At 38.2% G+C, this 72,089-nt stretch overlaps 2 protein-coding genes across 6 annotated transcripts in view; both read right to left on the minus strand.

Annotated features, from left to right (window-relative positions):
* Positions 1–3,509: 3,509 nt before the first annotated feature.
* Positions 3,510–53,632, minus strand: Oma1 (OMA1 zinc metallopeptidase). 5 transcript variants are annotated; one of them, XM_048351419.1, is made up of 10 exons: positions 52,945–53,259; positions 48,295–48,819; positions 45,639–45,867; positions 42,903–43,076; positions 42,699–42,806; positions 39,065–39,193; positions 35,714–35,788; positions 25,786–25,801; positions 25,543–25,692; positions 3,827–3,956 (listed from the first exon to the last, which is right to left on the minus strand). In XM_048351419.1, exons 2-9 carry the CDS (start codon positions 48,798–48,800, stop codon positions 25,574–25,576), a joined length of 1,356 nt encoding a protein of 451 aa, XP_048207376.1. In that variant the 5' UTR covers positions 48,801–48,819; positions 52,945–53,259; the 3' UTR covers positions 3,827–3,956; positions 25,543–25,573. The 5 variants fall into 5 exon arrangements, with proteins under 5 accessions (XP_048207373.1, XP_048207372.1, XP_048207375.1 ...); XM_048351416.1 differs by lacking the exons at positions 25,786–25,801; positions 52,945–53,259 and adding an exon at positions 53,522–53,632 and having other exon boundaries at positions 3,510–3,956; XM_048351415.1 differs by lacking the exon at positions 25,786–25,801 and having other exon boundaries at positions 3,510–3,956; positions 52,945–53,258.
* Positions 53,633–72,023: 18,391 nt separating this feature from the next.
* Tacstd2 (tumor associated calcium signal transducer 2) overlaps positions 72,024–72,089 on the minus strand; it is a 1,829-nt gene continuing 1,763 nt past the window's right edge. Inside the window, exon 1 of the mRNA XM_048351421.1 lies at positions 72,024–72,089. This exon is cut by the window's right edge and continues 1,763 nt beyond it. The gene's annotated coding sequence lies outside the window, so the exon portion shown is untranslated.

Genomic DNA, 72,089 nt, shown 5'->3' on the forward strand with positions numbered 1-72,089 from the left:
TTAAACTTCGGTTTCCTGATTTACAATGAGAGTAGTATAATATATATCATATAAAGGACTGCAAAGAAATTCGATAGTGCTTAAAAATAAAAATGGTAATTGGTTTACTATTCCTGGAACTCTACAATTTGGATTAACTGCTTTAAGTATATCATTTCAGTTAATTATTATATCAGCCCATGAGATTCATCGTCCCTATTTTGTTTGTTTGGGGGAGACTTAAACTCAGGGCTTCACTCTTTCACTTGGCTTTTTTACTCAAGGCTAGCTAGTACTCTACCACTTGAGACACACCTCCATTTCCAGCTTTTTACTGCTTATTTGGAAATAAAGTCTTATGTACTTTCCTGCTTGGGCTGGCTTTGAACTACAATTCTCTAGTACCTAGCTCATTGTCTCTACTTTATCTATAAGGAAATCAGACTAAAGTTCAGGGTTCTACAGGTACAGTTTCACAAATTATAACTATTTCTCCTCTCTTTATAATCTTTTGGCCAGATGATTCTGTTGAGTATATAATGGTAGTAAAATATTAATTTCATGCCAAAAGTGTACCAAGAACTATTATGTAATAGGCATATATGACTGTATATCCTCTTTTAGATATATGTATATATGTATATATGTTATATAGTTTTGCAACTATCTGGATTGTAGTAGAGATTAGACTACATTTGTACCTAGGATATACTGGCTTCATACTCCTAATAACTGAGCTATTCAGTCAGTGTCTAAACCCTACAGGCACAAGAAAAAACACAGAGGACAACAATAACAAAAATTCTGCAACTTGAAGCAGAATATACAGAGGTTGTTTCTACACAATTCTTAAGATACATGTATACAGCTTAAATTCAATTGTTATTTAATTTTCTCTAAAACACCAAGATGAGATGTTACATTTCTTTTATATTTGATTACTGGGTTAAAAAAAATCTGTTTCATATGCAGTATAAAGACATTATATCTGTTTTATCTCTGCTCTTTCTGACATGATGTCAACTTGTATATGTTTTCTAAGAAGTCTGAACAACATGATTAGATGTGACAATGGGATGGAAGAAAACAAAAAACAGACTAGAGTAGCCACTGCACTATTTTCTTAGGAAATCTGTAGGGAAATTACATGGCATTTTACTATTTACTTTAGGTGACATGCTCCAAATGTCTCACAGGATATGGAGTGCCTCTTACAAAAGTCCTATCAGCAGGCATGTGAAGAACTGCAGTTTAGGGAGCAGCTACAGTGCTCCCTTATAACTGTTGTCTTGAAGATCAAGAAATAGCTTGTAAGCAATGTATGATAAACCCTGAAAAACTTATGTAGGCTCTGAATTCATGTTGAAAGAGGTGACACTGATCAAGATATACTGTAGTCATAAGCTGCTTTGTTCAATGGCAACTCCTTTGTACAACTACTTAAAGATAATAAAAATAAAATAACTAAATAGAATCAATCAGGCAAATCCAAAGGAGAACAGCATCAGGACATATCCCACGTGAGAATGAACAGGCAGTGAAGGCCTTGTTTCTTCTGCCTCACCCCTGGCTTTTCATGCTGTGTGATAGAAAGGACTGAGATGAAGACCTAGTAAATTATTCTGGAGACAACACAGTGGACTCTGATTTTACAAACATGAGATGTTTATCCCTATTGAAGCAATCTATAAGGAAGCTGGCAAACAACCAGCTTGGTCTTTAGAAACCTGTAGTAATCTTAATATGTTATTTAAGAAAAATGTCCTTATTTGAACTAGTATAAGTACTCTGGAAGGAGGTTTGGAATTTCCTCAAAAAGTAAACATACGGGCTGGGGATATAGCCTAGTGACAAGAGTGCCTGCCTCGGATACACAAGGCCCTAGGTTCGATTCCCCAGCACCACATATACAGAAAATGGCCAGAAGCGGCGCTGTGGCTCAAGTGGCAGAGTGCTAGCCTTGAGCGGGAAGAAGCCAGGGACAGTGTTCATGCCCTGAGTCCAAGGCCCAGGACTGGCCAAAAAAAAAAAAAAGTAAACATACAACGTTGCTATGACGTAGCCATACCACCCTTGGGCACCTACCCAGATCATTGCAAGTCAGGATAAGGTAAAGACACTTGCACATCCATGTTCATTGCTGCACTATTCACAATAGCCAAGTTAGAGAAATAGCCCAGATGCCCTACAACAGATGAGTAAATTAATAAAATGTGATATATATACACAATTGAATTTTACTCATCCATTATAAACAATAAGATTATATTATTTTTAGGGAAATGGACAGACATAGAACAAATCATGCTAACTCAGGTAAGCCAAGCTCAGATAGACAAATGGCACATGTCTTCTCTCATATACGGAAGCTAGATCTAAAATACAACTGGACATAATAACCTATACAAGACTCTAGACATTCACACACAGTCAATCTAAAGGAAGATACCCTTAGGGGAGGAACACAAATGTGTAACTTCTATGAACATTTACAATACTATTTATTGAAACAAACTCCAAGAAGTGGAAATATAGGGTTTGTTGTTGTTTTTGGTGGTGGTTGTGTTAGTTTTTGCTTTGGGTTTTTTTCTTCTAGGTGGAATAAAGGACAGGGTACAGAAAGGGAAGGAGAAAGAGTGAACAAATGAAATCATGCTATTCAGTATACGCTGTGGAAAATGATGTATGTAACTTGTGGGCACAGATGGGAGGGGGAAACTGGAAGAAAGTAACAGAAGAAGTGACTTTATGCCAAAAAGACCAGAAATGTATTTATCTGTAGAACTTAATAGTAACAATAAAATTTTATTTTTAAAGAAGAATGTCCTTGAGAATGTAACCTAGGTATCATTAGACTTCATCAGTTTGTGAGAAGAATGATAATGTACAAATAATAATTCATATTTTAGAAACTTACTTCCACACTTAGGCAATTCAGCAGTTTCTGGGCATTATCAGATGCATCGTTTTGTATTGCTCATGTTCTTGCTCTGGTACCCTTGATGCCTGCTGGTCAGGGAGAGGAAATTGGGGGCAGCACCTTGCATCGGCCTCTCCTGGTAGAGCCCTCAATGAGAACACAGCAGTTGTCTTCTCTGAGAACCCGAGACTCCTAGGGTGTGGTCCAGCTGAGGAGTCAAAATTGGCATCATTTCCTTCTACTAAGGCCGCCAGTAACATACCACCACCACATGAAGTGCCTCTCCTTCCCCATTCTGGACCCACAGATAGCAACAACTTGTGTTTCCCTGCAAAAATGGCCTGCTCTGCCTCTGCCTGTAGCTGTGACCCTTGTCATTCACAGATGAGGACTAGGAAATCCTCTCTTTGCATGAAATCCCACTCCAATGCAAACTATTTTCTGCCACCAGATTGCCTTCAGCCCGCCAGTTTCCCAGTTCATTATAACCACCGGACTCTGACATACAGTCTGGGCTCAGCAGGAGCCTCTCCATAGTAAGTTACTTCATGACCAGACTTCCCACCCACCAGTGTCTGCCTTCCAAATCAAAAGCAAGTATCAGACAGAGTAAAATGTGTAATATAAATTTATTCCTTGACATTTTCCTCATTGAAGATTAAAATGCATCAATATTTCATGAAAAATAAAAGCCTACTAGAATTTAGTAATACCTGTAAGATACATGATTTGACCCTGAATATCTATTTTTTTTTCATTTCAAGCATCATTTTTTTAAAAAGCAACATAAAAATGATAATAACCGCTGTATTCTCCACATATCTCAAGTCACATAAATTTTAACTCAGCTTCCAGTTTTTTTCTGCACCATGTATGTTAATGGTATCTGTTCCTGCTTTTGAGTGGGGACTGGTTCCACTTTCTGTTTCTTCATGGTGGTATCTGGCTCTTCTTTCTCTGGTTCTTCAAGGAAATGCTTCATGGTGAGCTTGAACAATAACCGAGGGTCAGGTCCAGAAAGGGGCGGGCAATTACAGACCTCTCTAATCTTCAAAGCCTATAAAAAAAGAGTACAATGCAATTCCCAACTGGCTCTATCCAAAAGGAATCAAATGTGGCAAAACATTCTGCATTTTCAGAATAAAAGTTAATCTTAAATTACAACCATAAATACCCTGATGGCAAAGAGTTGCTTTTCATGATTTGCTCAAGTAATATATGAAAACAATAGCAATTACATCTGCAATAACCACCCAAATGTTCTGCTGGAGAGAGAGAGAGAAAGAGAGAGAGAGAGAGCACGCAGCACAATATCCTGTTGAATTTCAGCTGAGCGGAAGAATGACTACTCATAGAAGTAGAATATACATGTTGGATATACTATAAAGAATGAATTCAAAGTAAAAGATTTTAAAAAAAGACCCACCCAACTATGACCTTCTGCGGTAATATCTGGAAAAGGAAACAAATCAAGATCATGACAATTTTTACTCCAGGAAAGATAAAATGCTGCAGGAAAGGGGAAGCAATCAGAGTGCACTATGTGATTCATCTGCAACTATCATTTACAATTTAAAGTACCCAGTCTTTACTACCCATATTGGAAAAAGGAAAGATTGGGGTGGTTGTATGTGCATGGACAACAAGTGACAGTGATTAAGAGGTAGCTTATCTCTGATCCTCTGAGTAAGAGAAGACTTAAACCTTAAAAGTTAGGAAATGGTAAAGCTACCTAGACATATGGAGAGGTAAAAAAAATATTGCAACAAAGTTAGAAATAGTTACCACTTTAACTGACACTGAGGCAGGGGCTGCAGCTCTAAGTAGTTAACTACTCTTAGTGGGAACATTCATAACTTTGAGATATTAAAATTAAGGCATTTTTAAGCAATTTTTTAGATTTATTAAAGGAAGCTATTTAAAGGGAAATACTATACTTCTGACTTGTGAGGAATCATGTGTCCTAAGGCAAGTAAGCGAGCACTAGTCCAGACACCCAGACGGTGGCCTGGTGGGAAAACTCCCTTCAGCCTCACATGCAACCAGGGACAAATCAGAAAGGGATCTTCTAGGGGAAGGAGACAGTGTACAAACCTGGGCTATGAGCACTTCTGATGAAAGGAGCAAAAGCATTACTTAACCTAAATGTATTTGGTAACAGGGCTTTGTCTTATTTCCCTTTGTGGCTCATGATACAACAGATTTAAAATGTTCATTACCTTGAATAAGAATTAGTAAATTAACACTGAGATAAGCAGCAACTCAAATTCTTAAAGGATGACTTCTGAGTGTAAAAGAAGATGCTATGGAGACATACCAAGACATCAGGCTTCATAAGGCAAGGCATCCTTGGCAAAACAAACAAACAAACAAACTTAAGACATATAGTCTCTCATGCTGAACCAAGTGCCTAAGCCCCAACCTAAACATGTGACTAACCACGTGGCTGATCCATGTGACTAAGCCCCAAATCAGCATCAGGAAAAGGGTATAGAGTTTAGCAGGCAGCAACCAAATCAGTTGGGTTTATCCTTGAGTGGAACAAAGCAGCAGAGAGAGATCAAGGTTGCCTATTATCTTTGCATGCTCAATAAATACTCTTCTCCTGAACTCGCTCATTTGGTCTTTTGATATGCAGCAAATCTTTTGACCATCACACTGAGTAAGGGAATAGGTACACATCAGTCAGAGTAGTGGCCTCAGCCCTTTTATAAATTACTTCATATTCTTCTATCACTTACTATATGACTTGACAACCCCCCATAGAGAAAGATCTTAGCAAAGAGTAAGAATAAGTGATAATTGTGTAAAAAGGACTGATCTGTTTTTACAGAAAGGTTTCTCTTGTTTTAAAAGACTTGGCATTGAACATAAAGCCTCACACTTGCAAGCACTCTATCATTTCAGCATGTACTGAGGCCTTTTGTTTGTATTTTGGTTTGAGACAGGTTCTCTAACTTTGCCCAGGATAACCTTGAGCTGTGATCCTCCTGCCTCTGCCTCTTGAGTAGCAAGTGATAACAGACATGCATTACTACACCAGGCTCTACCAAAAAGATGTTACCAACATTTATTATCATTAAAACTTATAACCATACCTGAGTTTATTCAAAATCAGGACATGATCTCATAATTTTTATCTAAATAGCTGCATAACTTCAAACTTCATAATCCTTAGATACCATCAGATTAATTTTACATGAAGGAACTAAACCCCAGAGAAGCTGACTGACAGGCAAAGAATGAAAGCTGTCTTGGAGAGTATCACACCTTTTACTGGACAAATTTTGCAAGTTTTCAAGATATCTTTCAGTAGATGTGTTACATCCAGACAGTAGAATATTATCCATCTTTAGGAAGATGATGACAAGACACATGGAAGAAATTTAAATGCATATTACTAAGAAGTATCTGAGAAAGCATAAAGACAACAAAGATCAGTGAATGCCAGGTGTGGAAGAAGAGTGGGAAAAGAAACAAAATTAAGGCAATGAAACTGTTCTAAGGATACAACTAAAGTAGATACATGTGGTTAGGCATTTATAAAAACCTACAGAATTCCCAACAGTGCATCCTAATGTAAACTGCAGACTTCAGATGATAATGACAGGTCAGTGCGGGCTCCAATGCAATAAATGTATTCCTTTGATATAAATGGAAGGCACTATATGAAGTCAGGTGTTTATGGGAAATCTCTTTACCTTCTCAATTTTGCTGTGAACCTCAAACTATTTGAGAAAAGATGTCTATTATTGAAGAAAATGACTTGGAATTTAAAAAGCTAGGGTTAGATCTTATTTTCACTTTTAATGTCTTTTTCCAACATGCTTTTTATGGTAATGCATAAAAGTTTTGCATGTGATACATTTCTTGGATATTTTTATTTTACTGACTTCATGCACTTTCAAAATGCTTCAGCAATGTTTCCTTAATGGCTAGAACAACCACACATTCTTCATAAGGGTTCTCTTCAGGTGCAAACTCCTTCCTTCTTCTATGAAGCTATATCTTGTTATAGACTACTATGTATTTTCATCACATAATCTGTTTTGATTTAGTAAAATTTTATCCGATATCTTGATACAATATTTTCTGCTTTTATTACTCTCTATTGCATATTTGTTTTATTACATTCCATGGTGCCAATGTCTTTTTCTTTTCATAAATTCAAATATATCATATTAGATATACCTTCATTCGTCATTTCTTCAAAAGTGAGCAAGATTTTCTCAATGTATAGCTAGAATATGCTTTTCCATTTCCCTTGCTTTTTTTTCTCTGCTTAATTCTATGCACTGCATGTAAAAGGCACTTAATAAATGCATTCTGAATGTTAAGCAAACATTTATAGAACACTGGCTATGAATAAGTCATTATGATAAATGCCATAGGGAAACTGCCTGAAGAATTTACAGTCTATGAGAAAGCAGGAAGGGAATCTTAAAGCAACAATATATGGTCCTGAGAATTCCAAGGAAGATCTGATGCCATACAATTTAGCCTAAAGTCCAACAAGACACTGACTGTTCATCTTGTGCCTTGCACTGTGCCATATATTTTAGGTACATTGTCTAGACTGATGTTATGATGTGAACCATTTTTAAAATACTGGGTGTGTAATAGTTATTACTAAAGCATCTTATAAGGAAGGAAGGTGAGGACAGAAATAAGGATGGTAGAACCCTACCTACACAAACACACAAGTACAAAAACAACACCTAAGAAAAACCGCTATACTGATTCTACTTAGGGAGAAAACCAAAGGTTAGATTTTCTTTCTCAAAGTTAGCTAGCGATGTTAGAATGAAAAACAAGACTCCTAAGACTACTATTTTTATACTACTACATCCTATGAAAATCTTTTTCCCATAGCTAACTGTAATTTCCTACAAGCTAATGTTCTCTAGGAGAGTGGAAGTGCTATCCAATTCTACTGCCAACTCTTCTATTTTCAGCCACAATTATATTGCTTATTTTTCCTATTATTACACACTAAGCAGTCACTTAAATATTCACTGGGCATCTCAGAAACTCACAGCCATTAAGGACAGAGGACAAGAACTGTACATTCTGGGGTAGAAGACAGACAATAAACAGTAAACAAGATCATTTTAGTTAAGCACATGAAGAGACTGAATAATGCATTGTGTCAGAAAATGAAGAATGGCTACATGGAAAAAAGCTATTTCATATGAAAAGATCAGAGAAAACCTCTCCAAGGAGGTGACATTTGTGTGGAGAACTGAAGGAAGGATTGTTTGGGCAAAGTAATCAGGGAGTGCAGTGGCTGTCAAAAGGAGGAAAGAAGCTTTCCTTGGCTAAAATCAAGGAAATCTTGGGGAGAGAGAGACAGATGATAAGGTTGGAGAAGTCAACAGTGGTCAAATTATGTGATGTAAATACTGGATGAAATGAGAAAGCACTAAAGGCAAGAATATTACAGTAAGAAAATTACTCTGGGAGGTAGGTATTGGTGGCTCACAGCTATAATACTAGCTACTTAGGAGGCTGAGATCTCAGAATTGTGGGTCAAAGCAAGCCTGGGCAGGAAAGTCTGTGAGACTCTCATCTCCAACTAACCCGCAGAAAACCAGACGTGGAGCTGTGACACAAAGTGGTAAAAAACAAGCCTCAAGCATAAGAGCTCAGGAACAGCCCAGGCCCTGAGTTTAAGCCCCATGGCCAACTAAAAAAGGAAAAAAAGATCACTCTGTTTATGTACTAAAAACAGTGCTTGAGAACAGTGAATGAGACTAAACTAGGAGATAGCTTCAGAAACTAGAAGACAGATGCTAGAGACCTGCTCTAGGTAGTTAGTGGTCATCATGGAGGACACAGATTCCAAATGCATCAGAGTGGAAGTCAAAGATGCTCTCATGGGTAGGATTAAGGAAGTAAGGAAAGAGAGGGGTGAAATACTGGTCCAAAGTTTCCTCATATGACATAGTAGTTTTTCTTTCATGATGTCATATATGAATCTGAGGCAATTTACTTGCCCATAGTAAATAATTATTGTAATGCAGCATGGTATTGTTCACTGACTAAACAACCTCAAACTACAAATTCTTTCAAAGTTTTGTCTAACAAATTGTCAAAATAAAATTATTTAATATTCACCAAATGACATAAAATGAATCACTTTATAGCATTTCTTTATGTATTTTGAGGCTACAATTGATTAGTTGCTGGATAATTACTTTTTGGACTTGTGAAAAAAATTCTCCAAGTAAATTCCCATGAGAGCTAGATACTCTTTTCTTTACTAATTTGTTAAGACTTCTAGTTTCTAATGTTTCTTAACTTGATTTATTTACACTGTCACTCTGGTTTCCAAAGTTAAGCAAAGTAGGTTCATTCTGGTTTACTGTAATTTCAACTGCAAACTGCAAATACTCTGGTAACTTACAAACATACATGCACATGCATGCACACACACATGCACACACACACACATGCACACACAAGCATGCACACAGATGCAGTAACAAAATATTTTTATTTTGACATGAGTTATTAACATCATCTAACTAAAATAATATTTTCCAAAATATTATGGTTCCATAGTACATTATTTTGTTTTTGCTAGTCATGGGCCTTGGACTCAGGGGCCGAGCACTGTCCCTGGCTTCTTTTTGCTCAAGGCTAGCACTCTACCTCTTGAGCCACAGTGCTACTTCTGGCTTTTTCTGTTTATGTGGTACTGAGGAATCTAACCCAGGGCTTCATGCATACTAGGTTAAGCACTATACCACTAGGGCACATTCCCAGCCCCATAGTACATTATTTTATCTCTTTCCTTGATCCCATTTGCATTTTATTCCTTGTCTAACTGGTCTAATGCATGTCATTTTAACTAAGTTTTTCAAAGAATACGCTCGTCATTTTGCTTATTTCGGCTTCATTTCATTAATTGTATTTTCTTGATTTGATGTGGTTTTTTAGTTCTCTGTTTCTCTTTTTTTTTCTTATTAGTTAATATAAATACATTTTTCTTTGAATATAGGTTTGGCACCAACCCATGAAAATATTAACTAAATCATTATCATATTTATTGAAAGTAAAGCATACTTATTCTTTGTAAATTTCTTTCTAATTTGTACATTTAAATTTGTATGTAGCTATCATCTTGTATCTTTCATTTCTTAATGTTAATGTATTGCCTAGACTATTTGGCCACTCTTTACACACACACACACACACACACACACACACACACACACACATTTGGCACTCTTTACTTCTCCAGGTTACAAAACCAAGGATTTTACAATGCACTTTGAATATATACTTCTTCATAGCATTTATTTTCTTATGTCGGTCAAATCTTATTTTTCATACTACTTGAATGAATTTTCCTTACTGTTCTTCCATACTGTAATAAAGAAGAATCCTATAATTACATATGAACAAATGACAGTCTAATCCAGTCCCTAGCTATCAGTGCTCTGCCAGGCACTGCGCTGATACACTGCTCCCAGTGTCACTCATTCAGGACCTCCTATCTTAAAAGAAAGGAAAGTTGGTTTGGCATGGACTCTATGGTTTCCCTCATAGGTAATAATTAGTACAGGATTAGGCTAATCATAGCAGAAGATCACAATAGCCCAGTAGCTATGCCCTTATGAACACATAAGACGATGCTAAGTATGGTATTGGTATAAAAACAGATCAGAAGACCAATGGATTAGAATTGAAGATCCAGAAATAAAACCACACTCTTACAGCCAGCTGATATTCGACAAAGGAGCTAAAGACATACAATGGAATAAACATAGCCTCTTCAACTACTGGTGCTGGGAGAACTGGGCAGCCATATGCAGAAAACTCAAAGTAGATCCAAGCCTATCACCATGCACCAAGATCAACTCAAAATGGATCAAGGACCTCAGTATCAGACCTGAATCCTTGAAACTACTGAAGGACAGAGTAGGAAAGACGCTAGAACTTATAGGCACAGGAAGGAACTTCCTGAATAGAGTCCCAGGGGCACAACAAATAGGGGAAAGACTCGACAAATGGGACTACTACAAATTAAAAAGTTTCTGCACAGCTAAGGACATAGCCACCAAAATAGAAAGGCAGCCAACGATGTGGGAAAGGATATTTACCAGCACAGCAACAGAGAAAGGCCTGATATCTGTCATCTACAGAGAACTCAAAAAACTAAGCCCCTCAAAGCCCAATAAACCTATTAGGAAATGGGCAAAGGAGCTAAAGAGAGACTTCACAAGAGAAGATATAAAAATGGCAAAGAAACACAAGAGGAAATGCTCAACATCCCTGCTAGTAAAGGAAATGCAAATAAAAACAACCCTGAGATACCACCTCACCCCAGTTAGAATGGCCTATACTCTGAACTCAGGCAACAACAAATGCTGGAGGGGGTGCGGGGAAAGAGGAACCCTTCTCCATTGTTGGTGGGAGTGCAAATTAGTACAACCACTTTGGAGAACAGTATGGAGGTTTCTCAAAAAGCTCAATATAGACCTACCCTATGACCCAGCCATACCACTCCTAGGCATCTATCCTAAACAGCAAAACCCAAGATATCAAAAAGACATTTGTACTTCCATGTTTATCGCGGCACAATTCACAATAGCCAAAATATGGAAACAACCCAGATGCCCCTCCACAGACGAATGGATCCAAAAAATATGGTACTTATACACAATGGAATACTATACATAGTGATTAGGAATGGTGAAATATTGTTATTCGCAGGGAAATGGTCAGAACTCGAACAAATAATGTTGAGCGAGACAAGCCTAGAACACAGAAAACAAAGGGGCATGATCTCCCTGATATATGACTGTTAACAAAGGGAGACGGAGAGACAGTAGAGACCAAGTCTGGGAAACCAAAAACTGCTTGTCAAATAGTATTCCCCACAGGATTGGGGCAGCGACCCAACAGTATTTAACTAAAACCAAACAATTACTCAACATATAAAGGTCAAAAATTGACCTCTCAGGGGAATACAATAGCTCAAAAGCTAGGTATGTACGTTCATATAAGACTACTGTCGACATATGGTCTAATATCGACATTACATTTAAAGCCCTAGGCGAACTTTCTTGGGCGTGGCCACATGGCTACCGTATATGTTCTTGATACATTGTATATTGTATATATGTCTACCTGACCTAGAGAAGGGATAGAAAAACAGGGCGTAAGATATCACAATAAATGTACACACTGCCCTACTATGTAACTGTACCCTTTTTGCACAACATTAATAAATAAATTTTAAAAAAATTAAAAAAATTTAAAAAAATGATGCTAAGTGAAATGAACTCCATTTTATGGAAACAAGTGTTATATCACTGTTGTAATCATTTTCAACATGCCATTTGAAACCGTAGCTTTGTTTGTTGATGATCCTCTTCTATCCCCCTTCCTGTTGTTGTCCCCACACTATCACTGTTATCTCATCTGAGTACCCTGGATACTGTATATACGTGTATTAGAACTAGGGAAGGGAAAGGGAATATCAAAATCAAGAGACAAAGGATAAAAAGACAAATGACTCCAAAAACAATACTTAAAAAGCCATCTGGTGTAAACCAACTGAACAACTCAAGTAGGGGAGAGGGAAAAATGGGGAGGTGGAGGGAAGAGGGGGGGGAAATTAGTAGGTAACAAGTTGAACAAAAAGTGTATTCACGGGCTGGGGATATAGCCTAGTGGCAAGAGTGCCTGCCTCGGATACACGAGGCCCTAGGTTCGATTCCCCAGCACCACATATACAGAAAACGGCCAGAAGCGGCTCTGTGGCTCAAGTGGCAGAGTGCTAGCCTTGAGCGGGAAGAAGCCAGGGACAGTGCTCAGGCCCTGAGTCCAAGGCCCAGGACTGGCCAAAAAAAAAAAAAAAAGTGTATTCACTGCCTTACGTATGAAACTGTAATCCCTCTGTACATCACTTTGACAATAAATAAATAATTATTTTAAAAAAAGAAAAATTGGTTTGGCTAGATTATGAACCAAAGTGTGCTAGCTTCATTGTTTCTTGTTTCTTTCCTCTTCAACTTCTTTATTTCCTCAAAATCTGAAAAAGCAATATGCAGCATCATTCTTTGCAATCAAGATTAAAAACTTCATAAATTACTAATTTAAATGCGTGCATTTTGCAGTCCCAGTTGTCTCATGCACTTATCACACACTGGGATCCAAAAAACATCTTGAGAAAGGCTATCTACCCTGGAAATGTGATGTTGATATCATGGTTAAATAAATGAAAACATGAAAGAGGAATGAATGTATTTGTCTTCCTTGCTATTATGTGCAGCTTCAAGTTCCTGGTCTTTTAATTGTTTTCTTTTTTGGACATTTCTTGGTTCGAGTGTTTTAATTCAGTTGTGCTATTTCTGTCTTCCACATCAATGAGTCTTTGCTCTAGGGCATCCAGGATTTTTACAGCTTCCACTAAAAGTTTTACAACTTCTCTGCTGTATTCACAACTTTGGGAACTTTCAAAGATAACTGTATCTTACATTTGTGGTCATTCCTCGTGCCTGCCACTTTCCAGATGATTAAGTCAGGCCTCTGCTGACAACTCCAGAGGCACTGCATTTGTAGTTCTTGCCATGAGTGCCACCAAAGCCATCCTTACTAATACACTGCCATTTTCTTGAAATGGATGTGAGATTTGAGATTTGGTTTTGCTCTTTATCATTTTCTCCTCTCTTTATAATTTTCTTACCTCACCAGGAGACAATGAACATTTTATAGTCTTTCTCTTTCACTGTTATTGTTGGATTTTATTTACATGAAGCCCTTATATTGTTGTTTGTGAAGGACATTCAAATGTTCAATAAATCTTTTTAAATAAAATTACTTTCATCAGTCATCTTTTTCAACTTTCTTTCTTGTACACTTACTATTATACTGATTTCTTAAAAGTCTCTCTTACATATCTCTTAGATTTACTCTAGAATAGGAGCAAAAGGGATTCAACATCTGTTATTTAATTAGGATTGATCTGGATGGCCTAAGATTGTTCTTCATTGTTTTACATACATTCTGCCTCAAGACACACACTGTGATACATTTGAGATAATAGAACAAAGCCAAGCCTTAATCAAAGGAGAAAAAAACTCAAGTTCTTGGAAAAATGGATAATTTCTGGGTGCAAATTCTATCCCACAATCACTTGCTGAACATAAGAGTGAAAAACCATCTTTACAACAGAAGGAAGGGTCAGATTGGTACCATCTATGCCCACTGGTGGCTTTGACATCACTGAATATAGAGGAGACGAACAGTTAAAAAGACTTATAAGACAAGCAATATAAAGCAGAGTTTTAATACCTAGAAAATGTAACTACCAAAACTGAATACTGTTTATAGGTATATAGAAAAGGCAGATGATAACACAAGGAAGAAAATACATGAATCTAGAATCCACAACATGGGAATTGATTTACTCAGTAAGTCAATGACATGTTTATAGATAAAACAAAAGGGATCAGGTTATTTTAGTCATGTCAAGGAAACATAGAGACCTAAGGACAAAATGCATTGTATGGATCCTAAGTGTCCTAATTTGAACAAATCACTTGTGAAAGTACATTTTCTGACAGAGAAATCTACATGTAACAAGGTATTTCATTTTAAGGAATCACTGTAAATTTACTCAGGTAAATATTCTTCAACAGCCCAGCTCCAGTTTATGAGCACTACCCCCAAGGTGCAGTAAGACTCAAGAGAGGAAGACAGGCCACGATTGCAGACAGCAGTGTTTGTGAGGGTGAGTTACTGAACAAAGTGTGTGCTCCTCGGCAGCACAAGACCAGTTGGAATCCCAGAGTTCTGCTTAGGACAAAAATGACTTTGTCCCAGCTAGAATTTATCTCATTTACCTTAAGCCCATATCAGTTAAGTGTATAACTGGGGCCAGTAGCCCATTTTAAGGCTCTACAATGCACTCTAATGGTTTTGTGCATTTATAGAAACAGTCATCGCAGTTTTGACTCAAGTCCATTCTAGCCATGTTAAACTCAATCAGTTCAGTAGGATAATGGTATGGTTATGGTATAAAATGAAACTACTTTCTGAAATCTCTATCATAGCTGATGGTAAAGGAGTTCAAGAAATGTCTCCTGAAAATGACATTCTGGTTTGCTGATTACTTTGAACTGAAGGCACTTGGAGACCAGTGGAACAAAGACAAAACTTTCTCCAATCTCCCTTTATCTGCACAGACAGATGGAACTAACTTGTCCTCATGAATCTCTTCTTGGATATCTTATCAGGAGACTAGACCATGACCAAATAATCACCTTCAACTTTTAATCCAGAGATGTCTTCTCTACAGAACAGAACAACTCTTATTCACCATACATTTCCTCCCCATCATAACTTGTGTCCTCATCATTTCTGAAGATGTATTCCTTTCTGTCACTCAGAATGAACCCCAATCATGTAATTCTTTTTTTCTAAAAAATTACTTATTTATTGTCAAAGTGATGTACAGAGGGGTTACAGTTTCATACGTAAGGCAGTGGGTACCTCCTCCCTCATTTCCTCCCCTCCCCTCTCTCCCTTTACCTCTCCCCCCATAAGTTGTTCAGTTGGTTTACACCAAATGGTTTTGTAAGTATTGCTTTTGGAGTTGTTTGTCTTTTTATCCGTTGTCCCTCAATTTTAATTCTTTTTTGAGTCTCATTCTGTGAGACGTGTGTGTGTGTGTGTGTGTGTGTGTGTGTGTGTGTGCGCGTGTGTGTTATCTGGTTTTCTCCTGCCAGTCTGTTTTATGCTAGCAGCCTACCTAAGGAACCGAGGAGGGTAGGGGGTGGCCACTCGAGTCCAGGACACGTCACCCTAAAATATAACCACCAGTGACCAGAATATGGCACACCAAATACTCCTCTTCAGTATAATAGCTATTTGGAGATGATAATTTTGGGAAACAATACATATATGTGAAGTTCTAAAAAAAAACAAAAACACAGTAAGTAGCCTTTTGGTAGAGAAATTCACGTCTATGAAGGAAGTCTTCTCTGCTGGAGGAAAAGCAGGAAAAGGCAGTGACCTGACCTCCAGAACAAACCTTACTCCTGTTTGCTGTGCTCCTCCAGAACCTCCCAGAACCAACCGTCCCTACATCCTCTAACTTTTCAGCTGGAGATAGTATTTAAAAACTCCATGCAGACCTTCTTTCTGGGAATGTCTTAAGTATATATGACATATACCTGTTGAAAACTTCTGTTTATTTTTTCATCTTTTGTTACAGAAAACCGTTTGTCAATAACTACTAAGGGCAGAGGGGAAAATTAATTTCTCTTTTTATAAAGAAATTAGGAACAAAATGCCCTGAGGCTTGTGATTTGCACTGAAATACATCTGAGCAGAAAAAAAAAAGAACAGATAAACGAAGCACAGGATGGAGGTTGATACTATCTGATATGAACAAGGAAAATATGGGTGTTTGTTAAATTGTTTAAGTTATTATCATTATATTTTTATAAAAATCCTAATCAAAAGTCAAATAAAAAGTTTTGAAAGAAAATCTTTTCTTTCCTCGTCTCCAATCTCTATAGTCCATTTTTGCATTCTTCAATTTGACCCTTAGGATTATATCTACATTTTTAGTTTTACTGACTCCTGGGAGTTTTAAATGTTTCTCCTAAAAAATAAAAGCAGTCCCTTTACTACTGTTAGGGGCTAGGAAGGTACTTCTAGGACAATCACTGATGCTCACAGAGACAGGGATCTCCCTACCTGCTGCAAGTAGTAAACCTTTCTTCACTCTGATCTCCTAGCTGTGCTAATTGGCTTTGCTTTTAACAACGGGTGAACTCGGTGCCTTCAGCTAAACTACTGCCTCTATTTCCAATCATCTCCCTTAATTTCTGAAAACAAGCCTATGCTTTTATAAGCCAAGGAGTTCAGAATCAGCACACAGAAATATGGCAAAGATAATTATTACACATCTACTTAATAATAAAACATGTTTAATAGTCTCACAGGATGATATGATGCTATCTTTTCCTTGAAAGAAAGATGAAGGGAAACTAAAGCAGAAACAGAAATGGGCAGAAAAGATCATTAGGAACTCTATTAAGTACACTGTGTATCTTAGTTATCACTAACTTTCATTGTCTTTGAGCTATTTTTCAATTTGTAAGTTGTAAAACAGTAATAATAATGTAAATGATAGTTGTTCATCCAAAGGAACTATACCTGGTATAATATGGCTGATTACAGCCCCACGGATAAAATGCTTTTCATCTATTTGTAGTCCTTATTGCCATTTACCTACTGATAAAAGTCAAAATGGATGCAGAATGGTTTTTTTTTAAGCAGTGAAAGAGAACAAGACTTTTTCCTGAACTTTGAGGCAGGACAGATAGGTGAGGAAACAGGGAACTGTATCCTTTTTGACAAATATCAAGAGCCAGACTCAGCCAGGCACCAATAATTCACACCAGTAATCTTAGCTACTCAAGAGGCTAAATTCTGAGGAACACAGTTTGAAGCCAGCCTGAGCAGGAAATAACAAAAGACTATTATCTCCAATTAAGGACCCCGAAAAGCTAGAAGTGGAGCTGTGGTAGAGCACTAGTCCTGACCTAGCTCAGGGACAGCACCCAAAAGTTAAACTCAATAAGTAAATTAAAAGACCGGTAATCTCTCCTTATACTATCTCACACTATACCTCCCCTCTCTTTCAATGTTAAATTACAAGACTGAGAGACATAGAATGGGTTAAGTCTCCCTTCTCCTTTAAAACTGTAAAAAAAAAAATCTGAGAACCCTTCACAAATGAGTAGAAATACAAAAGAATACAAGGAGTACTTGCAGAAGAAAATACTGAAGTTTACCTGGGTTTTGGGTAAGCCTCGCTCATCTTACCCACCCAAAACAATTGTCCAAGGATTGGGAGTTGCAAGAGGCCAAGACCAATATACATACTATAGCTCATAAAATATAAAAGCTAATTAGAAAGAATCATTTTGAGCATTTAACTCTCAGTTCCTTTGCAGGAAACAGGAAGTGTTTCTCTGTCTTTCCTATTTCTCCTTACTTTAACCCTGTGATACTATAAGAAATCCTTGCTAAAACTTTCCATCCTCCAATGACAATGACCTCACAGTGAGAGCCACATCTGCTGCAGGGAGCAATTTTGAAGACTCTACATTTCCTTACAAGGTTTGAGAAAGATGAGGTAACCTGTCCTATCTCTTGACCTAGTCACTCCCATGGACTTACAAAGTCTCTGACCATCCTCTTTTGGTGTCAGTTCCCCAAAGCTGGTGGTTTGGGTAAAAGCCCAAGATTGTTTCCCACTAGTGGAACACCGGTTCAATCTAACTGAACCTGAGTTTTCAGTTTGCAAATCTATTCTGAACTTTAAATACAACTGCCTTTGGACTTATTCCAACTTTAGTTATGATTTCTTGTTTCATACTATAGTTCTTGAATTCTCCTTTGCATGGGTTGCTCTAATATGCTTTGCTTCATTAATCAATGAGTTGAACAAAATCTCAGATGTATTCATTTTTATGGTATAAATCATGATTTCAAATATTTATCCTTTAACTTATTTCTTTGTAAAACCTACAATTTAAATTGGAGTCTGACTGATTTTTGAAGTGATCTAAAGTTAATAAATTTAAATAACTAAAATGAAAATTAAATAAGTATAAAACATTAAAATCATCATCCTCTGCATGATAAAATAATCAGAGAAGTGGTGGTGGTAGTGGGGCAGGTGTGTGGTGGTGTTTTTAAAACAGGATCTCACTGTGTAGCCCAGACTAGCCTCAAACTTAAAATTATCTTGCCTCTGCCTCTCAAATGCTAGGATTACAGGCCAGTGCCACCCTACCTAAATAGTTTTTAAATGAACACACTTCCTAGTCAACCACTCCTGACATAAGAAATCACGTCATTTGAACAATATTGGAAGAACCTGCGGGGCACTAAACTAAGTGAAAAAAAAAGCCAGTTACAAAAAGAAAAATATTGAATGGTTTCAAGTGTACATTTTAAAATGTGGAATGCACAGAAGTGGAAAGAGCCAGGTGCTGGTGGCTTACGCCTGTAATCCTAGCTACTCAGGAGGCTGAGATCCTCAGATCTTAGGTTTGAAGTCAGCCTGGTAGGAAAGTCTTTGAGACTCTTACCTCCAACTAACTACAAAAAAATCCACAAGTAGAGCTGTGGCTCAAGTGGTAAGAGTGCTAGCCTTGAGCAAAAAGCTCAGGGACAGTGCCCAGGCCTTGAGTTCAAAACCAGGGACCAGAAAAAAAAAAGAAGTTAAAAGAAAGGTGGCATCCAGGGGTTGAGGCCAGAGGAGTTAAGGATGGGGAGATACCAGTCAACGTAGACAAAGTTTCAGTGAGGAGGAATAAGTTCTGAAGAGCTGCTGTACAGAATGGGACCACAGTTAACAGAATACACACCTGAGAGCTGCCAGAGTGTAGCTCAGAGTTGTCACTCCCATATACAAATAAGTACATGAGGATCTGTTCATTAACTTGATCTGACTATTCCATCATTGTGTTGAACTCATGAAAATAAACAAGTTTTTAAAGATTTAGATAAACAATAAGGGCTGGGAATGTGGCCTAGTGGCAAAGTGCTCACCTCGTATACATGAAGCCCTGGGTTCGATTTCTCAGCACCACATATACAAAAAAAAAAAAAAAAAGCCAGAAGTGGCGCTGTGGCTCAAGAGGTAGAGTGCTAGTCTTGAGCAAAAAGAAGCCAGGGACAGTGCTCAGGCCCTGAGTCCAAGCCCCAGGACTGGCAGCAAAAAAAAAAAAAAAAAAAAAAAAAAAAGCCAAAACAAATAGATAAACAATAAACACACATATTCTCTTCTTTCTAAAGATCACTGGCTATATTTATTCCCAGGAACGACCCAAGGATTTAAGAAGCAATTGCTGACAAACAGTATGATTCTTTATGTTCTATACACCAAGAAAAACAGGAATTAGTTGTAAGGTACATATGATAATAACTAAGTTTAATAACAAAGAAAAAAAATGAGTGTAAGAGAAGGAGGCTTTGTGATTAGATTAAAAGCTTCCTTTGAAAACAAAAAGCAAGACAGTTGGGGGGGGTGGATAAATCACCTCCAGCTTTTTGACATGTTTTTCTGAAAATATTGGGTTTTTTTCCTTCCCTTCCCCCAAAAGCAATTTTTTCTAATAGCCCATTCATTTCAGTCTCAAGTAGATACACATCACATGCACCATAATGTTTTTTTTAAGGTTTTAGACAATGTTACTGTCAGGCTCCCTGGCTTTCTATGATTCAGAGGCCAATTCAATTACAGCAGCTGCTATGATATTTGCCTTTCCTCAATACTCCCCACGTCAGACAAAATGAAATTCTGTAAGGTGAACAGGGTATGTTTGTGTACATTGGCCAACAATGACATTTCACAGTAATGTTAAACACATTTTCTGCTCATGAGAGGTATAATATTAATAATTTATTCATTCACTTTGCCCAATTATAAGTGCATAGGAATGGTTTTCACATGAGTTCAAGGCCCTAGCTTCTTGAAAGTTTAAAAAATTTAAAATAAAATGAGATTAAAATGAATGTATTTATAGCCTGCTACTGAGTGATTCTGAAACCTAAAATCAGACTGTAGTAGGTCAGAGCATCAAGATTTAAAATAATATAGCTTATAAATTACACTGGAATTTTAAAAACATTTACAAATAAGTGCGATTCACTAGATCTAAAATATGACTGGACATGATAACCTACGCAGGACTCTAGGCATGAACACACAAACTATCAGACTACAGGAGGATACCCTGAGGGGAGGGAACCAAAGCGTAACTTCCCTGAACATTTAAAATACTGTTTGCCAAAACAATTTCCAGGAAATGGAAACATGGGGGTTTTGTTGCTCTTGTTTGGTGGTGGTGGTGGTAGTGGTGGTGGAGATTGTGTTTGTTTTGGCTTTTGAGATTTTTTTTAGAGGGAAGCGGGGGCAGACAAGGAGGGGAGGCAGAGTGAACAAATGCAATCAGGCTACTGAGTATACACTGTGTGGAAAATGAACTATGTAACTTGTGGGAAGGGATGGAAGGGGTAACTGGGAGAAAGCGAAGGGGTCACATTATCCATAAAAAGAAATGTGCTTATGAAATGGTAATCCTTTTGTACAATACCTCAATAACAGTAAAATTATACTTTAAAAAAGGATGGACTATCAAAAACTAAAAACAATTCAAGTCATGATTATTATAACATAATTCTAGACAACAACTCCAAGTCAACTGCTTTTCCTGTGTGTGTCCTACCATTGCCATACTCTTCACCTCTGAAGAGGGATGGCAGAGAGAGACTTGCTGAGAGAAGTAGAGACGAACACCTCAACTAGATACTTGGGGTTGAAAATAAATCTGTGAAGTCAACTTTCTTTACTCTCACCTATTCATATTTTATAAAAACCCTTATTGAGAAAACTTAAATAAAGTATTTCTTTGAAGGAAAAATTGTGATATACATAAATTTAAAGTCGCAACAGTGTAACTATAATTTTAAAACTGCCATACTATTAAACATCAACAGGTTGATACAACATCTGTTCTTCAATTTTTCACCCCAGTTGTTATGGTAACCAAAATATGTGGGATGTGTTTCCTAAATTTAACACAGTATTTCAAGTAAATAAAATTATAACATATCAGCTTATTAACAGCAAATAATATTATTACTACAAACCTGTACTTATCCTCTTTAAATGCTAGTGGATTGCAGCATTATATTTAACCAGACACTCTCACATGCTTTATCTCATAATTCACATAGTGAGAGTACTTTTTTTCTAATTTAGGGGTATTATCTTGATTTCAAAACAAAACAAGAAAAGAACTGGTCCATTTTCTGAACAATACACTATGACAAAGCACTATAAAATGATACAACTACACTGTTCTGCAGGGTCTACAGATCCCATTCTTCCATGAAGCAAGGCCTGCCACGAGGCCTGCTGAAACCCTCCATCAGCATTCCATGTCTGTGCAAAAGCAAGAGTCCTCACAGGGCCTAGCTCCTCTGACTAACCCATGTGAAGCCATTCTGCAAACACCACTCATCTCTGCTCACACATTACCTGTCTGTTAAACCACAAATGCATATTTTGAAGCCTTAGCCCCCTATGTGAACACATTTGGAGATGGAAATTAAAGAAGGTAATTAAGGTTAATGAGGTCATTAAGGTGGGATCTTGGCCTAGTGGGATTGGTGCCCTAATAAGAGACACCAGAGAACCCCTTCCCCCCACCTTTCCTATTTAAAATAAGCTCTATGAGGGCATATCTTCATCTATTTGGCTGTAACACCTGCAACAGGGCACAAACAAGTAACTGATAACATTGTTGAATACATAAAATATAAGTTCAAAATTTCTTAAAATGCTGACATACTATGATAACTAATAATACATTTTTGCAATATTAAAGAAATCAAGAAAGATTATAGTGACATATTCAGTTAATTAAAAAGTTACAGCTACCAAAATTTGTGTGTTCATCACAGAACCTTGATTTCTTCTCCTATGAATCAGATCCACAATAGATGCTGACCTTCTCTTACCAAATAAATGTGGAAACACTAGTTTTGGCATTAGTTATTCTGTCCTATATCTTGCTCTCTACGCAACTCCAGGTCAGTTTGTTCAGATAGTTCAATTTTAATTCTTTAGCCATCATATCTTTTGAGTGACTGAAACCATTATTTCTGGCCAGGCTTCTCCATGCTCTACTACTATTTTATAGAGGAGATAAGGGTGGGCAGGAGGGTTTGAACGCAGGGCCTTGCAAGTGCTTCTACCACTTGGACCAAACCTCCAGCCCTTGTTTCTACGATTGTCCAGGACAATCCTCCTACCTGTGGCCTCTTAAGTAGTTGTGATGACAGGCCAGACCCAGAATATTAACATAAAGGTCATACTAACTTTTTGTCCAGTCTGTCCTTGAACCAACTCCTCCTGACCTCAGCCTCCTGAGTAATGGAGATTACAGATGTGAGCCACCATATCTGGCCTACAAGTACTGTCAAGACATATGTCACTTAAGCCATGTTTGAGAGTCCAAAACATCAAATGGACAGGCGCCTCTATGGTTAACACTGTACTTATTTATCTAGGAAAAAAATACCCTCTATAAAACTTTAAAATGTAGTCTTGTAGCACACAGAACTCATATAACTCCATATACAGCCAGAGGAATTGCTTTGCTTCATTATAGAAATTAGAACTATGATAAAAGGGAATTCCAATCTTTGAGTTATGACCGTGTTTTCTAATTAACAACACACCCTTGCACTAAACAACCAGTTTCACTTCAATCACTGACTTAATCCCAATATTGTAGTAGAATTTTATTGCTTTCAAATTGAATTTAATCACTTGGGGGGATGGATATAAGGAATGTATCTAAGGTTTTCAAATTAAATTTCTGAACTGGGATAGTTTATTTTTAGAAGAAAAATACCTCTGACGTTTTTCTTCATCATTGGCTCTCAAGTAACATTTGTTTCTCTAATGATTTTTCTCCATATTCACTAATCAACTCATTCTTTTTTGTTTTTTGGTTTTGTTTTTTTGGTTTTTGGTTTTTTTTTGGCCAGTCCTAGGCCGTGAACTCAGGGCCTGAGCACTGTCCCTGGCTTCTTTTTGCTCAAGGCTAGCACTCTGCCACTTGAGCCACAGCGCCACTTCTGGCCATTTTCTGTGTATGTGGTGCTGAGGAATCGAACCCAGGGCCTCATGTATACGAGGCAAGCACTCTTGCCACTAGGCCATATTCCCAGCCCAACCCATTCTTTTTGTGGGGGTGTTTCAGTACTGAGGCACGATGCACTGAGGTTCTCCAGGGGGAAAGGCATTTCTATTATTTATGAAGCTTTCAGTCCTTGGTCTTATGTGATAGTAGCCCAAAATGTGTGTTAAGAAGTCACGTTTGATTGTCCCGAATACTCAGAAAAGGCACAAAGTATGCTGGAATTACCAACAAATCCTATCATCACTTCTTTCAAAATAAACTCAGAATCTAACTGCTCCTAACCTCCTCTTCTGTTTCTACGTGTCTTGTTCTAACCACCATCATCTCTTACGTCTTCTTTCATTAACCTCCTACATGGACTCTTGTCCATTACAGTCCACTGCCCACATTGTGATCACTACAGAGTACAAGACCCATCATCACACCTCCATTTAAAATGCTGTACTGACCTGAAGTAAACGCCAAGTCCTGACGGTACCTGAAATGATCTTCCATGGCCTGGTCCCTCTGCACCTCCTCTTGGACTGATTTCTCCCCTCACCCCCACCTCTCTTGCTCCATTCAGCCCATGTCTTCCTTGCTACTTCTGAGTATAATATGCCCTCATTTCATGTCCTTTGCATTAACTGTTTCTCCAGCCCGAAAGTCTCTTCTATAAATACCCATAGGGCTGCTCCCTATTTCCTTACAGATTCTGTTCAATGCGGCCTTCCTTGACAGTACAACATGAAACAACACCCCTTTTCTGTCGCCTACCTTCCACCTATTTTATTTTTCCCAGCATGCTTACTGATACTTGGCATACTATGTGTTATCTGTATACATTATTTAACTGGGATGCTAGCTCCGGGAAAACAAAGGTTGTTCCATTTTTATTCGTTCCCTAGCAATAGAGCACAGGATGATAGATTAGCAATTAATATCAATAAATATTGATCAATTGGATGAATAACTAAATCTTGTGCTTGTTTTTTACCCAGAACTCAATGAAGATTCTTCAGCCTTACAACCATATATTTCTACTATATTTCTACTTTTTTCTACCACTATATTTCTACTTTTCTTATAAGAATCACACCCCTTGTATGAATCATTTCGGACTTATCTTAACACTCATACCAATATCAAGAAACACATCCTATTTCTCTTTGTTCCTATTAACAAGGACTCAGTATTTGTTGAGGCAAATTTGAAGTTATACTGGATACACCTGAATCCGCTGTGCTGTCCTTGAGCAAGTAACGCAGCACCAATTCTACAATCACTAACTAACTAGCAAATTTAGTGCAAATGAAACTGAAGGAGTGTGGTACCTGGCCAACTTATGTCTAATATCCATTTTGTACTAATGTGGAAGCCACAGAAAATGTTTTGAATGATGTAACAAATCAACAGACTTTCAGAGAATAATGAAAACTACCTGGCAGAAAGCTTGGTCCATTAACTCCATGTAAAAATAGGCACACGTCACTTGACATGACAAGTTTTTTTTCTAAAACAATTGAATCAATCCAAAACTTCTATACAATTCATTAAGTAGTATTTCAAACAAAAAAACTTTCATCTACCAAAGAAAAATTAAATTATGATCAAAGTATTGAAAAACTATGCCTAAAGTTTCAAACTTTTATCAAATCAATTAAAACTCAGATACTGAAGGGTTAAGGCTTTATCACTGAGAAAAAGTCAAGCATATAGCAATTTACTCCCCAAGATTTGGAGAAAGCAAATCTTTACAACCCATTCCTTTGAAAATTGATATCCCATAAATATGGTAACTAAAACAGTTGATATGCTAGAACTCTTTTTTACTGTGCAAAAGTAGCAGCAGCATTAACAATAAAACATCTGATAAATGAAGTTCCTGCCTTATATAGTGCTGCTCACCTGTGGGATAAGTCTATCCAAATGTTCAGCTCTATTTCCATGAGAAGGGTGTGTGGATAACCATTCTGGCAGTTTGGGGTGACCATGGAGGCTTTCTGCAAACTCCATCTGCTGCCAAAACACCGAACTGGCTCTTACATCCACACAAGCCTGAAATCAACATTAACAAAAGCACAAAATGAGCTTAGTTACAAAGGTATGTTTAAAAATCTACCATAGCCAGATAGGCATGGTGGCACATACCTATAAACTCAGGAGGCTGAGACAGGAGGATTGTGAATTCAAGGCCAGCCAGAACTACATAGCAAGACCCTGTAAAAGAAAAAGAAAGAGGCAGGTGGTGCTAGCCCATGCCTAAAGTCCTAGCTACTCAAGAAGCTAAGTTCTGAGGATCCTGATTTGAAGTCAGTCAGAGCAGGAAAGTCTACAAGACTTGTACCTTTAATTAAAACTCTTATCTGGAAAAAAAATAAGCCAGAAAAATTAAGTGGTAACTCAAGTGGTAGAGGGATAGCCTTCAGCATAAAAGCTCAGGGACAGTAAGTACACAGATCTTGAGTTCAAGTACCTGGACTAGCACACATACACACACAAACAAAAAAGAAGGAAGGAAGAAGAGAGGGGAAGAGAGGAAGGGGATGAAGAAAGAGGGAAGGAGAAGGAAAAAAGAGAAGAAAATGGAGTGGAGAAAAAGTGAAGGAAAGAGGAAGGGAGGAAGGAAGGAAAAGGGGAGGGAGGGAGGAAAAAGAAGAAAAACATAGTGAGATACAGGAGGTGCAGAAATCATCAATCAAATTTGACTCAAGGAGGAGCATGCCATGACATAATCGCTCTCAATACGCAAAGATAAAGAATTTCAACAGAAGCAAGAGGTAAGAGACAAAGGAGTCTCAATACAGCTTCAGGTAGATTTCAACACAACTACTGGTAGATTTCTCAACAGAAACCCTCTCCAAGAGAGAGTGAGATGGTTGTATATTTAAAGTAATGAAGGGAAAATCCTGTCAATCAATAACTTTATCCAGCAATGCTGCCTTTCAGAATAAAATTTTTCTAAGACTAACATAAACAAAGGGAGTTCATTAACACTAGACTTACTTGTCTTACAGGAATTTTTTAAGGGAGCTCTTTAAACTGAAAGGAAAATCTGATAATAAGCTGCAACAAAGAAAAGACAAACTTCAGTGATATAAGTAAAACTAAGCTATATTTACAATACTGTAGAATTTTAATGATGGTGTATAATCATCCTTACTGAAAGGGTTAAAAGACACAACTATTCATTATAATTATAGCTAAAATAAATTGCCATGGGATTCCTTTGGTAAAATGAATAAACTCTAACCAAGAACTTCAAATGGGGGAGGGATAAGAGTGTAATAAAAAAATTAAGTGATTATCAGCTTGAAATATATTATTAAAAGCATAAGCCTCATGTCAACCGTAAAGCTAATATCTCTAGTACAAGCATAAAACAAAAATAGGATGGAAAGCACACAACTACAGAAAACTATAAAACCACAAAGGATATAGTAAGAGAGAAAGAAAGAAATTCACAAAACAACTAACAAAATAGAATAAGTCCTTACTTATCTGTAAGTTCCTTATACATAAATGGATTTAAATGTTCAAAAAGAGAAAGCACTGGGTAGATTATATAAATATAAAAACAACACTCAATTATACACTGCTAACAAGAGCCTGATTTATTTTCAAATTAATTTATTAAGTACTGATTATTTATTAGAACCAGCAAGAACATTTAGACATACTATTGCAATACAGTGCATAAACATTATCAAAACTGAAATAAGGTCCAACCAGACTTCATGTAAAGAATCTGACCTGACTTTTAAGGACTCACACAGAAAGTGAAGAGTTAGGAAAAAATTATTCAGCAAAAATAGAAACCAAAAGAGAGCACGGGAGCTATACTTTCATCAGGAAAAATATACTTCAAGTCAAAAAGTATAAAAAGAGACAATGAGGAGATACAGTGAAAAAGAGATTAAATAATCAAGACGATATAATTATAAATGTGCTTGTATCCAACATCAGAACCCCTAAATACATAAAGGAAACATTAAAGGACCTAAAGGGAGCGATAATGGAATACAGCAATAGAGGGGGCACTTCGATACCTCACATTTTCAACAATGAACAGATCATCCAGACTGAAGATTAATAAGAAAACACTGAGCCTGAAAAACACCTTAGATCAAATGGAGCTAACAAGCACCCACAGCAACAAAATATACATTATTCCCAGGACATATGATGATGTCACCAGGCTAGATCAAATGGTAGAATACAAAACAAAACTCTGTAAATGTAAGAACATTAAAATTATATCAAGCATTTTTTCTAACCAGATCAATGTAAGTCTGGATCAGTCATAGAAAGTCTCCCCTCAAGGGGATAAGTTCTAGCAAAGTCTTAAAGGACTAAAACCAATCTTTTGCAAACATTTCCAAACAAACAAACAAACATATATATGTATATATACATTTTATATATACATATATATATATCAAAGAGAAGGGAATATATCCAAATATCTTTCATATGGTCAACATTATTCTGCTAGCAAAACCAGATGCTGTTAAAAGGAAATTAAGCCAGGCATCAGAAAGCTCATGCCTGTAATCCCAGCTACTCAGAAGGCTGAAATGGGAGGCTCAGTTCTGAGGAGGGTGAGAGCTTAGGATCACAGTGCAAAGCCAGCCTGGGCAAGAAAGTATGCAGGACTCTCATCTCCAATTAACCATCAAAAAGCTGGACGTGGAGCTGTGGCTTGAGTGGTAGGGTGCTAGCCATGAGTAAAAAAAAAAAAAAAATACCCCCAAGGATAGCACCTAGGCCCTGAGTTCATGCCTCATGACCAACACAAAGAAAGTATATACATATATATATACATACATATACATATATGTATAAATATAGTGTGTGTGTGTGTGTGATTCCAGTGTCAGAGTGCTAATCTAGCAAGCACAGGGCCCTAATTTCAAACTCCCATACCACTGAAAACAAACAAACAAATAAAAAGCAACACAGAAGGGAAAGTGGAAACATTATATTGTAGTTTACTTAATTTTAAAGTGTTTTACCCAAGTTTATTGATTTCCAGCATGTTGGCTTATCAATCAATACAATAAATTAAATTTTAAGTAAATTTTCATGTATATTCTTTAGGTAAATCTTTCTCACAAAAAATACTAAAAATTAAAATCACAGCACTTAGAAAGTAAATAAATATTCGTTTATAGGTCATAAAATTAGATTCTAAGTAAGACTTAAGGTTTAACTTGTTTAAACAAGATGATTTAACAGGGTGATTTCCTCATTTGTTGTTTTTCCTACTTAAATGGCTAAGCCAAAGACAGGAACTCCAATAAAATACAAAGATAGTTCACTGTGATGAAAGCTCAGAATACTTTCTGGAAAAAGAAGAGTAGAAGGTCTTGCTATTAACTAGGTACATTACTAGATGAATGGATTGATTCACTTCTGTGGCCTCTGGTTTACCAGTAAAAGGAGAAAGTACCTTAAATCAGCTCCCATTTTCCTTCCTGCTCAAAAAGCATGTGATTCTACAATCTACTATTTTACATAAAGCTGAGAATTTGAGTTTTTTCTTATTTCTTATTTCTGTGGTGAAAGTAGATTTTGTTTGTTACTCAATTTGCTCACTAGATGGTGCTCTAGGCATAGTTATATCAGGTTATTTGAAGAAAGCAGCAGTGTTTCCCAGAAGGAATATTGTAAGTTCTGGCATCCGGACAATTCCTCCCCATAAGAGCATTCCAAGCCACATTAGAGTATTTTTCAAACCTATATCCCACCCACTAAACAAAGTAATCTGTCCACAATCACCGTCACAATAAAAAAAAAATCATGCATACTGTTCTCCTTTTCACATATAAATGACAAATTCTCAAAAATGAATGTCTTACTTACTTCCAAAATGACTTACTTCTGAAATGACTGTAAAGTATCCAAATTTCCTTACAGTAACAAATGAATATGCACAGCCACCAAAGTAGTGAACAATATTCTTTTGGTCAGGTGTAACTAGACACCACAGTCCTACTACTAACTATATTAATAAAATTGTCATGGTTCTCATAATTAAGAGATCTTGAAAATAAAAAATTAAAAGATTGATAAACATATATAATCATGTAAAATATACTCGTTCATAGCAAACAGCAGAGCAGAAGAAGAAAGAATCTTCGGAAGGGTGAAAGAGTCCTGATAGGTAACTTCACTTGAGGGAATTTTCCATGATTTGTTTGGCCCTGGGCCTTGGACGCTCATGAATCCAGGGAAACAGCACATGACTGGCAGGCCTACCTCTCAGGAACAGTTCCCACTGACCATGCTCACATGACTGATATAAAATCAGAATTCCAACTTACTCATTTACAGAGATAACTACATAAAGTGTACACCACATTCTCTCTCTTTTAGGAATGTGCCAACGAAAGCTTTGCTCTAACCAGTTTGCTTAGTGAGGAGAGAATTAGAAAAAGTAGAATTAAGTTACATGACTTGAATAGTAAATGACAAGAACTCTAGAGAATCTGATGGGAGGTGCTCAGAATACCAGATTTAATCCATGAAGCCCAGGGTTTAATCCCCATGAACACACACACACACACACACACACACACACACACACACACACATTAGCACATGCAAATACACACAATCTGATGTACCAATGTGGGGAAAAAAGGATACATGCCACAAAATAGAACAAAGTCCAAATTATGAAAAATTTGAGGTAAATTCCCATTTTTCAGACTAGCAAACAGACAATAGATTAAGTGATTTTCCCTACAGTTATGAGGAAGATAAGAGCTCAAAGATCTGTCTTACTGGGAACCCCAAATCCTAATCCCTATGCTAGAGAAGGTATAAAAAAATCCTTTAAATTTCTAACATAAGGTCCCAACTCCATGAACTTATTTCTCTCGGATGATGTTTTTCAGACCTGCACTTTACATCTTTCTCTCTCAATCCATTCCTTAGGCTGTTTACTATCTACGGACCAGTTTATACCTCTTTGCCATACCTTCCCAAAGGCTGAATGCCCCCCCTGTGCCTTTTGTGAGTATTTTTATTGATGTCTATGTCTCCTACTTAAAGTCTGACTTCTATGAGTATACTATGCATCCTTACAACCTAGCAGTTAACAGAAACACGAAATATATGTCCAATTGATAAAAATCAATGTAACAAAAAATAGAGTTTGTAAAATCTGTCTCCTGATTGTAGTAACCCATATACAAAAGACTATAGCCATCAGAAGCAGGGTGTTGGTCAGCCAAGGAAAAGCCTGAAGGTAAATGCTGGCCAATGAGCACTTAAGCTTTATCTTAAAAAAATGAGTATCCCAGCCTACTGGACCTGCTTCTTGTTTGTGGCAGAGAACAGAAAAAGAAGAATGGATGGAACCTATAAATCTGTAAGGAGGTGAGTGCAAGAGTCTATGTACAAGATAGTATAACGGGGTGAAAACTTACAAATTGTCACCAGGAAACTTGATTAAATGCTAAGACAATAAGAAAAGAACCAAAACGGTTTTTCTTTTTAATGTAACTGAATAGAAAGTAGTACATTTATTAATAAAATGAAGACTACATCATCAGCAGGTAAGGGGAATCAAAAATTCCACACTGGATAAATTAAGCTTGAGATACTTATTGTGAAACAGAGAAGAGGAAATGAAAGACAAATATTTGAATACTTGTTGAATATTTTTTGAAGTGTGGTACTCTAAGGATTTTAATCATATTATTTCTATCAGACAAGACCAATTACTGTTCCTATGATATAGATGAGGAAGTTGAGATACAAAAGGAAAAATAACTTTCTCATAGCTAACTATCACTTGGGCAAAGCCAATTCTCAAATTTGGACAGCCTAGTTATAGAGCCCACATATCAGGACTGGACTGAAATGCTTCCCCACAGTTCAAGGATCTCAGAAAAGTTTATTATCTGATAATAAAAAAAAGAGTTAAGGTTCTTAATAAAAGCATCTATAATCAATTTTTTAATCCCATTCTCTTCCCTACCAAGCAACAAACAATGACATCTAGTTTAATAGGATTCATCAGCAAATACACTCAAATGGCCACAGAGAAAAGGCCTATACACATTCCATATGAACCTTCCCCAAATTACACCAGAACTTTGAAAATAGGAAGAATCCTTCAAGATGTAGGTATAGGCAATGCTTTTGTGAACAGAACCCTAATTGCTCAGAAAACCAGAACAAGAATTGAAAAATGGAATCCCATCTAATTAAAAGCCTCTTGTACAGGGAAAATAAATTTCAGAATCATAGGATATGATAGGATGGGAAAGAATCTTTCCAGTTATTCATCATATAAAGAACTAATTCCAGAATATATAAAGAGCTCCAAAAATTCAACATCAAAAGAATAATCTAACTAATGTACAAATGAAGTGAACAGACCACTTCCAAATAAATAATACAAATGGCTCAGAAATACATGAAGAAATGTTCAACATTCCTAGTCATAAAAGAAATGCAAATCAAATATCACTGAGATTCTATTTCATGTGACTCACAATGGCTGCCATCAAGAAAACAGGCAACAACAAATGCTGGTGTGCATCTGGGGAGATGAGATCCTTGAAAGGTAAATGAGAGCAGGCACAATGGAAATCAATATAGAGTTAAAAAATAAAAATTAAATTAAAAAATTAAAGCTACAATTACTACAACACTCAAACTGACAAGTCAAGTTCTCTCTGATATACAGCATCTAGTCCTTAAAAGTGAATAACAAGAATGTGGAACTGGTTCTGTTTGGATGGGTACCAGTAGGAGGGGTAGAGTGAAATGAGAAGAAAAGGAGGCCTGACTCTATCAGAAAGAATAACATTGCCCCATTTGTAAGGAAATGGAAGGACTTGGAAAAAATTATACTAAGTGAAGTAAGCCAGACCCAAAAAGACATGGACTCTATGGTTTCCCTCCTAGGGAATAATTAGCACAGGTTTAGGCTAGTCACAGCAGAGGATCACAAGAGCCCAATAGCTATATCCTTACGAACACATAAGATGATGCTAAGTGAAATAAACTCCATGTTACAGAAATGAGTATTATATCACTGTTGTAATTACTTTCAATATGCCATGTGAAATTAGCTTCTTTTGTTGATGATCCTCTTGTATCCCCTTCCTGTGGTTGTCCCCATGCTATCACTCTATCTCATCTGAGTACACTGGATACTGTATATACTGGTATTAGGACTAGGGAAGGGAAAGGGAACATCAAAATCAAGAAACAAAGGACAAAAAGACAAACGACTCCAAAAGCAATACTTGCAAAACCATTTGGTATAAACCAACTGAACAACTCATGGGGGGAGAGGGAAAAGGGGAGGGGAGGATGAGGGAAGAGGTAACAAACAGTACAAGAAATGTACCCATGGCCTTACGTATGAAACTGTAACCCCTGTGTACATCACTTTGACCATAAATAAGTAAAAGGAGGATTGAACATGGCCCAAGAATCCTATATGCACGTATGGAAATAGAAGGAAACTATGGCACATTGTATGCACATGGGAAAATTGCAATGAAATCCCTTTGAACATCTAATATATGCAAACCAAACAATAGAGGTAAAAATTATGTTAACCAGAACACAGAATGCACTTAACATAAAGGGAGTATTTGATTGCCTGTAGTATATTAAAATTACAAAATTCTTTTTTTTCATTTCTTTATTGTCAAAGTAATGTACAGAGGAGTTATAGTTTCATACATAAGGCAGTGAGTACATTATTATCTAACTTGTACTTCCCCCCCATTTTCCTCCCCGACCCTCCATGAGTTGTGCAGTTGGTTTACCCCATATAGTATTGCTGTTGCATTGGTTTGTCTTTTTATCCTGTCTATTTTGGTATTACTTTCCCTTCCCTACTTCCAATACACATATATACAATGTCCAGGGCACTAAAATCAGTTACAGTGATATCAGGGGTATACAGCAAATCTTTTGCACCTTTCTTGGGAAACCTCTTGAGTGTATTTAGTCTATTAACTCCCTTAATTCTACTTAGTTAACATTCAAAGAGCCACTTTTCCAAGGGAGTAGAATCTTAACTTATGAAATTAAATTCATAAAACCATGAGAGATTTTAAAAATAGTTATATTTAAAAATTAGTGACTATTAGAAATTCAACAAAAGGTCAAATAAATTTGAGCTTAATAGCAAATTGGCATTATTTATAATTCTTTTTATTTTAATTTTAAGTCCTAATATTCAGTTAACACAGGTGGTTAAAGTAGACAAGTGTGAAGTGTCATGTTCAGTAGAGCGGAATGAAGCCAACTTAGCAAAGGCCCAGAATTGCTCTCTATGGTTTGAAAGAGGAAAAAAGGCAACTCATCTGCTATAACAAAAATAACCTAAATGCCTGTTCTTCTACCATTTATACAAAATAGTAACAACTCAGTTTGTTTAGCCAGGATCATAGTTACAATAACATTAATCTTTCTACAGGTAGGGGAAAACAACTACACATCTTTTTATGTACTCAAAAAATCCCGAGGCTGGGGATATGGCCTAGCAGCAAGAGTGCTTGCCTCATATAAATGAAGCCCTGGGTTCGATTCCCCAACACCACATATATAGAAAATGGCCAGAAAGGGTGCTGTGGCTCAAGTGGCAGAGTGCTAGCCTTGAGCAAAAAGAAGCCAGGGACAGTGCTCAGGCGCTGAGTCCAAGACCCAGGACTGGCAAAACAAAAAAACAAAAAAACAAAAACCCAAAACTCCTTAGATGAAAGAAGCAAAAGAAAATCTGTAAAACAAAAAGCTTTAGCTCTCCAAAAGGCACACCTTTTTAAATCATTTGGGGGGCAGGGGGGAGGTTGCTGGTGCTGGGGCTTGAAATCAGGTCCTGGGCACTACCCTTAAGCCTCGTTTTGCTCAAGGCTAGTGTTCTACAACGAGCCACAGCTTCACTTCCAGCATTTCGTGGGTAGTTTATTAGAGATAAAAGTCTCATGGACTTTCCTGCCTGGGCTGGCTTCGAACTGTGATCCTTCAATCTCACCCTCCTGAGTATCTAAGATTACAGCCATGAGCCACTGGCACCCAGCTTAAATATGTTTTAACATTTTAATTCATGTATTTCTGGTCTGTAATCAAGTAATTTATAGATGCAAGAATTATTTCTAATAGATTACGTGCTAGGGACATGGTAAAAGTGGGAGAGTGCTCACCTAGGAAGCACAAACTCTGACTTCAAACCCTAGTACTGGCCCACCCCCATATAAAAAAAGTCTACAATCTTATAAAACCTGATCATTATAGTGCTATCATTTCATATATTGTATCAAAAGTATAGGGGGCTGGGGATATGGACTAGTGGCAAGAGTGCTTGCCTCGTATACATGAGGCCCTGGGTTCGAATCCCCAGCACCACATATACAGAAAATGGCCAGAAGTGGCACTGTGGCTCAAGTGGCAGAGTGATAGCCTTGAGCAAGAAGAAACCAGGGACAGTGCTCAGGCCCTGAGTCCAAGGCCCAGGACTGGCCAAAAAAAAAAAAAAAGTATAACCTAATCTCATATACAGAAGAGAGTTAGATGAATGTTGTCAGTTATATATCCTTCCAAAGGTCACACTCTAGTTTTATCATTCAATTAAAGTTATATAAAGGGCACTATGGTTTGGATTACATCTAAGTGACTGCCAAGTGTCCACTACGATTAAAAGTCTCCACCCCAGGATGGTTCTACTGAGAGGTAGAACTTTTCGAAGGTAGCACCTATTGGAAAATCTTTAGGTCTCTGGAAAGAGATTGGGGATCCTGCCTGTTCTTTTTCTTTCCTCTGCTCTGCCTTTAATCTGACCAACTTTCTTCTATACAAACTCCTGCCACAACGTGCCACTATCTTCCTTATACTCTCACCAGAACTAAGTGGATGCAGGCAAAACTGTGAGCTAAACTAACCATTTCTTGTGATAGTGGCCTCCAGTATTTTGCTGTACCAACGTGAAGCTGATTGATACAAAGGGTTAGTGAGTCCAATTCTCATTCTCTGCCCATGCCAAACACTAAGACAACCCACATGCATTCCACACCACATGAAGGGCTTTCACTACTCATCACTTTACCTTTGCAGCAAGCTGCAGTCCAATTTTGTCAGCTTCGGACTCCAGTGTTCTGCTATATGGTCTATCAAACATGAACTAAGAAGAAATAGTAAAGAAAAAAACTCCATTAAGGTAATTCATTTCATGACTAAAGGAATAACAAAACGAATTTTTTTAGTTAATTTCATGGAGAAACTAGGATACAATTTTCTACACTATAACTAATATTAAAAGGACATCGTGATATAAGTGTAAATATGGCCTTTATTACTATTACAGATTAATACTTTGAAAAAGTCACATGAATTTCTAGGCAGTGTGTAGTATCATTAGTTTATTTCTAGTGATAACCTCATTACCAAATTCAGGGATCCCTAAGAAAGCTTATTAATGAAAGCTTTTACTATGGCCAAGGCATATTCTGGTTGTGCAGTTTTAAATGAAAAAAAATTTTAAATAATGGTTGTATAACACCTTTAGAGGATTTATTTCAGTAAGAAAATTAACCATATAGCAGAATGTTCTTTCTTGATAAATTATCTTAATTTCCTCTTCCTTTTCCAAGTATTGATTAGCCAGGAAAATGAAATTTTCTTTTGGCGTCAAATAAAAAATACAAATAGACATCGTAACTTTAATTTTCCTAATTACCTGTATTTATGACCATGTTTTCCAGTTAAATTCTAATTTTCAGTAAGTACTAAAACTTTTTAGGAGATGGATCAATATGCAGGACTTTTGAGAAAAAAGCTATTAATTGGGGAAGCAGTTTTTTAAAGGTAGCTACATGTTTGTGTTAGCTAGAAATAACATAATCAATCTGATCCACAGTATATATAACCGTCTTCCTTCTCAAGCACATGTGTTTTAAGTTGGCAAACTCAATCACATAGTATCTTCACTCTCAATGGGTAGTCTGCACCTGTTGCACTGATTCTACCAATACAGAATTAAAACTACTGCTAGAAATAACATCAAATGTAATGATAGCTTAGTGGAGCTAGCAACAGACCAAATGCCTTTGAAAAGACTGGTAATAAGATTAATATCTCACACTTACTGAGTCTTTACTTTGTTCCAGTAACTATGCTAAATGTTTTACTTAAATCAGTGGTATAGAAGTGAAGGTGTGGCTCAAGTAGTAGAAAGCCAGCCTTGAATGGAAAAAAAAAAATTAGTGATTTTCAACCTGATGTGATTTTGTCCCCCGGAGATATTTGTAAAAGTTTGGAAATTATTACATTGGTGTTTTTTTTAAAGATGAGGTGTCACTATGTTTTTGCTTGGTCTTGAACTTGTGGACTCAAGCAATTCTCTTGCTTCAGTGTTCCAAAGAAGCCACATCCAGCTCTTGGAGAACATTTTTGTTAGTGACAGACTTAAAATCAGGACCATATACTTGTTCATGGCTAGGGCTCTACCCTTGACCCCTGCCTCCAGCCCAGCTTTTTGCTCTCTAACTAGAGATGAAAGCTTGCAGACTTTCTGTCTGGGCTTCCTCTGATCCTCAGTCCTCTAGGTCACAGACTCTTGAGTAGCTAGCATTACAGGTATGAGCCATTGGTGCTAGGTGCTTGAAGATATTTTTGACTGTCACAACTGTAGGGAGAGAAAGGCATTAGCATCTAGTGGGTACAGACAAGTTATACTACTAAACATCCTATGATGTGCAGGAGAATTCCACATGACAAACAATAATCCAGTCCAAAATTTCAATAGTTCTGTCAATTATCCATAAGTGTATATGTCACTCAATCATCACATCAAATGAATTAATGGCACATGAATGTAGGCAAATCCCACACCATAACAAACTTAGATTCTCTTCTGCTCTTCTAAACAGAGAGAACAGGGCTTTATGGAGAGAAAAAAAAAAACAAAAACAAAAGCAAAAAATTCTTGCCTGCAAAATTATCCAGGGGCTTCAACTTAAGGAAAAGGAATTCAAACAGAAGACATCTCCATTTTATTTTCAATTGAATTATTAAACTGGAGAATTGCATTCGCACGCTGCAAAGGCAGGATTCAGCAAGTGTGTCCAAAATAAAATAGCTATACCATATATTTGCTATGGCCATCTTCCATTATGTAAAAGAAAAGCATTTACAGATACATGGGGGAAAATGACATTAATTCCTCTGTCATCCCATCCTGGCACAACAATAACAGAAACAAAGTTCAAATTATGAGGTCCTATAACCAAAGTACTATCCATTTTTTCTTCTCTTTGTGAACCTTCATTGCATGTAAGTGAAGTCAAGTGATATGGCAGCACTCAACAAATGACTTACTCAGTCTCAAAAGCAATTTGTCTCAAAGAATGTTGCACATTAGAATTGAACAGCACCCAGATGGCACTCGGGTGGGTGCTCTAACAAATCATTAAATAAGCACAGAGCAGGCTGTTCCTAACTAACCAACCCTTTCCCAAGACAAGAGGAAATATATGCAGAAAAAATGTAAAAGAAAATAATTAATCAACTAACAAAGCAGTTGTGAAGACCTACTTTCAGTAAAGGAGTGTTTTGAACAAAATGAGGGACTTAATGAATACCTTACTTCTAAGAAGGAAAGTCAACAAACACTTAGTATGACTGTTGCATTCCATATTTTCAAGGCAGGGTTCATTTAACTAGGAGCAGGAGTACAAAATGGCAAAAGAGCTTTAGCCAATCCCATATTCATTTAAGATTTAGAGGCTTCTTTTTTAAAAGCTCCCTATCAAAATGTAAATATCTGGGGCAGGAAGAGTTGCTCAGTGCATATACCGTAGCACTGAAAGGAAGCTGGAAGGAAGGCTCAGAGACTAGGTTTTTCTCTCTGTAAAGCTACTTATGGGGGGAAAAATTACACTAGCCAAAAGTTGCTAAGCCCTTCTAATCCATTCTTCATGTATTATTTGACACATGTCCTAGTCCTTAATTTAAATGCTCAGCTACAAAAATATCCCCTACAAATGAGAAAACATGACACCAAAAGTTGGTACCCATATTTTATATTAAGAAACAAAAACACTGGTAACTGGGCACAAATGGCTCACACTTGTGATCCTAGCTACTCATAAGGCTGAAATCTGAGGAACATGGCTCAAAGCCAGCCAGGGCAGGAAAGTCCATGAGACTTTTCTCTTCAATAATCCACTCTGAAAAAGTTAGAAGAAGTGCTGTAGCTCAAGAGGTAGAGTGCTAGCCTTGAGCACAATAAGGATCAGAGACAGTGCCTAGGTGCTGAGTTCAAGCCCCAGGATCAGAAAAAAAAAAAACAAAGAAAGAAAAGAAAAGAAAAACATTAGTGATATTTGTTGCCTTGCAGTAGTATTAAAATATCTTCACCACAGGTCAATATAAATTCAAGTGATTATCTCAGACCTACCTCCTGAAATTTAGACTGTATCCACTGGCCCAAAATTGCAAAGCTATCTCGTGGACAAATGGCCCAGATCATTGTGAGGAAAATCATACCCAGGAAATCCAATAAATGAACCAAACTAGCCTTCTCTGCCTAAGAAAAATCAAAATAATAAAAATATATTTAATAAATTGAGAAAGTACATATTTACACTTTCTAGTTATCACATGAATCATATAAAACAATTATGTGTGTTCAACAGGCCTTTACCAACTTAAACCCAAAGTTTTTCTTCAGATTGAGACAAATAAGTTCCCAGTAAGTTCTGGTTTTCCCTAAATATTTATTCATACACTTAACATTCACTTAATTAACAATAATGCACTTAACACTTACTAAGCTACTTAGTAAGAGACATGCACAGAAGTACAAAAGTAAGAAAGAAAGCAAAGAAGTATAAAAGAAGTACAACTGTCTCCATTTCATACATCTTTAAATTAAAGCTGCCTGAATTTACACAGCTTTTACTCAAGGGATCAAAAATCAAGCCAAAGAAGTTCCCCCCAATATAGTCATTATATCTTAAAAACTATTTTCTTGGGGCTGGGAATGTGGCCTAGTGATAGAGTGCTTGCCTCGCATATATGAAGCTCTGGGTTCGATTCCTCAGCACCACATATATAGAAAAAGCCAGAAGTGGTGCTGTGACTCAAGTGGGTAGAGTGCTAGCCTTGAGAGAAAAGAAGCCAAGGACAGTGCCTGAGGCCCTGAGTTCAAGCCACAGGACTGGAAAAGAAAAGAAAAAAACTATTTTCTTTATGTTTTTAATCAATTTATTTGTACATTAATAAAATGATTAAAAATATAGGAGTCTTTCATTACAGTAATTCATGTATATACTAGGCTTTAAATAAGTTCAATCCTCCATTATATTCCCTTCCTTCCCCTTCTACTCCCCATTTTCACAATGTTTGATGGATTTCATTGCACTATCTTCATGAGTGTGGATATGTATGTGAAATATACTTTAATCCTCTTTACCCCTTGGTATGCTTTTCTATTCCTGTCTCCCTCTTACTTCTCCCATACAGTCCATCTTTAAATATTCATGCCCCATTATCATCGTCATCACCACTCTCACATCATTTTAGGTCTTTTCAAACATCAAATAAATGTGTTTATTATACATACATTTTCAGACAAAAATTACATACTACCTGACATAAAGAGTAGCTATAATGAAAACAATTCAGAAAAGGATTAAATAAAAGGAAGATTTGTTCACACAAGATATACACTATGTCTTGTAACAACATAACACATCTTCACAAAGCACACTTTGTTTCATAGCTGTAAGAAACAACTATGGACTATTTTAACATGAGAGAGTGAAATTCAAGATAATGATGTCATTATAGTAGAGAAAGATATTTTTATCATTATTGCACAATATAATCTCTATTTTTTTTTGCCAGTCCTGGGGCTTGAACTCAGAGCCTAAGCACTGTCCCTGGCTTCTCTTGCTCAAGGCTAGCACTCTACTTCTTGAGCCAGTGCCACTTCCAGTTTTTTCTGCTTATGTGGTACTGAGGAATCGAACCCAGGGCTTCATGCTTGCTAGGCAAGCACTGAACTGCTAAGCCATACTCCCAACCTTTGCTGTCAGTCTTAAAATACTAAAAATAAACAAAAACCTGGGTATTTGTAGAACAGAGGAAACAACATAAAAGGCAGATTTAATCAAAGCCGAGAAAAAACGGTGTTGATAATAAAGACCTCTGCCAAAGAGCTATTAATAACTATTTTATATCAAGACTGATATTTGCATTTTATATTTCATTTCATTATTGTGCTCACACAGAGAGACAACAAGGCTGCACTGACCTAAAAACAAATGGACTGAATGGCAACACCCTTTCCATGCTAAAACAGGAACCTGATTCATCTTGGCAGGTAAGACACTGTTACCTGAAAGGTAGGAGAGTGCATGTAATGGCACTATTCCAACTGCTTGGATTTATTCTTGTATATATCTAACAAAAACATTATTTTAATTTCCCTAAAAATCATAAGAAATCAGAGAGGTAACTCCTATTCATAACACAGAAAACACAGAATTTTGGTCCCATTCATCTTATTACTACTCTCTAAAGAATAGGTAGAACTTGAGACGACTTTTAGGTATAAGTATTATGGCTCCCATTTAACATTAATATTATTTACACTTTGGATTTCCTATAATCCTTTCACTATTTACCTTTGTATTTTCAATGAAAGAAAATATACTTCTCTCTAATTATGTAGAAAAAAGAGCTATTCATTATTTTAATAAATAACAAGTAAGAATGACTGAAACAGGCAGGTACCAGTAGTTCATATCTGTTATTCAGTTAGCTATTAAGGAGGCTGAGATCTGAGGACTGAAGTTCAAAGCCATCTATAGCCAGAAAGTCTGTGAGGCTCTTATTTCTAAGAAAATACCAAAAGGCCAAAAGTGGAGCTGTGGCTCAAGCGATAAAATACTAGCCCTGAACCAAAAAGCTCAGAGAGTGCCAAAGTCCTGACTTCAAGCCCTAGGACTGGCACATGCAAACACACAGACACACACACAAACACACACAGACACACACACACACACACACACACACACACATACATACAAATGGGCTGATACCAAATTCAATAGATGTAGATTCACTGCTGACAAACAGGTAACCACTACAGCAAAGAAAAAAGAAAGGAAGAAAGGAAGGAAGGAAGGCAGGCTAGACCTGTACACAGGCAAGCACAGTGGCACATTAGTCATATTATTTGTAGTGTTTTTTTTTTGTGTTTTTTTTTTTTTTGCCAGTCCTGGGCCTTGGACTCAGGGCCTGAGCACTGTCCCTGGCTTCTTTTTGCTCAAGGCTAGCACTCTGCCACTTGAGCCACAGTGCCACTTCTGGCCATTTTCTGTATATGTGGTGCTGGGGAATCAAACCCAGGGCCTCATGTATATGAGGCAGGCACTCTTGCCACTAGGCCATATCCGCAGCCCCTATTTGTAGTAATTTTAAACATTACTTTCCTCATCTATAAAACAGGCATAATAAATACATGCTTCATAAGACATTAAAGTTATGAATGGGAAGGTACATATGAAAAACCTCAGGAAACTGTACGAGAGCAAGGTATCGTTATTACTTTGCATTAATTATCCATAGCATATCATTCTAGACATTTCTGAGATGCTCCAAGCTCTTCTGAGAATGAATAAAAAAGGAAGGAAACTGATCTACCCACTTAATAGTGATATCGCTTTGCAACAATTAATTTTATGACTAGATTATAAGTATATTAATAGTTATGGAACGTCTAAAATTTAATTTGAAATAATTAGAGGTTGGGAATAATTACATTTTTTAGCGAAAGAGACAGGTGATTAAAAAAATGGTATTTAATAGAAACACTAATTACTAAGTATCACATACTAATTGCCATAAAAATTCTCAAAATTAGCCAATCGGCTAGTTTTAGGTAACATTAAAAGGCAATTTCTCAAGACTAAAATTCCATCCCTGAAATAAAGAAACCTGAAAAGCTTCTGTTCCTTAAACACTATAACTTGTGAATTTCAAAGCAGTATTTCAACAACTAAATATTTACTATAACTACTTACTGCATGCCCAAGAACTGCATGTGCGATTTCATGGCCCAGAAGAAAGGAAAGTTGGTGAATATCTGTCACACTATTTAAAAGCCCGGTGAAAATAAACATGTGTCCATTCTGCACCATAAAGAAAATAATGTTGCAATTAGAAAACCTTTTTTAAAAATGAGGACATTAAATCTAATAAAAATGTGTTAGAGCACTCCGACTTACTGGAAGCACAAAGGCGTTTATTTCAGGGGACTCAACCACATGAATAACCCACTTGGTCTCAGGGATCCCAGGAATATCTTTGTTGCATTCAATTAGATGATAAGCTACTTCTTTAACAGTCAGGTATCGAGGGTCTTTCTCAGCCAGCATATCATTTTTGAATTCTTCCATCCACTAGAAAAGCAAAAGGATTCTTGATTTTACAAAATGTGTAGTGCCACAAAATGTTTGTATTACTTCATGGCAAGTGATGTAGCTACTGTGGGATAGTTTAATTTTTAATTACAAAAAAACATATTTACTGAACACTCAAATTTCTGAAAATTTGAACTATTCAAAGGCAGTATGTTTCTCACAAAGGAATAAATTGTAGCACTAACGTTTTTCACACCAATGTGTCAAAATCAAATTTTTGTTTTCTACTACCTATATGCAAGCAAAATGCCTAAATGTTATCTTTACATTCCTATTTCAAAAGATAATACATTATCTAGAAACTAGAGCTTTAACATTACAAAGAAAGATGCACAAGGAAATTACTTTTACAACTCATAAAATAAAAAATCCCTACACTTACTGTGAAATTTTACCCAAAAAAAGGACATTTCCCTAATTTTAAAACAAAATTACTGAAAGGGCATAGAATTCTTCTACATGATGCCGACTGAGAAAGACCAGCCACTTCACAGAGAAAGGTGTTTTCTCTGAAGCTGTAATTATGAGAGGTTCTTCGAAGTACAGTGAAAAAATTAAGGATGCTCTTAAAATATTACTTCAATTTCCATAAGACGTGTAATATTCTCCTCTGAGATGCATTAAAAATACATAAATTTAGGGATGGGGATTATAGCTTAAGTGGTGGGGTACCAGTCTAGCAAACACAAAGTCCAGAGCTGAAACCCCAGTACTGCCAAAAGTTAAAATGTTATTTTATTGAATATGGGTTTAAAATAATCTCCATATGAATATTTTAAAGCATAATTCATCAACATAAACTGGAACAAACAAAAACACTATTTCTGGAGTTAAGAAATATGTAGTACTCTATAGTATCTGTATATTTTTATATTTGTATTTATTATTTATAAATATATAACACACATCAATTATATAAAAACATGGAACATGTGTTTGAATCTTCATATCAAGCAAGTGCTACAGTTTTAAAATGAGCAATAACAAAGAAAAGCTTATACACGTAACTATTCGAGCAAATGTATGTATACATATATAGACATGTATATACATGTCTACAGAGGACTTAAACATTTCTAAGCCATATAAATAAGACTAGTCCTGTCTCAATCTTTCTAGAACTTTTCTCTCAAAATTTCATCTGACTAAATGAATCCTAAGAAATATTTCAAATCTCTGTATATATTCTACTATAAGAAATTGCTCTCTAGCTACTAGTATAGTGTAAGTGAACAAATGATGTTTGAGTATTCAGCTAGTGAAGAACTTATGTTTGAGTATTCATTACCTTTGGTTTTAAGTATATATTTAATTTAATATTTTTTTTTCTTCTTAACAGTGGTTTTCATGGCTGGCCACACCCACATTTTTTGCTGCAAAATATTCCAGTGCAGAAGCAGAGTTTAGTAGATTACAGTGTTTTCACAGAACAAAAAAAAAGACTATTAAAAAAAAAAAGAAATTGCTCTTATTTAAGAACAATCTTTACAGTTCTAAGTCATTGTTAATTCTTTTATCAGTGGCAAGTTTCCTCTGACAAACTGAAGTTCATTTGGAAAAGGATGATATGAAGACCTAACTATGTCAAAGCTATCAAGTGAGGCTAAGAAACATCAATTGAGCAACAGTAACTGAGCACATACCATGTATGTACCCATGCACTAGTGACACAATGATTTCCATCCCTGTGGAATTCACCAGGGTCCAAATCTGTTACTATCTGTGTTACTGTGCTTTCCAAAGAGTTAAAACTTCTGAATTCCATTTATTGTATAATCAGAAAATACAGCCAGGCATGGTGGTACATGTATAATACCAGCACTCAGGAAGCTGAGACAAGAAGACTGTGATTTGCAGGCCAGCCTGGGTTACATAGAAAGTTCCAGGCCAGACCAGCCTGGATAATATGGTACGATCCTGTCTTTAAAAACAAAACAAAACAAAAAACAATAAATTGCTAAAATTCAAAAGTGATGTTTGGCAGGGGGGGACCTAACTTATTATGCCTGCCCTTGACTTTCAAGGTATAAAAATTCTCACACTATAGATGTATCTGCAATATATATTAAGCACTACCCTGCAAAACAAACACAGCCTTTGACCCCATGGATCTCAGTCTAACAATGGAGACAGCCAACAAGTCAATGTTTTGAAAGAAAAGCAAAGAGAAGTACAATAAACTCAGAGAAGAAAAAATGTAGGAGATCTTACTCTATATTGCCAAGCATACGGCACAACTATACCTGAGCTAGTTCATAGTTCAATCTGAATGCAGGACACACCCTGGCACCTAAGCCAGTCATTCTGCCTAACCCAGTGGGAACAAGCCAAGGCTTTCCCTGAGACACTGCAGTAAAGGGAGCAGGCACTGAGTAGGAGTTAGCTGGGTGGATGGGAGCAAAAGCAATGCAGGCAATGGGAATCCAGTGTGAAAGGTCTTCTGGGAAACACTGTCCACTTCATATCAAAGTCTAACATAAAATAAGGAGATACTTTCCTGCTTTGAATGTTATCTAATTAAAAGCAATTATTACTACTTACTACTTCATATTCCAGCTCTGATAGAAGTCTGAAATGCTCTTTCCCCAATAACAGTAGCTTTCTCCGTCCTGTGATTGGGCTCACTTCCAGGTGAGTAAAATAAAACACTATAAATAGCAGTCCAAAGCTACTCAGACCAAGGAGTAACTTCCACTTATTCCTCCTTACACTCTCTTTAAATAGTTCCTTCTTGTTAGGAGGAAGTGCCTGCCACCATTTCCTTATGCCCCTAGAGCAAAAAGAAAAATTCAAAGTTCTGATCACCATATCAGCATGCATCACTGAAACTCAAATGCATATGCTAGAATTTTATGTCATCAAAGACTCCAATCATTATATTTCACTGTATGGATAGGATTTTATTTTTTATGTAATCTTTTGCTAAAGGATGAAAGAGTAATCAACTATATATACTTGAAAACTCTAATCTCATTTGAACTTTCTTCTTCAACTATTTTAAAGACACTCTGTGAAGTTATTGTGCTACAACTCCTGCTACTGAGCATTTATTATTTACCCCTCTTATAAGCATCATACATATTAATCTTCCTGTAACCACATTATAGGAGATTGGGACATAGAGAAGTTAAGCAACTTGTCCAAAATGACAGAAGTAATACAAGAAAACCAGGTAATGCAAGGGACAACATTACAAAGACTGTCCATGTGATCAGTTAACTGGGATAAATTGCATAAACAAACATGGGAGTACTATAGTACAAAAAAAAATCTGTACTTTCAACCACTATACTGCCCACTGTCCTCAGACTTCCAGCATAATCTGACAGTGCTTTGGCAAGGTACAAGGGAAACTACTTCAGCATTCACTGGGGAGGGGGAGGGGGTGGGAGTATTGCTCAGAAGCAGAAATTCCACTACCTTGTAAAAGAAAGGTGATAAGAAGGCCCAAAGCACTGGAAATAAGAAAATGGGAAAGTTTAGAGATAACGACTGAGGAGGAGCAACAGGTTACTCCGGAGCTCAGAGAGGCTACAAACACTTTGACAGTAAACCATGTTTTCAACAGTGTGACAAAAAAAAAAGTGCCCTTGTGAGTTATTTGTAAAATGTTAATAAGAATCCATCATGCATACAACATTCCCTTAAAATTTCTTTTACAAAATAGTTACTATCTGAAAAGTATCTTAATTTTGTTACATTACTGATAATGTCTGGAAAAATCATCAAGGGCCTAAATAGTAAAGATTGGTTGCCAGTCTGCATCCTCCTGGAGGTGGGCCTTTAGAAGTTGAAGCCACATGGGAGGAGGAGCTGAGTCACTGGGGTACACATTTGGTGGGACACCAGAACCCTAGTTCCTTCCTGCTTCTCTTTAGGCTCCCTGGCCATCAACAAATAGAAAGGCCTCCTGTACCACACACTCGCACCATAAAGAACTGTGCCACCATGGTCCCAAGAACCCAGGGACCAAATCCACTGAGACAAAGAGACAATGAGCCAGGTGTTTGTCACGTCACGGTGGCAGAACACTGACTGTGACAGTGACACACATGGAATGCCTTAGAGAAGGCATTTAAAGCAGAAGGACCATAAACCAAACTATGATTTACATACATATTATACACTCACTATCACTTAGCTCCTATTTCAAATTTTAGATGGATTTAATTATTTCTTATTTAAAGTGTATGTATGCAGTCTGGAAGTTTGACTCCAGTGATAGAGCAGCAGTTCAAAGCCCAATGCTACCAAAACAAAAAAACAAAAAACAAAACAAAACAAAAAACAGAAAATGTATACAGAACATATTCTAAAAAGGAAATTTTGGGTAACTTCCAGTGGTAGCCAATAACAAAATCCAATATAAATAAGTTACAAGGATGAGACCATATTAAAGCTGAGAACGCTGTTACTTATCCCAAGAAATGAGGATGTGGTTATTTAACCTATAAGCCAACATAGCTGCTTATTGTCTGAGTGTCAACATTAAATTGTAAAAACACAATACATGAAGTGAAGTCTTGGGTTTAAATGTAAATTGAAGTGTCAGCATGGAGGAAAAAAGATTAATATAAAAGACTTCATAGTTAACAATGTTAAGAAAGCTTTATGAAGTAGTGATTATCTTTCTTCAATCTTCATAAGCAAAAGAAAAAATAGGGGTTAAAAAACTATGTAGCTATAAAAATAGCAATTGTTATGAAGAATTACCATAAAAAATAACAAATGTTTTGGAAATAGAATAGAAAAAAATAAATATTGATGGTCTATGAGTGAACATCACTAGGCATGAGCCTTTCTTATCAGTTGCATGTTTCACCACCTAAAATTTCACAAAATAGACAGTGTTCTTATACATGAGGTACAGCCAATACTTCTGTTTCTTGCAATCATAAATATACTTTTAAATGCCCAGACCAATACACAACTTCTCAATATCACATTTCTATGCCATATGTGGAGCAAATTACTACAAGATTATTAAATCACAAATGATACAACTGAATGACAACTACTGTTTAGAAACTTAATATTGACCTAAACATGATACAGGGGAAGATTAACAAGGCCGCTTTAAAAGTATAGTTGCCCAAATACTAAAGCTTAATGTTTAAGTTAGTACAAGATGATAAAAAATAATCATTCCACAAAAATTAATAAAAACACACAAGGTCATTTTTCCAAAGCATTCTACCTGCCCACAATGATTGCCAGCAGCTTCTGCACGGGTTTCAGAATAACCAGCAGGAGAGGAACTGGGGCAGCCTGCATGCGGGGAGAGGTGTGGAGACCTGGGGTGGCTTTTTCCAGAGAACAGCTAGGAGGCCGCAAGGCCTTGAGAGCAGGGACCACAGCACCTTGTTTTGTCAGCACACATCCTGGGAGAGAGCCACTTCTGGTAGCACCTTTATGTGCATTCATCCACACTGCCCTTCTTTGGGCACTTGAGAGGCATTCTGGTCTGTTATTGAAAGTCCTACAGAAATGAATGTGTCTAGGCAAGAAAGTGATCACATCACAGTGACTGGCTGACTTTGACTTGAGTCCCTGATACCTATGTACTACATGGAGACTTGGTACTTGATGGCTGCCCATGGAAGTTATTGTGCGTGAGTTCCATTTGGCCCAGTTAGCCAGCAAATGACACTGGGAGAAAAAGTAGTTCCTAGTACCAGACTGCAATCCGTAGATGAAGCTCATCTTCCTTGTTCTCGATTACCTAGGACACAAAAGATAAAATATAAATACCCCCCCCAAAATTTATCAAAGTGGGAATATCATTCTTAAGTAGGTACACTAAGTGTCCTTCCTTTAGCATCTCACACTAAATCCCTTTGGATTCAGAGCCTGCCCTGTGCAGCCCCCACGACGTAGAGCAGAAGAGTATGTATACCATGACTGTAATGTGGCTTCAGAAACTAGAATTCTTTTCATCATTTTCTTATTTTCAGTTGAGGAAAAGTCTATTAACAGCAAGGTATTTGGAGAATAAGAAATAGACTAGATGAAAATAACAGCAAGAGTGTCAGTTCTCAGTAACAGAAAACCTAATTTTTAAAAATGTGTCTTTTTTTTTTTTGCAGTCCTGGAGTTAAATCTCAGAACTTTGTACTTGCTAAGCACGTACTCTACCACCACTTGAGCCACTCAGTTGACCCTGTAAAATGTATCTTAGAAATTGCACATTTATTCCTTCAAATAAAATCCTGAGACTTGTTGTACTTGGGGTCAAGATGTAGTAAAATAGACCAAATTCAATTTCCTACCTAAACAACAACAACAACAAAAAGCAGACAATATGTGAGACAATGGTTTCAGCAGGCTGGACATGGGCAGTGGAAGGCTGAGAGACTGGAGACAAACAAAAGTCCTACAACTGCCCCTCTAACTTCCTGGACAGTTTCCAGGCTCCAGGCACACAGGGTAGGAGTTCAAGCAGACCCAAGTAGCCAGGGATAACAGGGCAGAGAATGACAGAGGGACACCTAATGTTTACACAAAAGCCATGGCTCCTATTTCAGCTGAGTCCTAGCAGGACTCAGCCAGCAAGCCTCCTAGAAGGACATATGTGTAAAGAAGAAAAAACACCCTCTAGAACATGCTCCCCTCCAAAAAAAATTTTTTGAAAAGACTCTAAACCATGTAGAAGATACAGGGCTCAAAGGGTAAGGTCCAGTGTCTGTTCTGACCTTTCAGAGTTGAAAATCTAATACATTAGTAATTCATGACCATTGAGAAGAATACACTAAAGAGTTAGATCTTAGTGTCAGACAAAAATCAGTCCTACAATAAAGGCTGTTCTAGCCACACATAACAGATTAGAACCAACACCCAGTGGTCTTGTGGCATTTGAGCTAAGATCTACTGTAGTAAAAAACACCCCAAAAGATGGAACTATTTCTAAGGAACAACATCCTGGGAATTCTTGGAGGTAGGAGAGAAAGTACAGTTTATAATTAGATATTATCAGGAGTGCAAAAGGTTAAAAAAAACATGGTTGGTCCATAATCAGAATATCAATGCAAAATAAATATTAGAAGTATCAATGCAAAATAAATAATTAGAAGCATCAATGAAAAACAATAAAGATGGCAGTATTAGTAGATGAGTATATTCAAGTAGCTGTAATAACTATAAAGTAGACCTTTGGTATGGGCATGTATAATGGCTCCAGTGAGACCACACTAGGGAATAAGTGGACAGTTAGGATGCCATGTTCATACTGTACAGCAGATCTTGACTGGTCTTCACCCATAATGCCCCCAACTTCTACTAAAAAGATACTGCCTTTCAACAGATCTAACATTGTCACTGCAGGGATGAAATTAAGCACATTAGCTTTTACTCTGCTTTTGGGATACCATTTGCTTTTGGAGAGGAAGATCACACCATGATTTAAACACAACAGGTAAAAATAGAAGATTGAGGGGCTAGGAATATAGCCTAGTGGCAAGAGTGCTAGCCTCGTATACATGAAGCCCTAAGTTCCATTCCTCGGCACCACATATATAGAAAAGGCCAGAAGTGGCACTGTGGCTCAAGTTGACAGAGTGCTAGCCTTGAGCAAAAAGAAGCCAGGGACAGTGCTCAGGCCCTGAGTTCAAGCCCAGGACTGGCAAAAAACATAGATTGACTGAGCTTCTCCCAAAAATGAATCTTCATATAAGCATGTGAAATTTCAATTTCATCTTATATTTTATTTTGACTACACATGGTGAAAACCACCTGTAATAAATTTGCAAATAAGGTAAGTGCACTGAATTCCATGGTTGAGAAACTGAAGGAAACTTCAGCACGTTCTTGTCGAGACATAGGCTATTTCTTTTACAGGGTCTACATGCTGGGTATGGTGGTGCATCCTTATACCAGTAACTGCAGAGTCTGAAGAAGAATGAATCCAAAAACAGCCTGGGCTACACAGTAGGGGGAAGCTACAGAAAAAAAAAATGTAAGCCTATGTTTAATTTAAATAAGAAAACCCACAAGTCTAAGGTGAAGATACACTGGATGCAACTTATATTAGACTAGGTATTTAGGAATAAAAACCTGTAGACTTGAAGACATGTCAGATAGAAAAAGACTGAAGAAAAAGCTCAAGGCATCAAGGGTCTAGGACAACTGTGAGTGGACTTATATCCTTGTAGTTGCAATCTTCAAAAAAGAGCAATACTAAAGAAGTAGATTGTTACACCATTCATTTGTTCATTCATTCATTCATTCATTCAATATTATATGAGTTCAACTATATGCTAGACACCATCCTGGGTGAGAATACAGCAGAGAATAAAAACAGACAAAACTCCCTGCTCAATCTGTAAAAACAATTACACATATATACACATATATGCTATAAATATGCTAATGTACAGAAAATAAATTTTAGGAAAGATATACAAGCTACTCATAAGGATTACTTTAGGTGCCAGGATGGTGGTATCTAATACTTTAAGACTTATTTCTGTGCAGTTTACATCTTTACAGAATGCATTAGTTTTGCAAACCCTAAAGTCAAGCTAGTATTTTTGAAATTACCTTTTGTTTTTTTCTTCTGTCACTGGGAATTGAACCTAGGGCTCAGGGCTCTATTACTTGAGTTATGCTCCCAACTCTTCCCTTTTGTTTCTGAGATATGTTCTCATTAACTTTGCTGGGGCTGGCATCCAACCTTAATCTGCCTGTGTCCCAAAGAGCTGAAATTAAAAGCAGGCACCAAATGAGGGAAGAGGTAACAAGTTGGATAAGAAATGTACTCACTGCCTTACATATGAAACTGTAACCCCTCTGTACTTCACTTTGAAAATAAAGTAAAAAATAAAATCAATACAAACATTTGTAGTGGTTAAAAAAGCAGGCACCTCTATGCCTATTTCAGATTAGTTTTAGGTTTCAATAAACTTCTTCATAACGTGGCCTGCACTAAGATCAGGGACCTTCATTAGCCCCTCCTTCCCCCAGTGCTAAATCCCAGAACCTCTGGTTTACTTGCCCATGTCAGAACAGTCTCTGATGTCTGTCTATGCACATCTACTCACACTGCTTAGGTCTACTCATATGACAAGAAAACTGCTCATCTCAGAACATGGGAGCCATTCTTTATTCAACTGACAGACGTAAAAACAAAAGCCCTAGAACATGTATATAATTAAAATCACTATGTCATTGACAACCAATTGTCATTTAGAATAAAAATAGTAGCTAATAATCTGTATTCTCTGACTTAACCTTAAAATAGGGTAAAGAACAGAGAGGAGAAATCTATACAATTTCAAAGGGCCAATCACTAGACTGTCGAGCACCTAAGAAACAATTAGTGCTGAAACGTTCTCTTCAGAATTGTGGTAGATCAACAAATAAAGCTGGCAAACTTCTAGGATTACTAAATTGATGGTGTGAGAAAATAAAACAATTTGCACTGCTAGCCTCTTTGAGCATTTCAGATCCTTAATTCTTTTCTGTGACTGTCTCAGAATGAGCAAGTACAGCACTCTCTGGCACTGGCAGCTGAAGCCTAGGAGACAGTTTTCACAACTCCTGCTGGAAATGACTATTTCTTCACTAGTTTCTATGGAAACTGCTGTCACATTGGCAAAAATAGGACATGTACTTTAAAATAGTCATTCAAGCAAAGTACACACACGACTGGAAGGCTTTAAAATAAATAAATCTTAAGGCAAATTTGGTTCTTAGGCTTCCAAATGTCACACTGCAACCCTCAAGCCTGTCTGAGAGTGAGGGATGTGAACCTCAAGTCCTTCTCAGGGGGGCTCCCAGGCCTGGAAGGGAATCACTACAGCTGATCAACTCCTGAATAACAAAGGAGGCCTTTCCACCACCCTGGACTCACATTTCCTGTGGCAGATTGCGTGACACACTACACACTTTGCTCCCACGTACACGATGGGTGACATTTAAATAGTACAAAAAGCCTGCTTTCGGCAGACAAGTTTACGAAGAACTGGTCAGGCAGGAAATTTCCTGGTTTTCCAAGCCAGGAAAACTTTCTTTAAATGTGAGGTGGGCCAGCCAAGCTCAGGGCGGCCCAGGGGATGCCCTCCACCGCCAGGGGGGATTTACACGGGCGGCCCGGTCGATGCACACTCAGGCTTGGGCAGCTCTGAGGGAGAGGCTGCCAGGAGGCAGGAGGAGGGAACCTTCCCGGCAAATACAGCGGCCCAGCCCGCACCGCCGTCCTCCCGACCCCGCAGGCTGGAGACCAGGCCCTCTCGGTAGGTCCCCACGCCCGTCCGCCGCCCCTCCTCACCCCCCTCGAGGGGCCCCCTCCCCACCCACCGGCTCCACACCGCCCCCCACCACCAGCGCCGCCCTCCCGCCAACTCTCGCCCACCCCAACTCCAACATTCCGCCCTCTCCCTTCGGGCCCTCTAGGAAAAGGGAGCAAAAGTGTCACCGTGAGGACCTACTCCGTCAGTGGAATAGCGGGAGGACCCCCGGCCCGACCTCGGCGCACGCGCACTACTCCCAGACAACCCCACTTCCGCATTTTCTGCCCTCCGGCCGGCGGGAGCCCCCCCTTTGCTCCGCCCACTTCGAGCAGTCGTTACCCACGCCCAGAGTCGTCCTCCCAGCGGGCTCCCGGCGCGGACTCTGGCGCCCTGGCGCCCCCAAGCGGCTGGAGGAGGATGACCCTGGGTTCTAGGAACTAAAGGCTGGATTCTGGTTGCTGGTACCAGCATGCTTCAGAGGGATCCTATAGAGAAAGGCAGTGGCTATGTAGCTCAGTGGTAGAGCGTTTGCCTAGCATGCACCTGGCCCTGGATTCTATCTGCAGCGCAAGAAGAAAAAAAGAAAAGAAAAGTATGATACAGGGAAGGTCTTGCCTGCTGCTGTACTGGCAAATAGGAAAGAGACTGAGGGACTGCCAAAGGACTAAGAATTCTTAGTTTTGAAGCTGTGAGTAATAGAGGTAATATTTGGAGTGTGGGAAAGTTCAGTCTGGATATACCAGCATAACCTGGCAGATTGTTGGAAATACTACCAACTACTGAGAATAGTATGCTTAGTTCTACCAAAAAGAAATTTCTTGAGGACCCCCCTGCATTTTAGGTACCAGAGATATAACAATGGGCAAGATCAGAGGATACCAACTGAGTTCTGGTTTTCCATCTCCTTGTAAAGGCACTAATCCTATTCAGGAGGACTCCCCTTCCATGACCTAATTACTTCCTGTGTTAACCAGTATCACATGACTGTAATGAAATACTGGAAATAATTAACTTGTCCAAAGACAAAAGTTTATTTTGGCACATGATTTTAGAGGCTCTAGTACAAAACTGAGTATACCCATTCCTGTGCCTCTTCGGTGGGAGTGCCAGACGGCAAGGCAGGGAGTGAATGGTAGAGCCAAAGTGCTCACATCCTAAACCTGGAAACAAAATATGAAAAGGAGAGGAGTACAGCCAGGGCCTTACAATCCCTTTGGGAGGTGAACACTTAAAGACCCAGGGACTTCGCAAAAAGTCTTACCCCCAAAGATTCAGAGCACCTCCCAATAGTGCCACCCTGGAGACAAGACAATTATCACAAGGACCTCTGGGGAACATTCTACTTTCACATTAGCTCCTGCCAAACGCCAAAACCTAGACATCATCACACTGCAGAGTTATGTGTCGACATATACAAATATTCCATCCAGAGCATGTTAAAGAGTTTTCCAAATGGCTGCACAAAGAAGACATATAGCCAGAACAGAAAACTTATTCAAAGTCTAAATCCTCCAGATTCTGTAGCCGTGGAAATGTGATGCTCAGATCTGTATGGGGAATATAGCTGAATGATCACCCCACCTCAGAAGTTCTAGGTTATCCCTCACATTTGCTCATGATCCCCCAGCCAATGACTAAGCATAGTGTGAACTTAAATGGATACCATTTTATGAGACGTGGGACTCCTCTAATGGGACTCCCAATTCCAAAACCTTCTCTGGCTTTACTATAGGCTGATACTCTTCTTATCCCATTTTACTTCCCCCTTTCTCTCCTTAATCAGTATCAGACCTGAATTATTTCTGAGTGCTCTCCAGGCCTCTTTCTGCTCCCTCCCCATCATCCTTTTTAATTTTTCTGTTCAATAATCATTCACAATGCCTGACCTTACCTTGGTCTCTTCTTCTTAGAGGACATGAAGTGAGACAGGTGGTACTAGAAATGGTATCATCTGAAGGAAAGGTAGAAAGTTAGGCTTTAACAGTAGCTCATCAACTGTCCAACTGGAAAAAGAACTCCATTTGAGTGCTGCATAAGGTGAGGATAATCTCTGGCACAAGATATTGGATCCAGTTATGGGAGGTTTCAATAAAGCCGATCTAGGGGAAATGTTTTAGTCCAAGGAGAAACCAATTCAGATATTTGAAAGTTATAGGAAAGCTTGTCTCAGAAAACAATGAAGCCAAATAGTGTTGTAGTGTGATGTGTTGACACATCACAAAGCATAATGAGAAACTAAGGGTCCTTAGTAAACAGTTAAGACTGAAAGTGAGTTAGTGTCTCCTTGGTAAGTAACAAAGGTTTTTGTCTCTACTACTAGAGGAGTAGGAATGCAGAGGAGCAAATACAAGGATTGCATAGTTACAGACAGAACCCCAGCTTTGTTGAAATGCTTAGCAAAAGCAGATCTGGACCATGGTTGGGAAATCTGATATTTGAACCATGGAATAGGGCATCTGAATGGAATCCTTAAAGAACTTAAGAATCACCAAGTAGTGCCTTTGCTTCATCATCTTGAACCCAGACAAGGTCACATGTTCGAAAAAGTGTCCCCACACTAACTTTTAGACACTCTTCTTTCCCACTTTGAGCAAGTTCCCTTAAAAATCAAATATCTACAAAACAAGAGAAGATGTTCATTAGAATGTAGCCATGTTGGCAGCTTGCTCTTGAATTTCCAGCCTCCAGAATTGTGGGATTTTTGTGTTTGCTGTCTAAGCAACAAACCTATCCATGCCAATTTGGTACAGCAGCACAAACTAAGATGTAGCACAATCAGACCTTTCTGAGAATCAAAATTCCTGCATTAGCTTGCTATACTTGAAAATTTGTGTTTATCAAAATTCCAAAATTATTTGTACCAGATGGGTTCAGAGGATTAACAAGAATACTTTCCTGTCAGTATGCCCTGTGTGAAAGTGATCCTTTCTGAGTATAACTTGATGAGGTATGAGAAACTTTTGTGGATGTTCTTAAATGAGCATTCATGGTCAATATTATGGCTGGCATTTGAAGTGACCCTCAAAAGACTCATGTGTCAAAGGCTTTGTCCCAACTGGTGGATCCAAAAATTGAGAGATGACTGAATCATGATGTCTCAGAACTGGCACCAGTAGATTCATAATTTGATGGCATAATTGGGAAGTGGGAGAAGCTAGAAGGTATGTCCTTATTGGAGAAAGTAGATTATTAGGGCTGAGTTCGCACCCCCTCCCCTTGGTCTATTGAGGTGCTTGACCTCTGGGCCTAGGTGCTATGTGTGAGCTCTTCAGCTCAAGGCTAGCACTGTACCAGTTGAGTGAGTCACAGCACCACTTCCAGTTTTCTGGAGATAAGAGTCTCAGGGACTTTCCTGCCCAGGTTGGCCTTGAACCACAACCCACAGATCTCAACCTCCTGAGTAGCTAGAATTCCAGGCATGTGCCACCGGTGCCCAGCAAAACACTCCTATTTGTTTATTTTTGTCAGTTGTGGGGCTTGAACTGTGGGCCTGGGTGCTGTCCCTGAGCTCTTCAGCTCAAGGCTAGTGTTCTACCACTTGGAGCCACAGTACCATTTCCTGGTGGTGAGTTTTTAAAAGGTATGCATTGTCCCTGGACCCTTCCTGTTAATCCTTCTGCTTCTTGGCTGCCATGAGTTAGGGAGCGCTGCTCCATCATGCTTTCTCCTCCACCATGTTCTTTCTGTCCTCAGAGCCAAAGCAACCAAGCCAGCTGAATCTGGACTGAAGCCGTGAGCCAAAATAAATTTTTTCTCCTTTCAGTTGATCTTCTAAAGTATTTTGTCCAAAGAGAAGATGTGATTCACCCAGGAGAACAGTTGCCTGTAAGGTTCTGAAGGATTTCTCCTTGGACACTATCACTGTGTTTAAGCCTTTAGATATAAACATTCAGAGCACACACTGTGCTGCATACCATATTCCATTTCAAAGATGTACTCATTTCTCATTCCAGGAGCTGCCTGCTTCTGGAGAGATTTCTCTCGGTTGAGGACATGTGGTTTGGGTTCCCCCGCCCCCCAGGAACAGCACTTACCCAAGAAATAGTAGTCAAGTGGGGCTGCGAAGCCTCACTTGAGGATTATGCCGCAGGGCTATCCCACTCCAAAACTCTCTCTGGGATGGGCTGAAAAGGTCCATTTCTCCACCTACCCAGTGCTCTCGCCCTTACTCCCTGTAAGAGTTGTCCTTGAGGTCTGGCTTCAGTCACTATACACACAAATATTGATCTCAATCTGTTTTCCAAGAACTGAGACTAATACAACTCAGTTGTCTCTGGCCAAAAGCCACTTTGGTTCACAGATACTTCATTCATAAATTCCATAGGAAGAATTGGAAACCAAACACTGAAATAAAGGTGATAGATCCTCTGAAGAATTATGGGAGAGCTATGAGTTCATTTGTAACAGGTTTTGACAGAATTTCTGTAGATCTAGTTGTGTGCTGAGAACCAGGAGAAATAGTCTCAGGATTTGATGAAGGTCACATATTTGGTGAGCCATGGAATATAAGTGGCACCTTTACTGAAGTGCCCCCTCATTCATCATGAATAGATGCTGTGCATGACTGGTCACATGACTGAAATGGCTGGTTGAGAATTTGAAATCACCTCCACTTAGAGAATCTCATAGCTTCAACACACCATTGCTTTTCAGAGATGGAGTCCTCAAAAGTTCCAGTTGAACTTTTCTATGTGTTGATTATTTCTTACTGTACAAGTAAAATATTAACACCACAAAAAAGCAACATAAAAAAAGAAAATTACCCTTAACCTTACTACCCCAATATAACCACTGCTAACATTTTGATATGTAACCCTCTTGAAACACAAGATTAAAATTCTTTAAATATTTAAAATACTTAAAACATTGATAGGATAAAATGTTCCTCCTTGTCATTTTAATGTGCATTCCTTTGATTCCTTATAAAGTAAACACTTTCTCATTCTTACAGGCTTATTTGAATTTCTTCTTTAGCAAATCTCTATTCCTGCCCTTAACCCATTTTTTTCTATTAAATATTCATTTTATTTTGTTGGCTTGTAAAATTTCTGTATGTATTTAAGAATTGCCTGTCATTTATGTAGTAATTTCCCCCATTTGTTATTTATCTTTCTATTTGTTAATTCATGTATATAAATATGATAAGCCTTCCTTATTCATGATTTATTATAGATGGTTTTGGCCAAATGGATTTATTGTTCTCAAGGGACAATAAATAGAAAACAAAAATAAGTTTGAAAATTAAAAAAAATCAATTCATGTATTACAGAGCTTAACTGATGTGGAGAATCTGTCAGTTATCTTCATTTGTGTTCATATTGTTATATGACCTACAGTTTCCCTGCCCTTAACTTTGTGAAAAATCTTCCTCCTAAACAACTGGTTCCCAAGCAAAGTGAAAGTTAATGTTCTTAATTCAAGTGATAAAAATTTAAATTTAGGGAAAACAAATCAAGTTTCCACAGTCAAGTACTGAACTCAACATATCCTCAGAGTTTGGTGGTTTTTCCCTCAAGTGTGGTCTTCTTGGAACCATATCCCTACAAACCCTGAGGAGCTACTGCATACCTAATTCTTTAAAATACAAGTCAATGAACATACTACCCATTTATTCATTGTGGTTTCTGTCTCTGCAATGTATTTACAACATGTCTCAATCCCAAGATTATACCTTTATCAATATTTCACCAAATACTTTAATGACTTTTTTATTAACTCTTTTTTAATTTACTGGGGATTTATTTCAGGAGATAGGATGAAAAATATAAGCTAAAACGTCTTCTGAATGGTCAGGCCACAAACAGCTTCCCCAAAGCATACAAGCATGCTGCCTCAATCTGAGTTTGGCAACTAAGGTAACTGACATTGCAACAATGAATGGAATGATTCATCCTTTCCTGATGGACCTGAGTGTCATTTTGCTTACATTTTTAAGTTCTCACACATTTCTGAAAGCTCTCTTTCTCTTCTGCCCTTTCTACATGATTCTATAATAACTTTGCAATGCACATTTTATTCTTTAATATTTTCTGGTTCTTCTTACACACTTAACATACAAGATAAACTTTAGTAAAACTATTGTTCCGTTCTCCTACCAAAATAAATTGGAATTTTGATTTTGTTGTTTGTAATCGCACGTTACTTTAGGGGAAATGTCTATCTTTGCAGTGTTAACTATCAATCCAGGAAACTGGTGTGTATCTCCATTTATCCAGGTCTTCTTTTATGTCTCTCCATAAAGTTTTACAGTTGTCTTATATGGGTCAAAGCAGTATTTTTTATAGGAACTATAAACTTTCACTTCTTAGGATTACAGAATCTAAGAGGTGGAGTGGACTTAAAAATCACCTCGTTACCCCCACTCCATCTGTCTCTGAGTCTCCCTCTTAACACAATCAAAGCCTGGATGCAAACATGATAATCATTATATATATATATATATATATATATAAAAATTTTATATACATATACATAGTGGCTTCCAGTTTATCATTTGAACACATAAGGAGAAATGTGATTGTCAGTATATGTAGATCAGTATATGGTGTTCTGTAGAAAGAATATGGCATCATTTATGATTTCCCTATTGATGGACATTTGCACCATTTCTGTTATTTTGCTGTTAGAAATGACGCTAAAGTAAAATTCTTCCCAATTCCATATGCACAATCATTGACAGTAGAGTCTCCTTGTCAAAAATCACCACCTGGGAGCTTAATGCCTGTTCAAGGAAAGGCATCTCTTTGGCTAATGGTTCTGGAGGCTAGACTTCTGAATCAAGAATAAGAAGTCTAGCCTCCAGAACCATAAGAAATTAATTTCTGTTATTTAAGACTCCCAAGTGTGTGGTAAACCTTGTAGGGCTGATTCAGGAAATTAACACACTACAATTTTACGCCCATTCAGCCTCTACAGAATCACAAACTTATTCTCCCTCCTTTAAGAAGAGCAATTTGAGCTCTCCAGCCTCTCCTGAAGCCTCAGGACCCCCTTAGCTAATTCAAAGGCTTACCTTCTGCCTCAACAAATAAAAAGTGTCCGTATAAGTTTGCTTTTTTTTTTTTTTTTTGCTCTGAGCAGGCTATTTAAAACGATGAAACCTCAAAAGAAAACTGACCCATGTTAAATGATGGATTTTTTTGCTTTGGTTTTTTTGAATAATTATTTATTGTCAAAGTGATGTACAGAGGGGTTACAGTTTCATACGTAAGGCAGTGGGTACATTTCTTGTACAATTTGTTACCTCCTCCCTCATTTCCCCCCTCCCCCTCCTACCTTCCCTCTACCCCCATGAGTTGTTCAGTTGGTTTACACCAAATGGTTTTGTAAGTATTGCTTTTGGAATAGTTTGTCTTTTTATCCTTTGTCTCTCAATTTTGATATTCCCTTTCCCTTCCCTAGTTCTAATACCGGTATATACAGTATCCAGGGTACTCAGATGAGATACAGTGATAGCACAGGTACAACCACAGGAAGGGGATACAAGAGGATCATCAACAAAAGAAGCTACGGTTTCACATGGCACGTTGAGAATAATTACAACAATGATATAACACTCGTTTCCATAACATGGAATAAATGATGGATTTTGAATCCAAGCCAACGTAATCTATATAGTGAGACCTGTCATAAACAAGCAACAAACAAATAAATAAATCTGGGTATGGTCGCCATAGGAAGCTGTCCTGTTGAAGGGATTAAGTAACATAGGCACCAAATTTTTCTTTGACAATCTGAAAATGTCTGAATCTACACTTGAGGCAGTTGTGACACTATTTCCCTGGATATTTATATTCTTTTCACCTTACTGTTACATAGAACACAGCAGGAAGAAAAATCATTGTCACATTATTGCTCATCTTCAAAAATTCTTTGATGGATCCAACTAGGAAAATAATTTTGTCAGTCATGGGGTTTGAACTCAGGGCTTCTGCGCTGTCCCTGAGCTTTTTCACTGAAGGCTAGCATTCTACCACTTTGAGCCACAGCCCCACTTCTGGCTTTCTGGTGCTTAATTGGAGATATGAGTCTCATGGGCTTTCCTTCCTCTGGGCTGGCTTCGAACTGTGATCCTCAAATCTCAGCCTCCTGGGTAACTAGTATCACAGGCCTGAGCCATCAGCACTGGGCTCTATTAAGATTCTTGATGGATATCGTCCACTTGTTTTCCAGAAAGCTTATACCAGTTAAACCTGTTTACCAGCACTAAGTAGTATGGCTTTTCCTAAGTTTACGAGAAAAATTTTGTGTTCCATTGTACTTTTAAGTCATTTGATTATTGGACATGTTTGTTATATTTACTCAAGATGCTACTTAGTATTTCTAGTTTCCCTTTTGGAGTTACCTGACTATGACTTTTGTCCATCTTCCACTGACATCAAGGCCATCTTACAAGATTGTTCTCTGCTCACACCAAGGAGGAAAACAACCATCATTCCAACTCCTACCTGTGCATCCCCTACAGAGGGGGACACCCTCCAGCCCTGACCTATGCACCCCACCTGAGGGGGACAAACTTCGTCTTCTTACAAAGACACCTTCTTATCATTCACTTGCCATGCACTGCATTGTAGACTGAGTCTAACTAATGGCCTGTTTCTAAACAATCTTCCCAAAGCAGTGTACTCTTTCTTCTTTATATTCAATTTATTTATTTTAATTTTTATTGTCAAACTGATGTACATTTTTATATGTTAGGCATTGGATACATTTCTTGTACTGTTTGTTACCTCCTCCCTCATTCCCCCCTCACCCCTCCCCTTTTCCCTTTCCCCCCATGAGTTGTGCAGTTCATTTACACCAAACAGTTTTGCAAGTATTGCTTTTGTAGTCATTTGTCTTTTTACCCTGTGTCTCTCAATTTTGGTATTCCCTTCCAGTTTCCTAGTTCTAATACCAGTATACCCGGTTTCCAATGTATTTAGATAAGATACAGAGATAGTTCAGGTACAACCACAGAAAGGGGATACAAGAGGATCATTAATAGATGCTAGGGTTTCACATGGCATGTTGAAAGTAATTACAACTGTGATATAACAGTCGTTTCCATAACATGGAGTTCATTTCACTTAGCATCATCTTATGTGTTCATAAGGGTATAGCTATTGGGCTCTTGTGATCCTCTGCTTTGACTAGCCTAAACCTGTGCTAATTATTCCCTATGAGGGAGAGCATAGAGTCCATGTTTGTTTGGGTCTGGCTCACTTCACTTAGTATAATTTTTTCCAAGTCCTTCCTTTCTAACTTGGGCAAAGGTACATAGCTGAGATCTGACCTAGATAATTATTTTTCTAATTAATTTGAGTCTAAGTTCTTTCTATTTTAAAGCTAACTACTATTTTGCCCATTATATTATGCTTTTTTCCTTGCTTTGTCTTACATGTGTTCTATTCACAGATTATCTAAATGTATTCTATATACATTTTCTTAAGAACCTGCATGGAGTGCTAAATAGCTTGCATTTCTTTCATTTCATTTCTTTTCTTCTTTCATATTTTTTTAGTTATCTTTAAGTTGTTATACAAAGGGGTTTCTGTTTAACGTCTCAATATTTGTGAGTTCAACACATCTTAATCTATGTCACCCCCTCTGTTTTTCTCCCCCATCTCTTCATGTTTCTAAATATAACTTGAAGTGGTGAGCTATGGATAGGAACATGTGAAACCTAACTCTTAGAACAGTTGATCCTATATGTCAGACACATCTTGGCCTTGTTTAAACTCCCAGGCCAAATTTCCCTTTTGGGAGACATTTCCTCTCATCATATCCATCCATCCATCCATCCATCCATTTGTCTGTCCACTAATCAGCATTAATCATTGAGTCCCAGGCATTGTTGATGGTGGGCACACTGAGATGAATGAAAAGAAGCAGTGCCTCCTCACAGAGCTTGCAAGTAGGCACAAGGAGGATAAGTAGCTTGATCCAGAACTACACACTCTAAATAGCTTGGCTACTTACAAAGCTTGTACCTAAACAATTCAGACACTTACTTCAAGGCTCTGTTTTGTCCCCCATGGTTTCCTACACAGAAATGGCTGGTGGAAAGGGAGTTTCAAGGTAGATTGTTGGGTCCATTTTGAAGCAGCTCTGTTGGTGTGAAAGTTTTGCCTTCCAATCTGCTAATGTCTTCTGATTCTGACTGAGCCTCTGTCTTCTGGTGCTTGTCTGGTCTTGTCTTGATTTTTCATGTCTAGTTTTGTCCCTTCATGGTTTTCTTGATAGCTCATTCTACGCTTTCTGGCTCTGAAGTGCTGGTATCCTTTGAATATGGGTGAGAATTCTCTTCTGTTCCAAACTATTGCCTTTCCTCTGGCTTTAAAGCACTACCCATATAATCAGTGCTTCCCCAATTCCTACTGCCAACTATAAGCAACTTGTGTGTGGGAGCCTGAGCATAGCATGTTCAAAAGTATATGTACTCACCATTGTCCTCCCATCAAACATGCTCAAGCCTCTGGATTCTCTGTCCAGGCAATGTGGCTACCAGCCAGTCACGAATATGAGAAACCCACAACTATTCTTGACCTTTCTCTTTTCCTCGCTATCCTCACCTAGAATCCATCCCTGGGTTCTATTGACTAATATCCCTAAAACCTCATTGATCCTCCTCATCATCACTAGTCTCCATCCCTAATGCAGGCCAACTTTGGCTCTTACGTGAAACACTCCTGCTACTGGTCTTGGATTGTTCTCCTTGCCTCTCCTCCTTTTGTGTGTGTGTTTGTGTGTGCCAGTCCTGGGACTTAAACTCCAGGCCGGGTGCTATCCCTGTGCTTTTTTACTCAAAGCTTATCCTATGCTCTACTCCTTGAGCACCAGTTCTACTTCTAGTCCTTTTTTCTAGTTAATTAATTGGAGATAAGAGTCTCATGAACTTTCCTGCCATATCTGGCTTCTAACAGAGGGCCTCATATCTCAGCCTTTTGATTAGCTAGGATTATATACATGAGCCACTGGCACCCTCCTTTCTCCTCTTCTCCTCCTTCTCCTGCTCCTCTTTCTTCTCCTCTTCTTCCTCATCCTCTTCCTTTTCTCCCTCTGCTTTTTGTTACTGGTATGGAGGCCTGAACTCAGAGCCTCACAAGCTTGCTTAACTTTCTTGTTCAAAGCAGGTACCTTACCACTTGAGCTACTTCTCTACTTCTGGCTTTTTGCTGGTTAATTGGAGATAAGAATCTTTAAGACTTGGCTACTTGAGCTGCCTTATAACTGAGATCCTCAGATCTCAGCCCCCTGAGTAGCTAGAATTAAAAGGCATGAGCCACCCTTGCCTTTACTTGTCTTCCTTTGCATCCTGTTCTTTATATTCCAGCCACAGGGAACATTTTAAAAACACAGATGTGATTAGATTCTCTGTGTGTTTTTGTCATCTACACAAATGTCAGAATATTTAATAGGCTCCAAAGGCCTCTATTCCTGTTTTCCCCCAACCACTTCCTCTGCCTTTTCCTTGTAACCCACATTTTGGTTAGCGGGTCTGCTCTCAGATCCTCCTGTGAATTTTGCTTCCTCCTGCCTCACCCACATTTGCAGCATGCTATTCTTACTGAGGGAATGGCTTCTCTTTTAATATAATTAACATCTACTCCTATCTTGCATCTCAGATAAGTAAGAATGTGGTTTCCCCGCATGACTGGATTAGAATCTGATCTTTACTCCATTATTTTTTCTTTTCTTTTTTGTGCCCAACTACAGCTTGAAATCAAAGTTTTGTGTTCTCACTTGAGCCATGCCTTACTCTCACTTTTGACTTGTTACTGGTTAATTATATATTAGTGTTCCAAGGGCTTCCTGCCTGGGCTGGCTTCAAACCTCAATCCTCAGATCTCAGCCTCCTGAGTAGCTTAAGCACTTGTCTTTTTTTTTTTCTTCTTATTTTGTGTGTGCCCATCCTGGGGCTTGAACTCAGGGCCTAGACATTGTCTCTTAGCTTTATCATGCTAGCACTTGGGCCACAATTCCACTTCTACTTTTTTGTTTTTTGTTTGTTTTTCCTGGTTAATTGGAGATGAGTATTATGGAATGTCTTGCCTGGACTGGCTTCTAATCGTGATCCTCAGATCTCAGGCTCCTGGGTAGCTTGGATTCCAGGTGTGAGCCACCAGTACCCTGCTTATCTCTTAATTTAATTGTGTCCTTACTTGTATGATTATGTCATTAATGACTGTCCCTACCTCTAGCCATTAGGGCAGAAACTCTTCTTGGCAAGATTCTTAGTTGTTACAAAAGAAAAATTCTGAAACTGATTTTGGTTTCACTTCAGCATAAAAGGAATTCATGGGAGGATATAGAACAAGTTTACAGAATCAGTAGTAAGGTAGAGACAGACATGGGAAAATGCCTGGGGGCTAAAATTCACTGTGCAGCAAACAATGTGACCCAAGTCAAGCTTCCAGGCTGTGTAATCAGGATTCTCCACTGATGGACACTTGGTCCCAGTGGAACAGCTGTGCTCCTGGCAGAGCTGATATCACTGTGAGTGATTTCCCAGCTGCCTGACTCATGGATTTGTGTCCTCTGGATATGCCCCAGGCAGGAGAGTTCAGTTGGCTGAGCCAGATCACGTGTCTATATCCCAACTGCTAGTAAGCAGGACCATCAAAACGGTCTCTGGCCTCCCACAGAGACTCACATAGCAGAGATATTTTCCTCTGTGACAAAGTTGCAGGAATGCCAGATAGGACCAGAAAATGATAAATGAACATCAACATCAGTAATTCTAATCTTTTTCTATTCCCAAAACCATTGGCATAAAGTAAGACAAAATATTTGAAGAAGCAAATAAATAACCTGGGCTCTGCATCTTTAAGGATAGAGGAAGCCCGATTTGTGACAGTTTCAAAGTGGCCACCTCCTTGGGCTGCGAATATGGCCTAGTGGCAAGAGTGCTTGCCTCGTGTACATGAAGCCCTGGGTTCGATTCCCCAGCACTACAGATATGGAAAACGTCCAGAAGGGGCGCTGTGGCTCAGGTGGCAGAGTGCTAGCCTTGAGCGGGAAGAAGCCAGGGATGGTGCTCAGGCCCTGAGTCCAAGGCCTAGGACTGGCAAAAAAAAAAAAAAAAAAAAAAAAAGTGACCACTTCCTTCACTGAGGCCACAGCACTCCAGCTACACCAAGGCCAAATCAAACTGAGGTGGGATAAGAAGACAAGAGGACTGTTGGATGGAGTGAGAGGATATCATTCATAACACAAATGTGAGGCTCTGCCAAGTGAACTACCATATTCAAGGTCATACCGCTAGACATTGAGAGCTATTGCTTAGCTGGGTACTGGTGGCTCACACCTGTAATCTTAGCCAATTAGGAGGCTGAAATCTGAAGATTGTGGTTCAAAGCCAGCTTAGGCAAGAAAGTTTGTGAGATGCTTGTCTCCAATTAAGCATCAAAAAAGTTGGACATGGGGCTGTGGTAGAGCTGTGGTAGGACTGTCTAGTAGTAGAGTGATAGCCTTGAGCAAAGAAAGCTCAGGGGCAATGCCCAAGCCCCAAGTTCAAGTCCTAAGACACACACACACACACACACACACACACACACACACACACACACTACTTGAGGCTAACCTAGTTCAGTATTTCTTTCTATCTTCTGTACCACACTGTTTCAGTAGTTATGAGAATGGGCTTCACAAAACATCAACATGCTTTGGTATACACACACACACACACACACACACACACACACACACACACACCATAAAGCAAAATAAAAATAAAATTATATCATTTGCAGGTAAGTGGATGGAACTAGAGACCATCAAGATAACTGAAATAATCCAGGTTCAGGAAAAAGATCATTTTTTTTCCTCTCATATGTGAATGCTAGGCCAAAAAGGTAAACATATACTTAAATACCTACATACATATACATACATAGAACATGCTTGTATTTGTGGAACTGTTTGAAGAGACTAAAGAGGGGAGAAGAAAAGACATTGTTTGAAGGTGGAAAGTATCAAAATATACTGTTATTGTATATCAAGATGGCATAGATAAACTTGCAAAAAATTGTATAGTGGGTAAGGGAAATGTCTTTTTGCACCAAAAGTGCCCTGTTCTCATCCTAGAACCCTATGAATATGTTATCCTTCATGGCAGGAGTGATTTAGCAGATATGATTCAGGTTAGAGCTCTCGATAATCTAGCTCACCTTGGATTATCTGGGTGGGCCCCATCTAATCACATGAGTTCCTACCAAGTGGGACATCGTCAATGAAAGAAGGGTCAGAGAGATGAGAGTGCTGACTCTGAAGATACAGAAACACAAGTGGGCCATTCTGAAAACTGGTAAAGGCTGGTTCCAGGCCAGTAAGAAGTAGTCCCATAACTGAAAGGACCGAAATTCTGCCAACAACCCAAAATTCTGCCAACAACCCAGGAGAGTTAGAAACTAAATACCTCCTGGGCCCTCCAGAAAAGGACAGAATTCCATGACACTTGTTTTAGCCTTGGGAGACTTTTTGAACTAGGGCACACTGAGAGAACAAATGCATATTGTTTAAGCCAATAAGTTTAAGGAAACTTGTTAAAGTAACCACTGAAAACCAGTATACTGTGGCTTACAATATTTTTTAAAATTATCATTATTATAAAGGCAATATACAGAGGGGTTACAGTTACTTTAGTCAGTAATGAACATGTTTTTTACAATGTCACCCCATTCCTCTCTCTCCCAGTTTTTCCCTTCCATCCCCACCCACAAGTTGTATAGTTCATTTTCAACATAGTGTCTAGTGAGTACCGCCCTTTGTCCCTCCATTTTTGTTCGTGGTTTGCAATTTTATAAACAACAAAGTTAAGGACATGGGTTAGAAAGCTAATTTACCTTCCTTCTCATTATAGTTGTGCCACTTACTAGGTGTGCCACCTGGGGCAAAAAAAATCTAGCTTGTAAACCTCTGAATTTTCTTCTCTCTTACAGGAAACATATGGTCACACAAGCCAATTAAAATAAAGGACTAAAGTAAACAACTAAACTAAAATACTGTTTACAGAGACTTTGTAATAAAATCCAGGCCAAGGATCTCTTATTTACAATATTGGAATCAGAAATGTTTCAAATTTTCTTTTACATTTTTTCAAATTTAGATTTTAAATAACTGTATATACACAATAAGATACATTGGGTATGTGACCCAAGTTTAAACACAATGTTTAAACTTACATTTTCTATACACAGCCTGAAGGTAATTCTATACAATATTTTTTAGCACACTTGTGTTTTGTCTGGGGTTGGTCACATAAGTTCAGGTGTGGAATTTTCCACTGTGGTTTCATGACAGCATGCAAAAAGTTTCAGATTTTGGAGCGTTTGGGATTTTAGGGCTTAAAAGGAAAGACATTAGTTTCCCAGTTGAAGATCAGTGTAGCACCTGGCTGAACATGACTATTTTACACAAACCAGGTGGGCCATGGCAGCCTCTGAAGGAAGGTAGCTTCCAAATTTGCTCCTGCCTCTCTAACAGCAGAGCTCCAGGAGCAGAGGTATTCTCATGAGCAAGTAGAGTAGAAGAGCTGTTCGTGTGTCACAGCTAGTGAGTTTCCCCCTCCCCAGGTCATTAGGGGGACTTGCTGTAGCTCCAATAGGAAGGATACATTCACCAAATGGGCTTTCTTTTCAGATTTACATCTGATCTTTAAGATCAAGCATGTTAGATAAAATTATACCTCTTTTACAAGTAGGAAAACAGGTAGCATCAAAGCTTATCCATTTTACATCTAATCAATGTATCTCCTCATGGTTAGTGATATTTAAAAGCTAAAGAATAACCACAACTTAAGAGAGATGATTGAGAAATAAAGTTGGAACCGTGCATGGTGTTCACAAACTGCTTTGTTACATGACAAAAATAGTCAAGACATACCCTAGAACATTAAAAAAAAATGAGAGAAGAGGTAGGTGGGGAGGGATGGGTGAGAATATTAGCATTGATCAAGTAACACAGTAAGACATACTGTATTCATAAACTGCTTTGTTGAATGGCAATTCAACAAAGAAAAGGTATTTTTTTAAATACTTTTTAAAGAAAATGAAATACATAAGAGACTAACTAGCAAGTCATGAAAAATGACCTCTAGGTGGGACATAGTCAGAGTTTGGGAACTAGTAATATCACCTGACTTGGGTAAATCCCTTCTGATCTTTGGGCTTCAGTACCTCCATCTACAAAGTAGGGGTGTTTTTTAGTACATGATCCTCTTTTCAGCTCTGATGGTTACAAAGTATGTGAGAAAGGAAGAGGGATTCATTTAAAAAATGTTCTACCTAAGGAAAGAGCCTGTTGAAGGCCCAGAAACAAGCTGCAACCTGCTGCTGAGCAGCTCAGGCCTCTCACATTCCTCCCAAGCTGAGCCCCAGGCCTGAGCATAGTCAAAACAGCCAATGGTAAATTTGGGAGAGAGTTGGTTTTTTTGTTTGTTTGTTTGTTTGTTTTTGCCAGTCCTGGGCCTTGGACTCAGGGCCTGAGCACCATCCCTGGCTTCTTCCTGCTCAAGGCTAGCACCCTGCCACTTGAGCCACAGCACCACTTCTGGCTGTTTTCCATATATGTGGTGCTGGGGAATCGAACCCAGAGCTTCATGTGTAGGACGCAAGCACTCTTGCCACTAGGCCATATTCCCAGCCCTGAGAGGTGGCATTTTGAAGGTGGACTGTAAGCCCTGAGGGTAGGTGGGATGGTAGAATTGTCTCCAGCAGAGGCAAAACAGAAACATGAGTTGTTTAGGGGAACCAGGTAAGAAAATGTCCTCTACCTGTTAGGATAGCCACCTGGGTCAGGGAGCTTAAAGCCAAGATCTTAATTCTGGTTTTGACACATGGAGGATGTGAGTTCATGGATTTCATCAATCTCTTCTGCCCACGGTTTTCTCATAGGTGTTGTAGATATAATTAGAAGGAAAAAATACTGAATTCACCAAGGACCTAGATTGTTCTTATATCAACTCACTCATCCATTGTCACCACAGCAGAAGAGAGAGCAGTGGTTTCATCTAACAGTTGAGAAGACAGGGGAGATACAAAGCTGCCTCATATAAAGAAGCAGCATTTGAACTCAGGTTTATCAATACTTGTTACTAATTTCCGATAAGTCAATATCTCAAAGATGATACACATGAAAGGGCTTTTTCAACCATGAATGTTATGAAGTGCAGGAAGTCCTAGCGAGGGATTAGCCCATAACCTGAAATGTGGCACAGAAGCGATCCTCTGATGGAATACAGGGCTTTGGTGAGGAGCTGCTTACCTCAATTTGCCCTCTTAGTCGTAACTCTTTATTTTCTAGTCAAGTGATCATTTTTTGAAGTGACTCCTGAAACAACAGGGCTTTCTATTCCCATCTGTGCCATGGGAACTTAAACCTTGAACAGTTGGTTTTTCTTTTCATCTGTGAGATGAGGGGTTCGAAAATTGCCTAGATCCCACCTGCTACAGCCACTTGGGTAACCCAGAAAGGGGAGCCCCAAGTTAAGAGTCCCATTCTCATTGTTACCTGTTCTAACTTCTGGCCCTTCTGGTTCTAAGGTGCCTATCAGCCCCCTCATTTGGGGAAGTCCCATTTCAGCTTAAGAGAATGTTTGAGGATTGAGGACAGTTTTCGAGTTGGAGCAACAGCAGATGTTGAGGTCTCAAGAAACCCAAAGTATCAACACCACAGCCCAGCTCCAGGCCTGAACTTTGAAGCCCAACAGTGGCAAGAAGACAGTATCAGAGTCTCCCCTTACACTGAAGGTGCAGTCAGCATAGACTGTAGGCAGTGTAGGGGGTGCAGTCAGCATAGACTGTAGGGGGTGTGTCAATGTAAACTGTAGAAGTGGGCTGCAAGGAGGGACATGACCCGGATTCCATTTCTGGGGCAGAAACTAAGTCCTGTGTCTAGTTTATTAGTTGCATGATATGTGATATGCCAACCACTCTCCTCTTTATACTCCCCCCACTGTTTCCTTGTCTGTTATGCGGAAACTTCTTTTCCTTCTAGGCTGTCCTACAGTGACACACTTGGCTTCCCATAAATGAATACAAACGAACAAAAAGGAGAAGTTAAGCCTGGAGGAGTTGGGGGCTCATTTTTTACAGCAAATGGGAAATACAAGTCTTCAAAGTGTGCTAATAATAAAAGCTTAGAGAAACAATCTGATACACACACACACTGCCAGACTCTAGGGCCACTACAGATCAGCTATGTTGCTTAACCTCTTTTAGAGCCATTACACTTTGAGATTAGGAAATTTGCCCAAGGGCTAAATGAGAAAAATACCTCCTATTTCAGTTTGGGGCTGGGAGTCAGAGGAGAGACTGCTTGTAAAACAAAATGGTGCTCTTCATCACCACTGCTAAGAATTGGCGTACTTTCCCAATGATGGCTCTGTATTAGGCTCCTCCTTCACTTCAAAGGAAGTTTCTAAATCACCCTTATCTCTCACCACCGCTGATGGAACCCAGGGTCTTCTGCTGGAACCCAGGGTCTTGTGCATGCTAGGCAAGTGTTCTACCCCTGAACTACATCTTCATCCCACTCCCCACCCCATAACAATCCTATTGGCAAGAAGAACATTTGTACTGACCAGTGAAGATAGTTCTGAAAATACCAGTGTGGCTGCTCCTGAAAAGAAGTGTTAGAATTTGAAATACAAAACTCAAGTCATGAGAGAAGAACCAAGTGGCATAAATCTGGAAGAAGTTTTCCCATACGCAATCTTTGGGGTTGTGGTTTTCTTATATTTTATTAAATTTGTGTTTTTTAAAAAAAATCACAGCAGCATTATCAA

Source organism: Perognathus longimembris, chromosome 7 (assembly GCF_023159225.1).
Source record: "Perognathus longimembris pacificus isolate PPM17 chromosome 7, ASM2315922v1, whole genome shotgun sequence".
Taxonomy (NCBI): Eukaryota; Metazoa; Chordata; class Mammalia; order Rodentia; family Heteromyidae; genus Perognathus; species Perognathus longimembris.

Coding starts and splice junctions, on each gene's coding strand:
- Oma1 (XM_048351416.1), bottom strand. CDS start 48,800: ATGAGCTTCATCTACGGATTGCAGTCTGGTACTAGGAACTACTTTTTC. Junction 39,194..42,698: donor ATGCAGTTCTTGGGCATGCA/GTAAGTAGTTAT, acceptor GATTTTTCTTAG/GCAGAGAAGGCTAGTTTGGT. Junction 25,693..35,713: donor GACTGCAGCTTGCTGCAAAG/GTAAAGTGATGA, acceptor TGTTGATTTCAG/GCTTGTGTGGATGTAAGAGC.